At 45.2% G+C, this 72,089-nt stretch overlaps 1 protein-coding gene across 1 annotated transcript; it reads right to left on the reverse strand.

Moving 5' to 3' along the window:
• Positions 1–1,072: 1,072 nt before the first annotated feature.
• Positions 1,073–60,188, reverse strand: PLPP4 (phospholipid phosphatase 4). Its single transcript, XM_073793723.1, has 4 exons — positions 59,673–60,188; positions 57,789–57,878; positions 12,513–12,683; positions 1,073–2,053 (listed from the first exon to the last, which is right to left on the reverse strand). Exons 1-4 carry the CDS (start codon positions 59,737–59,739, stop codon positions 1,854–1,856), a joined length of 528 nt encoding a protein of 175 aa, XP_073649824.1. The 5' UTR covers positions 59,740–60,188; the 3' UTR covers positions 1,073–1,853.
• Positions 60,189–72,089: the final 11,901 nt, after the last annotated feature.

Consider the following 72,089-nt stretch of genomic DNA (forward strand, 5'->3'; position numbering starts at 1 on the left):
GACTTTCAACTGAATAATCATCAGCATTAACAATGCTCTGTTCTTTGTTACTTTTCAGAGTCCTTCCATTTATCTTTAAATGTGTTTATATTAAATGTACATTTCATGGTCCAGAATTTTGTCATCATTAACTGAAGTGTAACTCTCTCGCTTTCATTCTGCTTGCTATGCAGAGTATGGGGAAAACTGGAATCAAAGAAGTATACGGGCTGCATTGGGTGTTCTTTTTCTAAACAGTAGGTAGCAAAGGCTCCTTTTCCTGCATTTTTATTTTTGACTTTATTTTGAAAATTACGAAATTTTTAGTTAGATCAGAATATTGTTTAAAATTTTACGTGAATTTTGGCTCTGGGCTTAAAATGATCTCATGAATTGCTATGGCTTAGCTTCTAAAGCATCTCACATGTGTTTTCAAAGTTGCTTGTGAGTGTAACTGCTGCAATTTAAAAACATCTGACTCTGGAAGGATGTCACTTCAAGACTTCCCCTCCCCTGACCCCGCAACAGGACGGCGGCTCCCTGGCTCAGTGCAGACACAGGTTTGGAAGGACCACAGCTGCAGGGCTGCACTGGGGCTCATTTGATAAGATCTTCACACACTCCCAGGCTGAGCCCGCAGTGGACGTGGCTGATCAAAGACATCCTGATGGTTCCAACTGGCACACCCAGGGCAGAGCTATGCAGGTGACCACTGGTACAGCCCCTCGAGTCTTTCCAAATGCAGTCTGTTCCATGGACTGCTGGAAAGTGACAGTCTTCAGACACCAGAAACGCTTCCCATCGCAGCAGGCCCAGGAATCTGGAGAACCACTTGGTGCGCGTGATCAGAACTGAATGGAGGGACGCCCGCTGCTTTGAAGAGAACCAGCTGGCCGAGGAGCGGCAGGCTCTGTACTCAGACTAAAAACGGTTCTCGACTGGCCGCTTTTAAACAGTTCGAAGAGCCGAGCAAGAGACAGCATATTGCCGATCGTGCTCCGGCACCTTCTGCCCGCGCCCTCTCATGCTGTAACGCCACCTGCCAGATAGGAATGGGAACTTGCCGCCACCACCTGGAGAAGCTTTCAAGCACTGGGATCCTACAGGGGAAAAGCTCCTACCTGGAGGCTGCTTCTTACTTCAGCGTCACCCAGCCGTTCCCTTGAAAGGATGTGGTAGCCAGGGCCCTCAGAAAACTGCAGTGACCCCCTCCCCATACTTGGAATCTCTATTTTCATCGTGTTTGGTGGAAGCCTATGCGTGAGCTTCTTCATCTCACTTCCTTCTAGATTCAGCGATTCAAAAAGCCCTGGAGATACTAAGGCTGTATCTCCAAGTTGCAAGTCCATTTCAGAGACATGAGCTGTGGCTGACTGTTGTGAAGGTTCTCAGCCTTTGCCCCCAGCTCAGCACCTAGAATGACCACAGCCAGAGCTAGCGCTGGGCCAGACGCTCACGCGGCGGCGGATGTGAGACTCACTGCGGCCCCGAATGACTCGTGCGCCGAACGGCCAATGCCACGTCTTCCAGGTGCGACATTTTATTATGCTTTACAACCGTGAAATCATAGGACGCTGGCTGCAATAGAAAACATTTCAGATGGAGGAATCGACCAAGCTGTGCCCGCCCACCCTTGCAGCCTCCTTCCAAACCCACAGGTCTCTCCGAGAACGTTCCTGGGTCCTTCCCTTGCAAATTCAGGAGGGCTGAAAGTAGACATTTAAAGTAGCAGGAACACCGTCGGCAAAATGGAAGCAGGAGGGTAACTTGGATAAACAACTGATGAGGAGCACACTACAGAAAACCTCTTCTACTGTGTTATGATAGGTGGTAGAGCGTGGCCTGGGCTCAGCGACCATCCTCCGAGGTCCCAGTCATACGGGGCCCTCGGTGATCCCCTCAGGGGGCAGGCTGGGTGCGCTGTCGGCCGTGGGCCTCTCATCTTTCTTCAGCGACGGCGGGACTCGTAGACTGACGTAGGGTTTGTGACAAGCTGTGTTGGCCAGAGGCGGGTAGTGCTGTCTGTAGCAAATGTAGGCAAAAATGAGGCCAATGACTCCACCAACAAAAGAATCTAGGACAGAAGAGCAAAACCAGGAGAAACGCGTTATGATTCATTCAAATGTGGCCAGTTATGTTTTCCAGAAAGCGCTTTTCCTACCGGCTGCAATGACTGGTTTGCTGATTGGACCCCCTGAAAGACTAAAGGAAAGAGAAACCTCACTGGATCTATAGATCTTGTGGCCTCCGCAAACTCTTATCATTTTTTAGAGCTTAAACATCCCTTTTAAGTGTGTACTTGAGTCTTCTCCTTATATAATATGCAGCTGAACACAGCATGAACTCAGATTTGCATTCTTGATTTTGAAAATCAATTCCAAGTTCTGGAAGAATTCCGGCCATCTCAATGGGATCTGGATACCCTCGGGGGCTGTCATTTCTTTTCCTTTAGCAAGTTCCCACTGGACTCCTGCAATGCTGCCAGTGTACCACAGAGACCCAGTAGGGCCTCAGTCAGTGATTTCCCAGGGATGAAATGAAACTTCTGAGTCACAAAGAGAATGAAACATTTTATTATACACCAGCATTGGCAAACTCGACAGTCCCGGTGGGAGGGGCCCAATGCCTCCAAAAAGCTGCAGATTCTATCAAGTTGGAGGGCGCTGGGGGGGCAGGCAAGGCAGGAGAGGGTATCTGCAGGTGAAACAGGCCTCCTCACCACCTCTATGGCGGCCCCTTGCCAAAAAGGGCATTCAGCTGGTTCCCAGTAGAGACCCCACGAAAGCAGCCCATCCCAACAATCTTCACTGTGTGTGTTTGTGTGTGTGTGTGCATGTGTGTGTCGTGTGCACGCATGCCCCTTAAACTGACTACGGGTTATTCTTGCCAAAAAGATCCTAAAATAATGGAAGACCTCCCCTGACAAGAGAAACTCTGCACTCTCATGAGGGTTGCTGCCAGGCTGAACTGTCAGCCTCCATTTGGGGGTTTCCACTTTCACCTCCATTACCTTGTTGAATCGCCCACACCTGCTATGGGCAGGGAGCATCAGCCCCATTTTACAGAAGAAATTCAGGCTCAGAGAGGCCAACAGAACTTTCCACGGCCCCACCCCTTGTTGATGACGGAACTGGCCTTGAACTCTGACGTCCCGACTCTGGCCTGCACTGCTTCTCGGGGCTGTGCTCGAACCCTGGCGGGTTCATCCCAGGCTTTCTGTTGTCCCAGCTTTCAGAAGACAGCAGGCCATGACTGAAGGGCGGTGCACCTGGGTTCAGACGGGGGACAGCAGCTTTCCTTTACCAGTGTCGGGGATGTTAAGTCTCCAGACCCTTCCCAGTAAGCAACACACTGTGTACTGACCTCAGTTTAAGTCACAAGCTGACTCTCCTGTGTCTCCTGCAGGGGCATTTGGGGTGGCTGTCAAAGAAATATATCTTCCAAGAAAACAAACTGTTCACCGCTTAGATATCTGCACCCCACGTATCAGCCCTTTTGTGATAGGTATTCTGGCTCCATCTAGAATAACTGGGATCATCTTTGAGGAAAAGGACAATATTTTGGTATTTTATTATCTTTTGAAGACGTGAGTCGTGACAATGATTTAATGAGAACTGCTTCTGAGCAGTATATCCCAGAGCACAACACAAAACAAGACCTTAAAATACATTGTCTAAAAAAACAGTGTCTATCACCGTTCCTCTGTTCCTCTCCGGCACTACTGGGGCCTTTCTAGTCCTTTCCCATCCTTCTTCTCACACACCAACTCAGCCGTCTACAGTTGTCATCTCTTCAGCATGGCCAAACTTTCACAGCATTTTAAATAAACACGTGAACTTAAAAAACACCTGTCACCCAAGAAACTGGAAAATGATATGTACTATGAATTCCTCACTGGAGTCACGAGGCATAATTAACACGATTAAATCACATTCCTTAAACTGAGAAAGTCTTCACACAGCCTGTGGCCAGCAGCCTGTGAAATGTGCCAGGGCCTTTTCCAGTTCAAGGTCTTAGAGTCACACTATTGTTTTGTTTTTCCAATAGCCCCAGAGAACAGCCCCACAGAGTGTTATTTTTATTAGTATCTGAAATGATCCAGGACACCTGCATTTAAGCCACTGACTACTGAACAGACCACACAGCAAAACCTACAAATAATGCCATTTGACTTTCTATTTTCTGTGACAAGGCATTTTAGTAGGTGCATCACTGACCAAAAGACATCAAATCATTCTGAGTATATGTTCCCCAGGCTGACTGGTGCGGCAGCAAGCCAGAGAATGGTGATTGCTGTCAATGTTGTTTTCCCATTTAATGGAATGAGTGAAAAGTGGTATCATAGGTGCCACCGCAGTCATCAGAAGTAACCAGGGCAATGAAAGGTCTAGCGAAGGCGCCTTCTCAACAAACTCATCCGGGGCTTTTTTCATCACAAAGGTGGTGAACAAGATTTACAAAATGACTTACTTTATGAGAGAGAATGCCACCAGGTGCCACTTGATGAAATCACATTCACATTCTACAGAGCATGTGCTGACAGAAAAGCAGGCAGGGGACAAGTGGGCCTTTATTAGGGAAAGAAACTACTTGGGTTTGACTTCACCCCAAATATGGTAGCATGGGACAAGGTGGGGCTGTGATTCAATGCGGGCATATGTGGAGCTCCGTGTCCCCGGAGTACACACGCTGCAGTCTCCTCACTCGGCCTTCATGTCATTCATCCATCACGTATGTTGCACAGGGATCAGGTGTCAGGCGTGATGCCCGGTCCTAGGACACGAGGCTGAACAAAACAGACACGTTCCCAGTCCTAGGGGAAGTGACAGTCTTATCAGTGTCACTTAGTGCACGCCATGAGGGAGCAGGTGGGTCTGTGAGATCAGCCAGAGAGTGGCCTGGCTTGTCTGGACTGGGGGAGTTTCACTGAGGACAAGACCCACCAGCCAGCCCTGCAGGACAACCAGGTGTGAACCCGGGGGAGGGGGAAGTGGAGGCAGGGAGGACAGCGCAGTCTTCTAGGCAGAGGAAGGAAGGGGCGTGGCAAGTCTGAGAAACTGAAGGAAGGTCCATCTTCTCTCAGGGGGTGGTGTCATCGTAAGTCTTTAGGACGTAAGTTGACTAGGCTTCTGGTGTGGGCTGGAAAAGAAGAGTGTTCCACGTCCCCTCAGCCTGGACCAGGGTCCCCACTGGCTCTCTGGGCTGCTGCCTGTGCACCTCTCAGCCCACATCTACCTCTCGGTGTCGACTCCCCCCTTGACTGCCTCACCTTCATTTCCCCGGAGCCCAGCAAACGTTCAGTAAATGTTTGGTGAACTGAGATACACTGAACAACATTTACAAGATGCACTAAAGAACAGACACCACCAGCCACAAAAGGCCACATATTGTGTGATGCCCGGAATATGCAATGTCCAGAAGAGGGAGATCCAGAGAAAGAAAGTAGATTCGTGGCTGCCAGGGGCTGCAGTGGATGGAAGACATGAACATTTTCTGGAATTAGATGGTGGTGATGGTTGCACAACTCTGAAGATACTAAAAACCTCTGAATTGGGAGAATTTATGAATTATGAGTAATGAATTATACCTCAACAAAGCTATTTAAAAGGGGAGGTTAGAATCAACACCTAGTATGCTCCAATGGTAGTAGAAAGAGGGCTAGGCTTTGAATCAGGCAACTTGGATTTGAATCCTTACCCATAAAATGGGCATGACCCCAACCCCTTCTTATGAGGTCAAAGGACAGGAAAGGGTCTCATGGAGTCTGGTCTACTGAGGTGACAGTCCTGCTCACCTGCTCCGACACAAACAAGCAGAAAGGCTTCTGAAGATGTGCTGTCAAGTCCTTGGGAGGAACACAGCCCTCTCTGTTGCCATGGCAACATCCAACATCACTCAGCTGGTGTGACTTGGGACCTTGTGTGCCTTGGGCTCTATGACCCAAGACCCTAGGGTAAATACCAGCTCTGGATAACTCAACAACCTCACAAGATTGTTTCTGTTCTTTTTATTCTACTACTAATGAAGCATCCTGTTTTTGTGACTTTGAGTTTCTATAAAAGAACTTACATAGCACAGAGAATGCACAATCCACCTGGTACACTGTGAGCTGGCAGGGCAGAGCCAAGTCTGTCTCCCTCAATACTGATGGCCTCCACCAGAGAATGCCTGGACACAGGCAACATAGTGCATGAGAGAATGGGTGAAAAAACCAGTGTATAGAAAAAAAGATACTAGTAAGAAAGGAATAGGATTTAGTCAAAATCATTCATTCATTCATTCCACACATATTTTTTGAGCACTGTTATGCATCAAGAATTGTTCCTCCAAAAGATATGCTGAAGTCCTAACCCCCAGTACCTCAGAATATAGCCTTATTTGGATATAGAGTCTGTATAAAGATGAGAAAATTAAAATCAGATCAGTAAAATGGGCTCTAATCTACTATGACTGGTGTCCTTATAAAAAGGAGAAATTTGGACACAGGGACAGACACACACGGAGGGAAGATGATGTGAAGAAACACAAGGAAAATACCATGTAAAGATGGAGGCAGAGACTGGAATTATGCTTCCATAAGCCAAGAAATATCTGTGACTAATAAGCTGGAAGAGGCAAGGAAGGCTCTTTCCCGTACAGGCGTCAGAGGGAGTGTGGCCGCCCAACACCTTGATTTTCCGCTTCTAGCCTCCAGGACCATGAGATGATTTCTATTCTTCCAAGCCACTCAGTTTGTGGAACTTTGTTACAGCAGCCCTAGGAAACTAACACAAGTACCTACTAAGTGTCATGCCAACAAAAGAGACACAAATCCCTGCACACAGAGAGAGTATATTCTAGTACAGAGCTCAGCAAACTATGTGCACCATTCATTTACATGCTGTCTATAGCTGCTTTCACGCCACCATTGCCAACTTGAGTAGCTACAACAGAGACTGTATGACCCACATAAAGCCTAAGATATTTACTATCTGACCCTTTACAGAAAAAGTTTGCAGACTCCTACTCAAGTAGATAAGACCGGACAATAATCAATACTAAGAAATGACTTAGTTTGTCAGACGGTGGTAATAGACGAGCAAAGGCGATTGTCAGACGGTGGTAATAAATGAGCAAAGGTGAGAGCCACAGGGAGTGTGGTGGACCAGCTGCGATTTCAGCAGAATGGTCACTTAAGACGGCCTCACTCAACCTAAGATTAGGAGGGGGAAGGGAAGGAGCCACACACACATCTGAGAGAAGAGCATTCCAGGCACGGGAGAAAGCCAGTGCAAAGGTCCTGAGGTGGGAAAGCACTGGCATGAACAAGGAGGGGCACTGCAGAATACTAACAGGGAGGCAGGAACCGAGGGACCAGATCTTAATGCCACTGCAGGACCTGGGCTTTGACGCTGACAGCAATGGGGAGTGACCAGGGGCTTTTCACGGAGGTGAGGCACCACATGTGACAGGGCTTTAAAGGCTCGTTCTGGCTGCAGTGTGAGGGGCAAAGGAGGAAGGAGGGAGAATGGTAGCCGGGCTTCAGCAATAAGCCAGGCGCAGGTGAGGGTGGACTACAGTGGGAAAAGGAAGTTGGATTCTGGAACTATTCTGAACATAGAGCCAACAGAAGAAACCAGAGAAAATCACAGAAAACAGAGGAGAGCATTCCCTCGAATAAGTGAAGCCAGGTGGTCAACGAGACTTGGGAGCAGCCCAAACCTATCTTCCCTGGGAACTAAGGAATGAGGGACGCCAGGGCAGAGGGCCTGGCTGAGAAAGCCTCTCTTGAGGCCCAAAGCTCCCTGTCCAGTGGGTTCTGATTAAAAGGGAGGGGGCGGCCTGGGGCTGCAGAGCGCTCGAGCCCTCTCTCAGGGATGCCCTGGGTATGAAGGCAGACATGGGCAGACTCATGGGCAGTCAAGGCTCAGAGGTCCCCAGACCCCAAGCAGCATTGGCAGCTGAAGACAAATGTGAACGCAGACCCCACCACCCGGGACAGCTGACTGCAGAGGGAAGATGAGGGGAGATCAGTTCACTCAGGACGGAGGATCTTGGAGGGAGAATCTCAGTGTTCTTGTTCTATGTAAGGCTGGTGGGTTTTGGTGGGAACAATGGTTTCATTTCAAAGTCTCCTTTTCAAGTCACTTCATTTAGAAAGTTTAGAGATTGGTTCTGACAGCCCAAGGGAGGGAGGCCTGGTGAACAGTGTGTGTGCCTCAACTGTGTGTGTGTGTGTGTGTGTGTGCGCGCGTGCGTGCGCGTGTGTGTGCGTATGTGCGCGTGCGTGCATGTGTGCGTGCACGTGCGTGTGTGTGCGTGCGTGCGCGTGTGTGCGTGCGTGCGTGCATGCGTGCGCGTGCGTGCGTGTGTGTGTAGGGTGAATGTGGGGGGACAGGAGGGAGCAGCCTCTACCTGGCTTTTTAGTGTGGCTCACGTACAGTCGGGCGCTGTGTCTCTGTCCCCAAACACCGCATCTGCAGAGACTGGAAACTACACATAAATTCATTTCACATCACAGACCCTTCACAGCCCAGTCAGAGAAACCTGGCAAAGGCAATGGCACCATCTTGAAATTTTCAGCCCAGTCAAGCATGGCATCTGTGACTGACATGGATGCGTTCCAGCCTCAGGCTGGGTGGAAACAAATGACTGCTTCCTCCCTTGAGACATGGTTTTCTGGATTATATTCAGAGGGAGGTGCTCTTTCTTAGGACGAAACACTACACAGGCACTCAGCGCTGCTTAAAATGACCTATGATTAGAGAATCAGCGTTGGTTAGAAGGCTACCCGAAAGCTGGAGTCACACAAGGAAAGCCTGGACCCAGATCCAGGGATTTGAGGGCAGAGGCAGCTCCTCATTATGTCCATTAATGGAGAAAAACAACACACTCCTGCCACTTCTAGCTATAACTGTCCACTGACTGGACACCACACTCACACAAGACTGTGAGTTGGGGCAGAAGAGGCTTCAATGAGGTGCTCTGTTCTTTCTGTGCGTTTTTCTCTACAGATGTTCTTCCCAGCATGGAAATTCCACAAGTTTTAACTCTGAAAACACACAGTTAATCACAAAGGTAAGCTTCTTTGTGAAGCACTGGCCCTGTGGTCGGCCTCACCCATGGACTCTCTAGCTTCTGGCTGACCCGAAAGCCAGCATGTCACAAAGACGTGGAGAACCTTAGCCAGATAAAGATTTATTATCCAGCCAGTGCTTTTATTTCTGAAGAGGTCCTGCTAACTGTTTCACTGCCCCTCCAGACCATGGCCTGTGCCCTCCATTTTCCTCACTTAATGAAACAACAGACTTGTGTGTCTGGAGTGGAGCTGGAAAGGCAGAAAAGACCAGAAGGGCGTCGATAACAGAAAACCCCTATGATAATGAACAGAGCAAAGCGTTTGAGATTACGGGCTATTTACTGTATATGAATATGTAATCGAGTAATTGGATATCCTGCCACATCAGGCGCAGTTGCTTAAATCAAAATTGGAATGGAGTCATAAAAGTCTCGTAATATTAATGTTGTTAACTAAAGTCTATAATGAGAGGTTCTCAGGTTGTGCTGCTGCCTATGGGTCTCCCCGTGAATTCTCATCATGACAGATGACCCCCGCCCACGGGCACTGGACACCTCAGTCCACCAAAGAGCAACAACTTATTAATCGCGGTCGGGCATCCTGCCTCAAACACCCACCTGCACAGCAGTCGAAGGCCTCACTATCCATCCCTTCTGGAAACGCTGGCAGCCTCTTTGATTTCTCCCTTAATAAGTGAGTGTTGAATGAATACAATTTCCCACTCACTGAACATTGCGTCTTCTTAAGACGTAATAAGGGAAAGAAAGATGGAGCTGAGATGTGGCTACAGGTCAGGCTTTCTCAACCTCAGCAACAGACATTCGGGGCTGTGGGGAAGGTGCTATCTTGTGCACTGTAGGATGTTTAGTAGCATCCCTGGCCTCTACCTACGAGATGCCAGTAGCACCCACCACAGACACCACCTCTACTTGCGAAGATGTCTCCAGTCATTGCTAAATGTCCCCTGGGAGATTCAGTTGCCCCCACTGAGACCACTGGTATAGACAGTGACGGATGGCCTCATAAAGGGGAATTCAGGTGAAATAAGCCTGACTCGGAGCCCATTAGAGGATCCCAGGAAAGGCACGCTCCACTCCTGGCTGACTCCTGGGTACAAACTGAACAGACGATGGCACAGCCGAATGGATAGCTGGGCCACACCCATGACCTGTACCAACTGAGGTACATTCAGTTTTGGCTGCAGGAGTCTACCATGATGCAATTTTGGCTTGCCCCCCCCCCATCCCAAGTATGGCCCTAAACATCACTGATCATAGATTCTCTTGCTTTGCTTTCCCATCAGCCCACAGAGCATTAATATTCTCCCTCTACTGCTCCAAGTTCCTTTCTGTGCCAGTTGGATAGAATGGGTGTGAAGCCCTGTTGCCAGCAGGCCTCGAGTGCACCAGCTGCATCAGGAGTCCAGCATTTCCCCAAAGCCAAGAGCTGTGATCCTTCATCCTTTCATGACACGCCAGCCGCAGCTCGGTAATGAGTAACAAAAGAGCATTTAATAGAGGCCAACCTCACGTCTTAGGTTTTCAAGACAAGATCACTACCCAAAAGCTCTTACTACCTTCCAAGATGAAGCCAAAATCTCTTCAAGTCTAAAACCCTTAATCATTTCTCAGGTCCTAAGTGGCTGAATAAAAGGGGAAACCAGGGATTCACGGCTTACAAACAGACCACGTTCCAAAAGCATGTCCACCTCGAAATCAGTGGTTTGGGAAACACACACATCCTTCGTTAGAAATGATGCTCTAAGCAACGACATACCGGTTCACATTGGTGCAATACATTTTCATTTACAAAGTACACTCAGATCCATTATTTCATTCAGCCTGTGAAACGGCTCTGGGAAATATCGGGGGATTATTGTTCCCATGTTCAGAAGAAGAAACTACAGTTTACAAGGATAAATGAGAAGCGGTCCGTGAAATGCCATCTAGCCCATAACAGTTCTCATGGGGAAATGCCCTAATCATACGCGCCACAATGATTCTGTTGGAAAATATTCCTAGTTCCAAGGGTGCAATGGTTATGCCCTTGTGCTGTTGGCTCAGCGATCCTCTCCCTGCCCCTCTCTCATTACATGGTCTCATGTATCCAGAACTTCATCCAAGTCACTGATAAAAGCAGAGAACAAGGGAGGGCTCCGGGTCCAGCCTGATGGGCCTCGACTGACTGCCCCCATCAGCATGGCCTCAAGACCCCCATCAGTGCTTGATGCCTCCACCTGTCCAGACCGCGCATCAGTCTCCCTTTCCCCCTTCACCCGCCAGGCTGAAGCTGGAGGCTCATGACACCCAGAACGTGAGTTCCAGGAGGGTGGAGGGTGGAGCTGAGGCCAGAGACGGAGCAGAAGGCTTCCGGAGAAGGTGGGGCAAAGGCACCTCCAACTAGGAGTTCCCCTCACCTCTAGCCTCAACTGCCGCCTCACTACTACTGGAACACCTGGGAAGAGGTGAGAAGAGGGCGGTCAGAAAAGGGGGAGGAGGGGAATGGCGCCTGCTGACAGTAGGAAGACAGGAAGGGAAGAGGAGGTGGAGGCCACAGACCAATCGCAGAAGAGGCCACTCGTCCAGGGAAGCTGGATTAGGCGCATTTAATTCAGTGCGTTTGCTGAAAGCTGACACAGTGGAGCTCTCCACGGTAATTCTCAGATGTCATCAGAATTAACAAACTGGCTTGTTAACAATGCAGATTCCTGGCCGCCACTCCAGACCCACCCCCAAGAATCCAGCTCCTAGCTCAGAGCGGCCTGGTCCAGGTGATCTGAGGATCGGCCTTTGGGAAACACAGCCCTAGACCCTGCGCTCCCAGAGGCCACACATCCTGTGGACATCGCCTCTGCCTCTGCTCCCTTTCTTGCAGTGGCAGATGCTACTGTGGTCCAGTCAAGCTGAGAGCTGCAGCCGATCTGCAGAGGCGCGTGGCATGGTTTAGTTTTATTCCAGGAACAAGCCCCTCACTTGTTCTGTGTTATTTTGACTTTGCACAGATTCCCCAGGACTGATACACACAGGTAAGCCTCACTCAGCCTTGCAGTGGCTGCTGGCATCCATCCCTGGCCTGGACATGGTGACAGATATGTCCTTGTGGGATGGATCTGAGATGTGAAAGGAGCCAACAACCACCGGGCATCAAGTCTGAGATGGAGGCCAGGGGTCCAGCAGGGAAGTCCATCTGAGTCTGTGACTGAGCGCCTGCCATCCTAGCGGGACCTGAGGGGTCTACTGGAGCATGAAGGAGGGGGAGGAACTCCGATTCTGTCCCCAGCAAGGACAGTATGAAGGCCAGAACTCACCTGAACAGGTGCATTTTCTTTAAAACTGTGTCTGCTCTGTCATTTCAGCCTACTCTGGCTTCTCACAGTGGGCACTTACCTCTCCCCAGTAGGTGTATGTCTCCCCGCTTCCCTGCAGGAGAGAGGCAGACGGCCCAAGGACTGGGCGGGCCCCAGGCAGGAACTCACCTTGCCAGTGATGCTTGTAGTCGCACATGCGGGACAGGGCGATCATCATGGCGCAGTACAGGGGCAGGATGGCAGCACAGAGCCGCCAGCTCTTCCCCCGCCCACTCTCGGTGAAGCAGTGCAACTTGCCAGCCAAGTAAAATGTCGTGAAGCCGAGTCCCGAAAAGGCAACTGCCGAAGAGAAACAGCAGGTGTTACTCTAGCAGGCGGGAAGCAGCAGGGAACAGGGCACCCTGAGCGTTCTGTCTGCCATCTTGCACACTACCAGGGCCAAGGCCATGTTGGCACCAGGCACCATCTAGGCAATCTGTGCTCTTGCTAGAACCACGCTGGTATGAGAATGAGAATAGGTCAACAATGAGGATGACCTTCCAGGCTCGCATGTGATCAAAATCTATTCTATTTCATTCATTCATTCATTCAACAATGACTTAATGGGTGTCTACTGTGTGCTAGACAGGCACTGACCAAGGTGGGGGGGAATAAAAAGAAGCCTCAGAGTCTATATCTGGTCTCAAGGGGCTCACGGTCTGAATGAAGGTGATGGCCACGCTAATAGAGAGTTTTAATACAACGTGTTGATTTCTACAAGAAAAAAGAGTGCATGCAAAACAAATGACTGTGGTGACAGCATAGCTTTGGAGGGGGAGGGAAAGTAAGGGATTTCTGGCTTGGTGGCACTCAGTAAAGCTGGAACAGCAAGTGCTGTGGAGAAGTGAGTTTGACAGAGAAACCAATGATGACAAATTCCTTATTTTCTCTTACAGATTATGGTTATTAATTTTTAGAATTGCAAAGACAACTCATAGCTGTGCTGAATCCATTGTCAAAAGTGTGGAGTCGGGGGTAGTATGTGAACCCCAAGCTTTCCATCCAGTCAGGTTTAAACCACAGTTGAACTCAGTGAGTAAGGTGGGTCTTCTGTGGGCTTAGAACAACGGTCCTCAACCCCGGCTACACTCGGAGTCACCTTTAAAACCTGGGAAGCTTTCAAAACTACTGGTAGCCAGGTATCATTGTCAGACAGTCTGTTTGCACTGGTCTGGAGTGGACCTTAGTGGTGTGTGTGCGTGCGTGCCTGTGTGTGTGTGTGTGCGGGTGGGGGGGGGGACTCCCCAGGTGATTCTATTTTTTAAAAACAATTAATTATTTATTTAGTTTTGGCTGCGTTAGGTCTTTGTTGCTGCACGCAGCTTTCTCTAGTTGCGGCGAGTGGGGGCTACTCTTCACTGCAGTGCGCAGGCTTCTCATTGCAGTGGCTTCTCTTGTTGTGGAGCACGGGCTCTAGGGCGTGTGGGCTTCAGTAGTTGTGGCATGTGGGCTCAGTAGTTGTGGCTCGCGGGCTCTAGAGCGCAGGCTCAGTAGTTGTGGCGCACGGGCTTAGTTGCTCTGCGGCATGTGGGATCTTCCCGCACCAGGGCTCGAATCCGTGTCCCCTGCATTAGCAGGCAGATTCTTAACCACTGCGCTGCCAGGGAAGTCCTCCCCAGGTGAGTCTAAAGGCAGCCAGGAGTGAGTTTAGATGCTTTTGTTGAAGGCAGGGGCTACAGCTCCCACCTTCTCTAGACACCAGCCTATTCAAAACTTTTCTCTTGATGAGAAAATACTCCTGAGGCCTGAGGGGCAGAGCTCCTAGGTAACCAGACCGCACGGTGATTTGGTAGATTTGGTAGAATGGGTCTAACGTCATAACACCAAGGACTTTAAAAGACTGTCTGAAACCTGAGCAGCGGCCTCGGCATCAGTGAGTTTGTCACAAATACAGAATGTCAGGCCCACCCCAGACCTACTGAGTTAGAATCCGTATTTCACCAGATCCACAAGCGAGCTGTGTGTGCCCCAAAGTCTGAGAAGGTCTGGCCTACAGCACATTCATCCTCGTTATACAACATCTATGAGAGTCCATCTTCAGGAAATAATACAAAACTATAGAGAAATCTAGAAGATATTCTGCTCAAAGTTATTTATAATTATGGGAAAATGTAAAGATAAAGAACTGGGATATTTCCATTCAACGGATTATGATGCAACCATGGAAATTACTGTGACTATGTAGCACTACAGACAATACTTAGGACACGATGTTAAGAGAAAAAAGCAAGAGCCTAAATTGTAGGTTCAAGATAATCATGGTTATAGTACATAAAAATGAATAACCTGCAACTTTAACAAATTATCTCTGATAATAACGTGTCTTCTTAAACGGGGTTCCCCAAGTATGAACACAAGCTTGTACCAAAGCAGAACTTTCTCAGCAATCAAATTAAACAAGTAACAGAGTATTTTTGTTTTTAAACAGGATATTAAGCCAGGTTTATCTCAGGAATAAAAATGAAGCCCTTAAACATTTCTGAATAATGATTTGTGCTCAAACAGGAAGCAGTGCCAACATATACTGAATATTCTGTTTAAAGTAAAACTAGGCGCCAACTGCATTGCCCAGGCCTGTTCTGGATCGTCTGCTATGATGAAGGGTATTAAGTGATTTACAGGGTGTCCAAAGCGGCCCCATTTGGCCATCACCCTCCTAGCAAGTGCAACGGGTTCTTAATTGCCCATCCTCACCCACTTTGCTCTGTCTCTGCTTTTCGTTCACACTCTGCCCTGAGGTAACAGAGTGGGGGAGGGCTGGACACTTGGTTCTGGTGGGTACCGGCCTCATTCTGAGCTCTTACAGGAGGAGTAACGGACTTCGTTCAAATCTGACAGTTTAGCAGTCTACCCACCTATTACTGCTACTCCATTTATATAAGCATCTTGAGCATCCATGGATTTGAGTATCTGTGGGGCTCCTGGTACCATTCCCCAAAGGATGCTGAGGGATGACTGTACATAGAATGTGGCGAGCCTAAAAGATCTGCCCTGGGGCTTTGTAGGGTTATGGATGAAAGTTTCCAAGATTTGAATCAGAGAAGAGGCAGCCCTGGGTGTTGCCAAGTTGTCATCTCTTGGGAAAAGAAGTCTCATTAAAAAGAAGGTCAATGAGCGTAGAGGGGATGTTGAGCAGGAATTTGTATGTGTCCCCATAAAAAATGGTTTGGAGACTTTAAGACATATGAGTCCCAGCTCAGCAGCCAACAGCCCTGAGCCTCTGGGCATATTCACAAGATGGACAAGAGAAGGGGCCGCTGAAAACCCTCCAAGGTCAAGTCCTGGGGCAGGTGGTTTGAGGCCAGACCCTCAGCTTCCACCCGGTCACCTCCTTGCCCCCAGGAACTCAAATTTGGCCAGTTTTGACAGTGAGGCTGTGGCTCATTCTTTGGAGAGCAGGTAAAGTATATTCTCTCCTGCTCAGTGGGGCCCACGCTGCAGGTCCTCCAAACTGGAGAAGCATCTACTTCTTTGAAAAGGAGGAGGAATTCAAAGGCATTTTAAAGGCTGCGTTCAACAGCCTGGATCACGTGGGCAAGCAGCAGCAGCCAGTCTCACATCCTATTGGGCCTCCGGGCAGCACTTTTAAAGCAGTACTGTGCACCCTTGTCTAGCTGACATGAGAGACTCGGATTCCATGCTAGACCTTACGCTTGTCACTTTCTCACTGATATTCCTACAGTTACTGAACCAGCATGATGTCCTTTGGCAAAGGGCTTCTGAGGCACTTCCTTCTGGCCCAGGAGGCACATCCCAGCTGTGGGCAGCTCAGGCGCTTTGTCAAAATTCCTGCTTTCCCAAATACCAACTGAATAAGAATCAGGCTCTACCAAACCATCCTGAATTCATAGGATCCCACAGTTTTTCTGCCACCTCCTCCTGTGAGGCTGGGGGTTTGGGACCAGGATGTAATCTCCCATGAGCCTTCCAGCTCTGAGATCCTGGGACTTACCAAGGCTCAGATTCAAGTTCAACTGGGAGAAAAAGAAAACAGAAAGGTTTTTAAAGAAATTCTTTCCAATTCTAGCCAAACATCACCCTCTTCTCTTCTCAAAGAAACATGCACTTGAGACCCTGAGGGGCTGTAGAAGTTTTTATGCTAGTGAAGGGCAGGTGAGATGACATTCGTTCCAAGTGACCGTCTTCCCCCTGAAACACGGTCCTTGCTTCCAGCGTGATTAGGAAATAAAACTGAGAATTGGGCAAAGATGCAGGCAGAGCACTGGACATTTTGGAAGATCGGGATTATAAAACAGGATAAATGCATTCATATTTTGCTAACATTATTAACAGAAATATGATTAGAACAGTCCCAAGCCAGTGGTGTGAGAGAAAACTGAGTCTACCTCTTCAGGGGTAGAACAGAGTTTAGAACACACACACACACACACACACACACACACACACACAAGCACTCATGGTGATGGTGGGAAGAGCATATGCCCCTTCCTTTCAGAGCTTGTAGCAGGTTTTCTTGGCTGGAAGCAGCTGATTGTAAATATTTCTATGTTGATCTGGCTGTGAAAAGTAAAGATGCTCTTGGAGCCTCTAAACTAGGAAGCAGATGAAAGAGTGTGGCTTCCCCACCCTGTTTCTGGCATTTTCAGTGCTCACTTGGCTGTCATCAATGAAGAGTCAATAAGCAAAGCATCACAGTACCAGTTGCTGGTCCAGGTGGTGATGCCAGGCGTGTCGCATTAACAGGTCTATCTGCCTGCCCAGTGATTCTGAAAGGAAATCACTGATTCTTCTCTCCAGCTGCATAGATGAATTGTCACAGGTTTACAACATTCCCTTTGCAAAGAAAGGTCTATTTACTGAGACAGCTTAGGTGAAAGAATGTTGTTTTGCTTTTTCCTCCTCAGTTGACTTTTCAACCAAGTGGAAGAGGTTTGGACCCCAAGGATTGCAAGAAATAAGAAAACCAGCACCAAAGAAAAAAGCTTTAAAAGCAAACGAGATAAGAATCGGGACAGACCCAGCTTTTCGTGTTGTATTTTTCACTTCTGCTAATTATAATGAATTTCCCCAGACAAACTGATAATTCCTGGCACCACAAATGGAATTGTGTTCTAATGCGGTTGTACAAATTTTTCATTATATGATCCTCAAAGAGTTAGTATTTTCTTTTCCAAGACGGAGAAGGGCAATACCAGGTGGTTGAGTAACTTTTCATGTTGAAGGGTGTTTTGAGTTTGCCAGTGCATCTCCACAAGACCACCCAAAACCAAGGATGTGGGAACAAGCATGCCTAGTCAGCACTTTGCAGACCCTGACAAGCAGGAGAGGGCTGTTGGGAGTCAGGGATCCAGGTTCCCACCTTGGCTCTGCCATTAACTGAATGCACGATCTTGGACAAGTTGCTTTCCCTCTCTGGGCTTCAGGTTGCTCTGCAAAATAAGAGGCTGAACCACAAGTGGCCACCACATCACGCCCGGGGGAGCCAGGCAGATGGGGAACATGAGTAAAGTAGTTGGATGTTGAGTCAATTTTTTTTGCAACAGAAAACCCTCCCGGGTTCTATTTCTAGACGCTCAGATCCAGGAAGTACTTCACTTCCAGAAAAAATTAATGCTTCATTTGTGATTATAAATGGCAACTAATACCTGGCCTCGCTGTTGGGAGACATCTGAGAGTAGTGAGGACTGGGGCAAACTGGGGAACACCTGCCTGTTTAAAGGTGCAGCCCCACCTCTGCTCAAGCTGGTGTCCGCCACACGGGCTCAGTGTTCTCAGAAGTTTTGATCTTGTAACAGAAGAAGGAAACCCTGATATTTATGGGAAATGTCTCCATTTTAAATATTAACAACTCATCAGAATTGAATACAGTACAGACCAAATGAACTCATCCACGGGCCAGCAGGGCTGGGGGCTGGGTCTGCAGGCTGCCAACTCGAGAGCTCACCTGCCTTCCGGTGCTAACGGTCCACTGTTTAAATGACCTCCTAAGCTTGCGCTGAGCATGACGCACACCAATTCATCCCTTCTCTTCACACTAGAGCAAAGAAGCACTCGATAAGTTTGGGGTGGTTCTGTTTAAACCAATAACAACAACAAATTAAGTTACACAGGAGATTTGAGGATTGAATAATCCATTCAGCCGGAGGGAGTATTGTGCGCTGTTGAAGAAAGCGGGCTTTTCGGGCAAACCGAGCATATGTGGACTCAACTCTGCCACTTTCTCCCATGTGAGCTCATCTCTGGGGGCCTCAGTTTCCTCATTTGCGCAGTGGGGTTAGTAGCACTCAACCCACAAAGCCATCTTGAGGATGCGTTCAGGAGGACCTGTGACATGCTTAGCGTCCTTACTGGGCGCCGGGTGATCGCTCTCCTAACACTGCTGGCTGCCGCAGCTGCCATGCTCCTGCTGTACCCGGCCTGGTTCTGTAAAGTTCCATCCTCAAAGAAAAGCCTTCACAAGCTCCACTCTTGCAATCTGCAGCTCTTCAGTTACATAACTGCATGCTTGCTCACAGAGAATTCTGGAACCGGGTTCTCAGCCTCTCACAATTCTGCAGCCCCCGTGGCCCTCAGCAGATGTAAAATGATCTTAGCTGGTCAAATGAACAAACTTAAAGGAGCCAGCGGAGATACTGTTCCCACCCCACTCTGCAGATGCCTGAAGCTCTCAGATGAGAGCGTCAGACAACCAGCAGGCCATTCTTATGCTACATGACCCATCATCGCATAGCTTGCTTCTACGATTCCAAGTTTCACTGTGTTGAAACCTATTTTTATGTCCCTGTGGCCCCAAATCCCTTAAGAGGATTAGTTTCTCATTCATAGTTTCAGTTTCATAGTTTCTCAATGCATAGCTCATTCTAGCTAAGATGCCCGTTCTGTTTTCTTTTTTATGACAAGCTATATTCATTAACATTCTAAGTTACTGATTAAGAGATTTCACTTTCAAAAAAGGATGAAAGAAGATCGCTACAAATCTTAGAACGTGGGTCCACAGTGCATCTGTAGCCTAACTCATTCAACCGAACAGGAAAGCCAGTTATTATTCCTCATGAAATGACTGACAGAAGATCATTAGCATCTGATGTAGCTACCGAACCAGAGTTATAATTTCGAGGGGAAATTCTGATAATATTACAGAATAGACTCAGTACCCACAGTGATTTTTTTTTTAAGTCTCTCCTTCTCTCTAATCCAGCAGTAATGCGATTGTTTTGCTCTGATGTAGGAGACAAAAAGTCTATCTTGGCTGGAATGAAGAGAATTCTCAAAATCCCAGAAATCTTCTGAATTTCACGCCAATGATTCCTCTAAAATTTCTTTTAAAAACAAGAGTCCATTGCAATTGATATAATCCAAGGATGGGGGGTTAAGCTTATTCATCCCTGCAGTAGAGCTGTCTGTGATTCCAGGCAGGTCAGAGTGGCCAACAGCCTCAGGTAGAATGACTTACTCTGGTACCATCAGCCTTAAGATTTAACAAGAGTTAAATCTTTCAGCTGGTAAGGAGCTGGGACAAAGGAGAATGGGGGGGGTCCTAAGCTCCTTGGGGGAGGCAGGCAGAGTTTGAGGCTGTTGAAGTCAACACCACTTGACCGCCCGATCCAGAGGGATGGAGAGAACCATCCTGGCCCACTGAAGATAGCCAAGAAGACCTAGTGGATACAACCACAGAGATGTAAAATGAACTGAGAACCTACAGTGAGGCAGAGGTGAAGTAGGGACTGAGCACAGGTAAGAAGTGCTCTTGTAGCCCAGCTGGATGGACCCAGGTAGGCGACCTGACCCCATCACCTCCTACCTGTGTGACCTAAGGAGAGGAGCTTAACTCCTGAAGTTCAGCCTTGCCATCTATAAGTCAACAGCTGTCCACAGAGCAATTGAGAGAACCAACGATAGAGTGTCCATGGCATACTGGACAAAGCGCCTGGCACGCCTTAGGCCCTAAGTTAAAATCTGATCTCTTTTCCCTTTCATCTGTTTTTTCTACTTATGCTCTTTCTCAAAACCATGCTACCTCCCCACAGTGCATCTGAGAACATGGAAGAGGAAACAAAACAAATGCACATACAAAGATAACAAGCATGTGAGTTCCACGGACCAGAATGGCTCCATGACCAAGACACCAAGATGGTGTCTGTGTCTGTTGCCATTATATCCTTCACATCAAGAACAGTGCCAGGCACATCATTGGTGCTCAATAAAGACAAGTGAATGAACAAATTAATGACATGAAGGGTAATATGAAAACTGGACCAGATGATGTGTACTCTTCAGGGCTCTAAGGAAACACAGTGATGAGCATCCCTTTTCTGCCTAACAAACTCCTACTCACCCTGCAAGTCTCTTTAAATGTCACTTCCTCAGAGGCCTTCCCTGGCCCCACCAGCAGGTGTAACAGGCTCTGACTGCCCTCTGCACCTGTCCTTCGTAACACTTAGCACCACTCTTTTCATTTATGTGATTGTCTAGCATCTATCTCCCTTCCACTAGATTCTCAGCTCTGCGAGGGCAGAGGCTGTGTACCCTGTGCCTGCACTCACTAGGTGCTCAATAAATGTACACACTGAATGAATGGCTAAAGACCTGATAATCAGGGGAGGTTTCACAAAGGAAGAAGACAGGGCTGCATCCAACGGAGGCGAAGGGTTAGAGTCAGGCTCGGAACTTCACTGGCTCAGGATAACGTGAGAGAGGGAGGTGAGCTGGGCCCTCATTGAATTCTTCCTTATCACAGCCCACCCTCCAGACATATGGTGTGTGTAACACACACACACACACACACACACACACACACACACACACACACACACACACACACACACACACACTTCCCTGGGCTCATCCTATGAGGATGACCCCAGAATCCTCCTAGAGCCTTCAGAGCAGGAGTCCCTCTGTTCTCCAGAGACTAACAGCCACCTCCCAGATATCTGGGCTAAATACTGGGGAAAAATTTAAGAAGCTACAGAAAGGGAAGCAACACGAGATTCTAAGGGTCTGAAGGAAGGGCAGGTGGAGTGCTGTTTCAATGAACAAGAAAAGAAGAAAAGTGGAAACTGTTTACCAGGTACCAGGAGTGTTCCATCAAAAGGACAACAAAACCATCAGTCACTGAGAGCCTCCATCTGTCAGACTGTGCTAGGAAGCTTTCATTACCTGGCTTCACTGCATCCCTAGAACAACACAATGATGTAGAAGTTGGGCCTGTTACATGGGTGAGAAATGGAGGCTCAGGTCAAATTACCTACCGAAGGTTAATGCAGTCCTTAAGAAATTGTGAATTGTTTCTAAATAGAGAAAAAAATCACAGATTTTCCTAGCATAGTTGTAGTTATAGCAACGTTAACTGCCTGTTTGTTTTATAGCCCCTGTAGGCATGTGACTATCGGGGTCACTGTTGACGCCTTAGGACCCAGCACACTGCCTGCGAGGCGAAGTCAGCAAAACACGGTGACAGAATGAATATGTAAATGGTAGAGACTATTTATTCTTTCACAAACATAACTTCACTCAATTAAGTACTCTGGCAAAAGGCCAAGGTCCTTGGGGACAGAAAGACATTATATGGCCATGAAAGGTCACGTCCTCCATTCCCTGCTTCTAGGCAGGGGGATTCTTCAGCCACCTGAGCCAGACGAGATTTCCATCTCATGATGGAAAGGACCGCTCAGCCTTGTTTAAGGAAGGAGCAATGGGGAAAAGGAGAAGGTAGCAAAAAGCTCATAATTAGTCTGAAAGCAAATGTCAGAGGCAGGAAATACAAACAGAGTAAAGCAGACTACAAATTCCTTGCATAACCCCAGTCTGCATCTCCAAAGAGGATTTTGTTCTGAAAAAGAAAAAAAAAGAACCAACCCAGGCACAATGTGCGAGAAGTGCAGAGGAAGCACGAGTGGTAGGGAAAGAAACTGACTTGAGGAGAAGATGATGGTGGTCCTTTTGTCAAGCCCCGGAAGCACCAATCCTGGGAAGCAGCAAAGCATCAGCCGAGGAGGATTAAGGGTTTTTAAATGACAGAAGCCACTTTGGCTCCCCGCATCCACCCTATGCTGACTGATGAAAAATTCTTATTAGGAATCATAAATATTACTCCTCACGCTAGAGAGAGCTAAGAACAGTCACCACGATGGGATGTGATTCTGCATATCACAACATCCTAATCTACTGAAGGTCTAAATCCCCAGGACAGCTTTTGCTTTTTTTCAGTCTTGATTATATGCCACAATGACCTGAAACATAAATATAAGAGTAAGCCTTCAAAAGGGAGAAATCACCTTTTTCCATAACACTGTTAGGGGAGCTGATAAAAGCATGGGCAGGATTCAGATAAAGATACACTTTAATGGGAAATAACTTTATCTTACCTCTGACCAATGGCCTTAGCAGAGCATAAATTTGATGGCGAGATTTGAATAGTAAGGTACACATTTGAGAAACAACTAAAAAGGCAGTAGCCATTAATTTGCCCAGTATGCTCATCTGATTAGCCTCTCCACGGGGTTTACGGTCTCCAGGAGAAACTCTGGAAGTCTTAATGACTGCTACTGCCTAGCTTGTCTTCTAAGGAAGCGGCCTCAACGACATCTGCCTTTTGTGAAATGTTGTATCACCTGCAGTATGATTTCTCAGGGAAAACAACCCTTCTAACTTGCCCCTAGCAGCCTTGATTGGGGATCTCAGCCTGAACAGGAAGGGAATGTGCAAAATAATAGAAAAAATATATATAATATATATTTTGCTCTCTGCCCCTGGTTCCTGGCACAGAGCTCCTAAAATCTGTGTAAACTCCTAAGTGGTAAGAGCATGAGGAGTACCTTTTGGTCTACTGAGCAGAGTCTGGGGGCTCCTGGAGAGGTGCTTGCTGGTCACCAGAAAGACCAAGCCATGATTAGAAGCTTGGAATTTTCATCTCCCATTCTCCAGAGAGGGGAGGGGGACTAGAAACAGTTCATGAATGATCAGACCGACATGATGAAGCCACCACAAAAATCCCAAAAGTAGGGGATTCAGAGAGCTTTCAGGTTAGTGAACATATCCATGTACCGGGAGGGTGACCCCAACTCCATGGGGACACAATGTCCTATGCTCAGGACTCTCCCAGACCTCACTGTATGTATCTTTTTTTCTGGCTGCTCATCTGCATCCTTTATCAAATCCTTTAATAAAATGGTAAATGTCAGGAAGTGTTTCCCTGAGTTCTGTGAGCTGCTCTAGCAAATTAATCAAACCGGAGGAGGGGGTCATGGGAACCTCAGATTTGCAGCTGCTTGATCAGAAACACAAGTGAAAACCTGGAGTTGTGACTGGAGCCTGAAATGCGGGCAGCCTGGTGGGACTGCGCCCTTCACCTGTGGGATCTGAGGCTCTCTCCAGATAGAGAATGTTGGAAATGAGTTAAATTGTAGGACGCCCAGCAGAGAATTGCTTGGTGGGGAAAGCCCTGCACATCTGGCGTCAGAAGCACTGTGAGTGTGACAGTAGTGTGATGGAAGAGAGAAGAAACACAGGAGGAAGACTGGGTTTTTGACACAGACTGTAAATGGGCTAAGCATTAAGAAGATCTACCAAAAAGTACATCATCTACTTGAAAAAAAAAAAAAAAAAAAGATCTATACCACCTCCAAGGTAGTTGGCTCAAACGCTGACTACCAGGGCAGCCTGTGATGGGTGCTGACCACACAGCCCAATCAAACCTTCCCAATATTGCGTAAATGGAAAAGGGGAAGACAAATGGACTTCACATTTCTGCCCTACGTTAGGCTAGGTCAGTGTTTTGGTTACTGAAGAAAACTGCACCACCAGTCCCAGGACTGAAGCCCCAGGTGACATGGTGGCCGATCAGGTGGCTTCCCAACCTTCCCCCACATCCTTGTTTCTCTGACACCAAACTCCCATCACCAAAGACCAACCAGGCTCATCTCTCACTTACACCCCTAAGGAAACTGATCATAAACAGGACAAGAGCTTCATTTAGCGGATGTACACAAAGGCTGTCTCTCCCCCGTTATTACTTCAAAAAAGATTTGTTTTATGTTCATACAAGAAGTGTGGATTTTTTTTTAAGTTAGAAAGGCCATTTAAATTTTGGAAAGCAAATATAAGGCATTTCATCTCCTGTGATGTTGGTAGCAAGGGACTTCGTCCAGAAGCCAGTTGTGGACTCAGAAACTCCGTCAAGGCAGTGTCCAAGCAGTGACTTGCCCCACACAACAAGGTGGAATCCACCCTGGTGGCTTTTAAATCATTTCATCCAGGACAGCACAAATTAGAACAAAAAGAGAACTCTTCTAGGTGTTAGAAGATCTGGGTTCCAGGTCAGGGTGGTGTCCCCCCAAGTGGTCTCATCTGTTCACCAAATGGGGACAACAACATCACCGAACTCTCAAAACACATGGTATTGGTGAAAGTACTTTGTAAACAGAAATTCAAGAAACAAATGGAAGGTGTTAGTAAAGCTGAGGAAACAGGTAACCAGAAATATTGAAGCTGGTCTCGAGCCCAGATCTGACCGCCTCTAAGCCCAAGTTTAATCCTCTTTTCCCATACAGAATTATCCAGAAATTTCCAAACTCAAGACTTTATTCCCAGTGATGTGGCAGGCTATATATCCTGATGGAAATAATTAAATGTTGGATGAAATATAAAACAAAGAAACAAGCTTTTAAACCTATCACTGAGTTGACATTAAGAGAAGAATTACTGAAAGCAAGGTTTCCCAAAATGAAAGGCAAACAAGGGTCTTAGACACAGGAAACAGCAAAGCCAGACGGTGCCCTGAGTGTGTCTGTGGAAACCTGCAGACCTTGAGCTTCACTTTGATGTCTCCCTGAGGCACAGGAGTAAAGAAACAAAGTCTCAGGCCTATCCAAGTGGGAAAATATAACAGAAGACCCCTGAATAAACCTTAGGTCCTAAAGGCCTTAGATTAAGTAAGAAAGGAAGCTTGATTTTCAGAAAGAAACAGCAAGGAAATTTGGCTGTCTCCATTTTTCTGCTGTGTGGAGAGATTTCATAAATACAACTCTTGCAGGTTTTTGCTGTCCCATCCATGCTTCTCATATGGTCCCCAAAAAACCTAAAGTGGAGAATTAATTTTGGATGGCCCTGGAGTAGGTAGTGCTCTCTGGAGGAATGCATCTTCAACCCAGATATCAAAATACTCCCCAAAATAAAGTTCTAGGAAAAATTAAAAGCCCAGCATAAGAAAACTCAAAACACAAAAGATTCCAGGGCATATAAAGGAAAAACATATTCACAACAACCTTTATAAGGCACAGAATATAAAGTAATTATTTGCAATATGTTTAAGGAAATTATACGGAAGCATGAAAATAAGGATGAAGAAGAAGCATTCTAAAAAATAATGAAGCAGATTTTTAAAAAGACCAAATAGAATTTCTGTAAATAAAAAATGAGTATTGAATTTAAAATAGGATTAAATAATAAATAGATTAAATAGTAGGTGAGACAAAGCTGAATAGAGAATTAGTAAATTGGAAGGTAGGTTCAAAATTCTTCCAGAATGCACTTGAAGAGGAAAAAGAAGAAGAAGGAGGAGAAGGAGAAGGAAGGGAAGGAGCGGGAGGGGAGGGGGAGGGAGAGGAGGACTGAGAGAGAGAGAGGTGAAGAATATGAAGAGAGGCTGAGTGACAAGGATAATATGGTGAAAAAGTTGAGAGAGACATAAACTGTCAAATAAGAATTCCATATCTAATAAAGTTATCTTTCAAGAATGAGGTCAAACAAAGAAAATTCAGAAAAATCAAAAACAGAGCATTTACCACAAAAGATATATCAAAAGAAGGAAAATTAAAGGATATATTTTTGGCAGAAAGCGGAAAGGCTGAGACGGAAAAGAGAATGTTATGTATATGTTTAAACTATGCACAGGTTGGTGGTTTTGTTGGGGGAGAGAGAGGAAGAATCAGGCTAGAATTAAACACCAAAGAAAATTACCAGATATATTAGAATGCATTTATCAGAGCTAAAGCATTTAAAGTCTTTATGCTGCTCAGAAGAAGAAAAACAAAAATATTAATTAATTTGAGACTTTGTTAACTACATGGGTTAACCAAGAGGCTTGGTAGAACTTGCAAACAAAAGGAGGAAAATAATGGAATGAGAAGATGAAAATGGTGCAAGAAGGAAGAGGAGACAGTACATAATGAATGATATAAATAAATCCTAATATATGAGTAATAACAGTAAGTATAATTAAAAACAACTCCCCAGGTAAAAGTTAAAAAAATATGTAGATAAAAAAATAGAGTACAAACAGTTACAGGACAGAAAAAGATACAAGAAGCAAACTTTAAAGCAACTTTAATAGAAAGTTGGCCTCAATATATATATATATATTTTTTGCCTGCATTGGGTCTTCATTGCTGCACACGGGCTTTTCTCTAGTTGTGGCGAGCAGGGGCTACTCTTCATTGCGGTGCATGGGCTTCTCATTGCGGTGGCTCCTCTTGTTGTGGAGTACGGGCTCTAGGCGTGCAGGCTTCAGTAGTTGTAGCACATGGGCTCAGTAGTTGTGGCACGTGGGCCCTAGAGTGTGCAGACTTCAGTAGTTGCAGTGTGTGGGCTCAGCAGTTGTGGCATGCAGGCTCAAGGGCACGCGGGCTTCAGTAACTGTGGAGTGCAGGCTCAGTAGTTGTGGCTCGCAGGCTCTAGAGCACAGGCTCAGTAGTTGTGGTGTACGGGCTCAGTTGCTCCGTGGCAAGTGGGATCTTCCTGGACCAGGGATTGAACCCTTGTCCCCTGCATTGGCAGGCAGATTCTTAACCACTGTGCCATCAGGGAAGTCTCTGGCCTCAATATTAAAGTCAAACGTTCTTTATTGTAAAAAACAGCACTAGAAATAAAGATGGTCATGGACTTAATTATAAAAGTAGTAGAAAGTATAATAGGAAGTATGACAATTCTAAACTATGTTTACACATCACTTCAAAACATAGGAATCAAAAATGGGCAAAATTACAAAGACCACAGAACTACAACATCTACTCTAACAGTGGAAAATTTTAATGTGCATTTAAATAAATTAAGCATAAATTAATATGACTACTTTAATGGTATAAACTAAGCATTAATTAATCATAAACAGAAAATTTAGAGAGGATATGTAAAATTTGAACAGCACAATTTACAAGCTTAGTCCAATGGACATATATAAAACTTTATTTCCAGCAGTTTAAAAATTTACATTCTTTCTAACCATTATGGAATACTTATGAAAACTGACCATATGCCAAGCCACAAAGCTAGCCTCAAGATCAAAAGATTGATAATTTTTGCAGATCACATTATCTGACCACAAAGTAATTAAACTATAAATCATTTTTAAAATATAACAAGAAAAAAATCATGTTTAGGGTTTTTTTTTTTTTTAAAAGCTCTTCTAAACAACTTATGAGTCACAGAAGAAAAATCAAAACTAGAAAATTTTCAAAAGTAAATTTAATGAAAATATTCATTAAAACTTATAGAATGTAGCTAAAGAAACATTTATAGGAAAATTTATAGCACAAATTGTTTAAGTTAGAAAAAGAAGACAGACTAGCATTATTAAGCAATGCATTTAAGTTAACTTAATAAATTCACAAAAGAACAGAATACATTTAAAGTTGATGGAGGGAAATAATAAAGGTAACAGAAGAAATAACGAAAAATAAAACAAACACGTGGTAAAGAGGCTCATAGCAAAAGTTGGCTCATTGAAAAGACTAATAGGTTAACCTCTGGCAAGATTAGCATGAAAAAAACTTAGGGGAGAGAGAGAGACAGTACATATAAGTAATACAGAGATGAATAATGCAGATATAAATTGAAAACAAATGATATTAAGAAATACTTTGTCAATACATTTGGAAGTTTATGTGAAAGAACTAAGTTCTAAAAATAAATAGAAATTACCAAAAATTTCTCAAGAAAAAAATTTTAAAACACAAGAATTTTATAACCTTAAGTAAACTGATTCAGTATTTTAAATTCTACGACCAAATATTTTATGGGCATATCTGCCAGACACCCCAAAAGAAAATAAATCATCTTACACAGACTCTTTACAGAGAATTAAAAATGAGGGAACGCTCATTTTAATGAAGCCTGTTAACGGTGCTGTTCAAGTCTTATATATTTTCCCATTTATGTTTGATTTGTTAGTCGCTGAAGTGAATATTTCAAGCTTCCAACCATTTTGGGGAATTCTGTAAGTCTTGTACTTCTTTTTTGTACTTCTGTCTGGTTTGATAACAGTGACTAGCACTAGGTAAAAAGGGGAATACATCTTTGTCAAAGTGGGTTAATTGTAGAAATTAACACTGGTTTAATATTTTTAAAGTTAATCACCACATTAACACATAAAAGGGAAAAATACCAACTTGTCAGATGCACAAAACTCAAAATTCATTCTTAGCAAACTAGGAATAAAAGGACCTTGATAAAGAATGTCTACCAAAAAAAAGTCATACTTAATGGTAAAATGTTTAAAGCATTCCCTTTGTATCAGTAATAAGACATGGATGCTTGCTATCCCCACTTCCAGAACCTTTTACAGGGAGGTCCTAGGTAATGACGTGATAAGAAAACTAAATAAAAAGCTTAAGAATTGGAAAGGAAAAAAATAAATATTTATAGGTAATATGATTTTCTTTGTAGAAAACCCAAAATCATCTATGAAAAAGTAATGAGAATTACTAGGAAAGTTTAGTAAAATTCTGCACCAAAAAAATCAATATACCAAAGTCAACTGTATTTCTGGACACTATAAAAAATCGGATAGAAAAAGTAATTTAAAAAATAATTAAATAAATAAAATTAACAATACCAATAGGAATATAAAGTACCTAAGAATTAATGTAATAAATAATGGGCAAGTTCTTTAAAGGGAGAAGTATAAAATGACTAAAAGATATTATGACCTAAATAGACAAATATATCATGCACTTAGATAGGAAGATATCATTTCTCCCCAAAGTAAACCTTAGACTCAATAAAGCAACAATCAAAATCTCAATAAGGATTTTCATGGAACTTGATCAGCTGATTCTAAAATACCTACAGAAGAGCAAAGGGCTGAGAAGAGTCAAAATACTACTGAAAAAGAACAAAGTTGGAGAGGGCAGACAATCTTCTAGTTCTAGTTATAGAAAAACTATATTCCCTTACACCCTTGAAATTAGGTGTGGTCATGTGACTAGCTCTGCCAATGAAACATGAGGAGAACAGACCTTCTGGGAGGAAGCGTCAAGGGCTGACTCTTCACTCTCTCTTCTCCCCTTTGGAAGCACAGGGTGATACGGCAATGGAGCTTCTGTCTGTCTGGGCCCCGAGTGACTACAATTATACACGTAACATAAGCAAGAAACAACCCTTTTTGGTTTAAGCCACTGAGATTTATATTCAAAGATAGCCCACCTATCCTCGCTAACAAGGAGATTTTCCCTACTAAATTTCAAGTCTTTATAAAGCTATAAGGATAAAAACACTGCAGCATTGGTACAGAAATAAGCAAACTGACCCATGGATCAGAAGAGAGAGAGCCAAGTAAAAGACCCATCCTGTGTGGACACAAGGTGCGGTAGATGTTGTGTTATAGATCAATAAATAGTGCTGCGAAAGATGGGTATCCACAGGGAAAATAAAATTGGACCAGTACTGGGCACTATTCACCATCAACATTTCCAGATGGATTACAGACCTAAAAGAGACAACAAAACTGAAAAGCAATTAGAAGATAACACAGTCTTAGGCTTGGGACACATGTCTCAAAAGCCACAAAAAGTACTAACCATAAAGGAAAGAACTGATGAAATTGACTACACTTAATACGGAAAACTTGTTTCTTCCAAATACACAATAAATCCTGGACTGGATATTGGTTTGACCACAGCTGTAAAGGATATTGGTGGTCAATGGGGGAAATCTGATGGTTTGCATATGCCATGAGATGAAAATTTACTCAAATGCAAAGATGGAAATTGTTAACTGCACTTTCATTTTGATCACACACACGCAGACACACACACACACACAAATGCAACTCAGGAGAACATGAACTAAGATGTTAAGGTTGGTGACCTTTGGGCAGTAGGAATATAAGTTCTCTTTAAAAAAAAATGTTTGCTTCTTTGTATATCCTAACTTTCTATAGTATGCATGTACTGCTTCTGTAATAATAAAAAGTATTAAAATAAATGAATGAATAAATAAACTAAAGAAAGAATGAATATACAAACTGTGGAAGGCAAAAACCAACAAATAAAGATAATGAAAAAGACAAGCACAGGGAGGGAGAAGATGTTTGCCGCTCACATAACCAACTAATAACTAATAACCACAATTTTTTTAACCCTGTAAGTCAATGATATAAAGGCAGGCAACCTAACTGAAAAATCAGCAAAAACGTGAATAGTAATGTCATATAAACAGGGAAACTAAATTGCATTAAACTTATGAGAAGATGGTCCAGCTCATTAGTCATCAGGAAGATACATATCACAACCCCCTGGAGCTACTATCAGACCCTCGCGATGGGCAAAAATTAAATTCTGACCATGCCAAGTGCTGACAAGGCTGTGGGTGACGAACACTCTCATAACTTGCGCGCGAGAATATAAAAAAATATGGCGTTATTTCTTAAAGCTGAAGATGATAACATGCCCCAGAAATCTCACTGCCAGGAATACATCTGAGAATTACTTTTGCAAAAAGGAGTTCATAGCAACACTGTTCATAACTTTTCCAAACTGGAGATGACCCAAATTTTCATTAACATAGAATGAGTTTTTAAAAACTGTGGTATAGTTATGTCTTAAAATGCCACCATACAGCAATGAACATGAATAAACTCCTGTTACGTACATCAATAAATAGAAGAACCTCAAAAACAACAGTGAGCAAAAGTAGCAAATCACAAAAATATATCCCATATGACTCCATTTAAGTTCAAAACCAGGCAAAACTAAGCAATATATTACTTGGGAATGTGTGTGTGTGTGTGTGTGTGTGTGTGTGTGTGTGTGTGTGTAAAACTATCTAGAAAAGCAAATAAAATATTTTTAAAATTTCAAGACAATGGCTATACTGGGAGTAAGAACAATAAGCCATGTGGGGGGGGAGGGGGTGTGGGTACACAGGATTTCTAAGGGTATAGTTAAATTCTATATTTTAATCCAAGTGGTGGGTACATGAGGGTCTGTTTTCTATTATTATTTAACATTTATTAATATTATTTAACAGTAATAACAATATTATTGCATAATATTATTACAGATTATGGTTTATGTATGATTTTGTATATATCTCTCACTGTTAACTAATTATCCCTGTAAAACAACAGCAGGATACCAAGAAATTTATATGGTCCAGGAGCAAATGCAGAATTAGAACCAGTCACCAAACTGTAATAGTCTCTGTAACAGAGACTATTCAGCCATTCATTTGGTCATTAAGCAAGTCAGGCCATTAAAAAAGGAACAAGTTCAAGTCCCCCAACCCTGGTCTCCTTTCCTTGCAAAAGCTCCGCGATCCCAGGCAGGCGCTCTGCATGCCAAGGCTACGTGCGCTGGCTCAAGCGGCTCACCAGTGACCGTGAACTACTGGATTTGGTTTTAGGAGATGCTAAGTGTCATGATTATGCAGGCTGTAAATTGCACTTTTATGATGGCAGTGATTGTTTAACCAGAAACAGAAGCAATGTTCTTCAAGAAAAAACAACAAAGGAAGCCTACCCAAACGTCACCTCATTATTCAAGTGCAATGAACTCCACCTAATACTTAATTATAAGAGACGTGTGGAGGCTCTGAGCAGAATAAGACATGGCACTCTCCCGAGGCACTTGATTGATTTCTCAGATTACAAAATTCAAGCCACTGAGAATTCTGAAAAATTGATTTAGCAAGAGTGAGCCCAGGGAGCACTTAAGGCTTGTAATGGGAATAAATACAGAATAAATGAAACTGGCCAGGCTGCCTGTTACAGATATTACACCATGACGTATTTCAAACTTTGTTGCTATTTTATTTTTCCAAAGTAGCTACTTCTTAAAGGTGAAAAGGCAGACCTCAACCCTTGCAGTCCTGTTCAGTGCAACACAGGCCTGCAGCTCTGTGCCATCTGCTATGATGCTTTGCGTGATTTGCATGGGCTCAGAAATATGCTAAGCCAGGACTTGGATTATTTATTTTCTTTGAAAATTATTATCAAGGAAACATGCCCCACAAACATGAACATAACATAAAATACTTTTGTTACAAAGTTTTTGAGGAAGGAAACAGTTCCTTCCTGCATGAATCATCAGTTGGAGATTTCTTCACTAATGTCTTGAATTAAACATCAGACAGGTAGATAGGCAAAGTAGCATCTAAGTGCCTGGGTTTGAATCTTAGCTTCACTACTTACTAGCTGTGACCTGGGGCACTTAACCCTCTGGGTCTAATGGGATTAATAAGAATATCTACCTCATGGGTTTTTCCTGAGGACTGAATAGGTTAAGGCATGTAGAACATTTGATGCATGCCCAGAATAGAGTAAAAGCTCTGTAACTGCAAAGAATCAATAAACAGCTGTATAAAGTCAGTAGAAAGACTCTATGCTTAGTTTAATATGCTCTAAAGGAGACTGAATTTTCTGTGTCCCCACTATTGCAAATAGCAAGCTTAAATTTTATCATGTCCACACCATTTGACATTCTGCCCATGAAATCTGAACATACCTGCATCCACAGATGCTTGGACGAGAAATAGTTTAACTCTTCCCCTCCCGCTGTGATTTCCAACATGAGAAAGAGAACAGTTTCTCCCCAGGACAAAAGAGCCCTTCCCTATTTGATGAAAAATTATTTCCAGGAATCTTTGCAAAAGCATGGATAACAGGAAAGGTGCCAGAAGCCTGATGACAGGGAAATATCCTGATCTGTCTTTTAAAAAATGCTTAAAGAAGAAATTAGATTCTGGAAGTTAAAGACTGAAATATCTGATATCAGTCTCTGGAAATATTCACAGAAGGGAGTGTTATTTCCTAACAGTGCTCACCACTTTCCTAAGGCAAAGATGAGTGAGACTTGCAAGCCACTAGCCTGCAGAAACAACAGATCTGGGGGTAACTACATCTATAACTTGGTCTCCCAGTACACAGAGTCGGTTACTGTCCTGGAAGAATCCCTCCTTTATTGTCTTTATCACCTTACAAGACCTTAAGGACAAATGATGTCTTATTCACCTTTGTAGCCTCAACACTTAATTCAGTGCCTGGAACCCAGAAGGCAATCAGTTAATATCTGCTGCGTGAATAAATGAGAGTCAGTAACCTGCTCGAGGTCACCGCTGGAAATGATGTAAGACTCAAAAGTACATCCATCCATCCGTCCATTCATTCAGGCAAACAGGTCCTAGGCTAGTCAGACCTCCCCAGTCCCATGCTCTTTCCGCCTGGCACAATGACACTCGGTGGGTCTTAATCTTAGTGAGGCATTTGCCAAAGCCACAGCTGAGAGAGAACTTTACTAGGCTGAGCAACAGAGGGCTGTTCTGGAGTTTCAGTAGCTGACCTAAAAACAAAACTGGAAGAGTACTTATGCCAACCTGACCAGGAGCCCTTGGTCTTATTTCTGTCCAAAGTCTTCCTGGATGATTTGGATAAAAGAGGTTGAAAAGGGAGGTGCCAAATAAAGCCCCTGTGATGCTGACGAGAAGTCAAAGTTCTTTTTACCTAAGCAGTTTCACAAGCCCTGGGTACAATGCAAGGACAATAGAAAATCTGACTCAGACACTAAGGGAAAAAGCCAACTGGGGCCAGCTCACCATTTGTAAGCTTCTACATTTTTCAGGTCAACCATAGTACAAAGTCAGTTTTTTCCAATCTAACTATGGGAGTATAAGTTCTTCCGTGGAGCTGGGTTTTCCCTTTTCTTCTTGAGAGGCAAAAATAAGTGCTTTGCTATTTGGGTTCTGCTTGGTTTTGGTGTCTCAGGTTTGTTTCTGCCTTACTAGAACTATTCTCCATTCCCTTCCACTCCCAACCCTCAAATTTCACACTCAGTTTAACTCCCAGCCTCTGGCAGTTTATCAGCATCCCCAGAACTTCCTGAAGGTAGGTCTGAGGACAGGCAAGGAAGTCATATGCTGCCCAGAGTGGGCAGGCAGCGTTGTCTGCTATGGATCTAGGGGTGGGTAGGTGCTGGGGACACCGAGGGGAATGGCCAAGTCTGGGTCACAGCTCAGGCCACTGCACTGGTCCTCTCAGACCTCTCTCTCTACCTCTGTGATTCTCCAGGAATCTCAGACACCCACAGGCATCAGGAGGCCCCAGGTACATGGAATCCAGGTTGCTGTCAGGGACGGGCAATCTCCTTGACAGCAAAAAGTTACTTAATGTGAGTTCACTCAAAACCAAGAGCAACCTTTTGTATTAAACAGTGTAAAAAAGCTTTTGCTGAGATTCAACTAAAAATATTAAACTAAAACTTATAAAACTAATTTTGTCTTATATTTAATAAAATGTGGGTCATAGTTGCAACTAAGCTAATTTTTAGAACAGAATAAGTCAAGTTTTGGGGGGTTTGACATAATTTAAAAAATAAAAGTGTGCAACCACAAAATACAACGTTTTTCCCTCAAAGTCACCAGGAAGATCTTTTTAACAAAAATATTAGTAGTGGGCTTCCCTGGTGGCGCAGCGGTTGAGAGTCCACCTGCCGATGCAGGGGACACGGGTTGGTGTCCCGGTCCGGGAAGATCCCACATGCCGCAGAGCGGCTGGGCCCATGAGCCATGGCCGCTGAGCCTGCGCGTCCGGAGCCTGTGCTCCGCAACGGGAGAGGCCACGTCAGTGAGAGGCCCGCGTACCGCAAAAAAACAAAACAAAACAACAAAAAAATGGTCCATCTGGTCCACCAGCCAGACTGCTTTCCTGGGAATGAGCACTAAAGTATGTGCATTTGAAATGCAGGAAATGATGAAGTTCCTCAGCCTTCCCAAGATACTCTTTGATGGCAAATGGTGATAGAATGAAGATAGAAAATATCAAAAACCTACAATCAAACCAGATTCCAACTTTCTACTCAGAAGAGGGATGATGCTGTATTGCCCCGATTTTGGCTTCAGTGTTTCATCCATTAGATAAAGAAGTGAAAGGTCACTTAACTGTAGGTAGCCAGATATCCGAGTTTAGAGAAAGATGACTTTATTCCCTATGATAATGCAAGTTTTTGTCAACGAATAAGAATTTGGACCGCCAGGATTTTGAAAAAAATGTGTGGACTTCATGAGAGACACACACATACACATACATTTACTCAAAACAACACCACCTAGGGCGATAAGGTTGAGAGTTTTATAATGAAGCCATTATGTCAACAAATATTTATTCAGTTCCTTCTACGTGCCTGGCCAAGTATTACGCTCAGGTCTGGAGGATAATGAGACAAATTTGGTTCTTGGCCTTATGGAATCTAGAAATAGAAATAATGACAAACTCTGTAAAGTGTTAGGAAAGGAACAAACAGGCTTTTGGAAGAGAGAATGGCTGATAAGGCCAGGGAGCCTGGCACCACTTTATATACATCTGAAAGATGAGAAGGAGCTATACAGGGCATTAGTGTGTGTCCAAGGTAGGAAACAGCAACAGGAGAGGGAGAGCTCAGTACAGGCAAGGAACTGTCAAGTCAGTAGGTTGGAGAGGAGCATGGCTGACATGAAGCTAGAGGATGAGGCAGGGCCTAGGCTTTTACAGGGCTTTGTGGAACATGAAAAGTCACCTGAATTTTATTCCAAGAGTTGGATTTTTACGCTAAGACTTTTAAAGAGAAGAGTAGCAGAAAATCAATTGGTTGCTGTGTGAATGACTGGGAAGTGAAATGGAAGACGGAAGACAGAATAACAGCGCACTGGTCTGGACAACCGTGTCTGCAGACAGCAACTGACCTCAGGTCACCCTGCTATCTCATACTGTCATTTCAAATAGCGCTTAAATATAATCACAATTTACAACCTGCTTATTTTTCAAGTTAAAATAAATGCTATGGGAAAGCCGTCATCAATTACCAAGCTGTTCTTAAACATCCTTGAGAGTCACTAATAAAAATGTAGACAGTATGTTAAAGTGTCTGAAAATACTGTATGTTAAAGTGTCTTGGTCTAATTTTTTTAAAACTGAGATTAAATTTATACACAGTGAAATGCACAGATCTTAAGTCCTGAAAAACACAGACACTCTTGTAAGCAAAACCCCCCAAAAGATAGTTATAGCCTTTCCCACTCAGTCCTCCCCCAGCCTACAACCTCTCCCCCTACCGGGATCAACCACTCTGATTTCTACTCCATGGACTAGCTTTGTTCTTAAACTTCATATAAACAAAACAGTACAGTATGTATTCTTTGGTGTCTGGCTTCCTCTTCTCAATATGTTTTTGAGATTCATCTATACTGCTATATATATTAGTAGTTTGTTCCGTTTTGTTACCCATTCTTCTACTGATAAACATTTGAATTGATTCTGACTTGGGCCTCTTAGTAATAAAACTGCTATTAACATTTTACACAAGTCCTTTTATGAACATGTGCTTTTTTTCTCTTGGGCAAACACCTAGGAGTGGACTTGCTGAGTCATATGGTAAATATATGGTTACTTTTATAAGAAACTGACTACCAACTTACAAAGTGGTTATACCAATTCTTACTTCCATCAGCAGCACTTCAATCTACATCCATCAACATTCGATGTTGTCAGTCTTTTTCAATTTAGCCATTAGTTAATGGCTGTGAAGTGGTATCTTGTTACGGCTTTAATTTGTATTTCCCTAATGAACAATAATCAAGCACCTTTTCACAGTGCTTACCAGCCATTCATATATCTCCCTTTATGCAGTCTCTGTTCAGGTCTTTTGCCTACATTTTTATTGGGTTGTCTTTTTATTGCTTATCTGTAGGAGTTCTTTATATATTCTGAATATGAGTACACAAGTCCTTTGTGAGATATCTGAACTGCAAATATTTTCTTTCAGTCTGACTTGCCTTTTTACTTTCCTAATGATATGTTTTTGGTTTTTTAAAAATAAATTTATTTATTTATTTATTTTTGGCTGCGTTGGGTCTTCATTGCTGCGCACGGGCTTTCTCTAGTTGCGGCAAACGGGGGCTACTCTTCGTTGTGGTGCACGGGCCTCTCACAGCGGTGGCTTCTCTTGTTGTGGCGCACGGGCTCGAGGCGCATGGGCTTCAGTAGTTGTGGCTCGCGGGCTCTAGAGCACAGGCTCAGTTGTCGTGGTGCATGGGCTTAGTTGCTCCATGGCATGTGGGATCTTCCCAGACCAGGGCTCAAACCCGTGTCCCCTGCATTGGCAGGTGGATTCTCAACCACTGTGCCACCAGGGAAGCCCCCTAATGATATCTTCCGAAGAACAAAAACTTTTAAATTTTGGTGAAGTTCAATTTATCACTTTTTTTATTGTTGGTGCTTTTGTGTTCCTTCTAAGAATTCTCTATCTCAAAGTACCAAAGACATTCTTCTACATCATCTTCTAGATGATTTATAGATTTAACTTTTAGTATATAATTCATTTTGAATTAATTTTTACATATAGTGAGGTAAGGGTCAAAGTTAATTTTTTTCATACTTTTATTCAGGTTTTCTGGTCCATTCATTTTAATCTTTCCTTTTTTTTTTTTTTTTTGCGGTACACGGGCCTCTCACTGTCGTGGCCTCTCCTGTTGCGGAGCACAGGCTCTGGACGCGCAGGCTCAACAGCCATGGCTCACAGGCCCAGCCGCTCCGCGGCATGTGGGATCCTCCCGGACCGGGAAATGAACCTGTGTCCCCTGCATCAGCAGGCAGACTCCCAACTGCTGTGCCACCAGGGAAGCCCTTAATCTTTCCTTTTGCCACTGAATTACCTTGGCACCTTATGTTGTTCCCAATCAAAAGGGGAAAACTTTTGACCATCAAGTATGAAGCTAGCAGTAGGTTTTTCACAGATGCCTTTTATCAAACTGAGGAAGTTCCAGTTTATTCCCAGTTTAATGAAAGATTTCATCATGAATGGGTGTTGCCTTTTCTACATCTATTGACAACATGATTTTTTCCTACATTTTGTTAATTTGATCAATTGCAATGATTGATTTTCAATTTTTTAAATCAACTTTGCATTCCTAGGATAAATTCCAATTCCTTTTTATATATTACTGGACTTACATTGATAATTTACTAAAGAAGTTTGTGTCTATGTTCATGAGAGATATTGGCCTATAATTTTTCTTCTCTGCAATGTCTTTGTCAGATGCTGTTAGAATTATTCTATAACCTTATCTATATAGTCTTACAGAACCAGTTGGGAAGTGTTCTCTCCTCTTCTATTCTTTTTAAAGTTTTGTGTAAGATTGATATTTCTTCTTCCTTAAATGTCTGATGAAAGATACCAGTGAAACCATTTGAGCTTGGAGATTTCTTTCTACAAAGGTATTTAATTACAAATTCGATTCCTATTTCATCTTTCTATCAGTTTTGGTGAGCCGTGGTCTGCCAGGGATTTGACCATTCTATATAAATACAGGGCTGAATTTATTGGCATAAAACTGTTCGCAATATCCCCTTATTGCTCTTTTTGTTTGTTTTTTGTTTTGTTTGTTTGTTTGTTTGCGGTACGCGGGCCTCTCACTATTGTGGCCTCTCCCGTTGAGGAGCACAAGCTCCGGACGCGCAGGTTCAGCAGTCATGGCTCACGGGCCCAGCCGCTCTGCGGCATGTGGGATCTTCCCGGACCAGGGCACAAACCCGTGTCCCCTGCATCGGCAGGCGGACTCTCAACCACTGCGCCACCAGGGAAGCCCCCCTTATTGCTCTTTCAATGGATTTAGAATCTATAGGAGTAGCTCATCTTTCTTGCCTGATATTGGGAATTTGTGTGTTCTCTCTATTTTTCCCTTGATCAGTCATGCTAGGAGTTTATCAATTTTATTAACCATAAAAATAACAATAAGGGCAAGTCCAATACTGGTTTCTCCCCCATGGCTAGAACTGGAAATCCTTTACCTACAAACAACTGCTGGCATTCCAAACAACTGCTGACATCTAAATCAATCCCCCAAATCTAACACCAAAAATCTTGGACCGTATGTACTCATTATCCTTAAATTTAATAGAATGTGACTCAAATTTTAAAATTAGCATATTTTGAAAGTTCAATGATACAATCCTCACAATAATATTATGAAATATTATTGCATCCACTTCAAAGACCCGAACGTTAGAGAAATTAAGTAATTACCAAAGTCACAAAAGCTATTTTGGATTCACAGTCTTGTCCTTCTGATTCTAACACCCATGAACTTTCAACTCAACCATGAAGCTTCCATGAGCAAGTGATTCAGGATATTACCAGCACCTGAGCAGCCTGCCTTTGGAAAGGTATCGTACCTCATGAAACAGGGCTAAATGCAGCTGGAAAAAGGAACATAACAAGAAAAAAATGTCCCTCAGTTCTTTTTTCACATGGCCAGGAAGGGTTACATTGTACTGAATAAAATGCTATTGTTGATGGAAATTACAGAAAGCAACATTTTGGCCAAGTTGAAATGAATGTAGTTTTTTTTTTGACTTATTGATGATCGATCATTCTCTTTCTGGGTTTCTTCTCCAAATTGCCAATTGTTTATTTTTTTTAAATACAATTTTCAACCTTCACTTCAAAAATTATGATTGATGGGGATGGGAAATGTCACTGGCAAGCTTATGTCATGCTATATTTGATCAAAATCATGCCATTTCTGTTTATCTAATAATAGGTCCTCATAGAGTTATGCTTTCTCCTTTAATTTCTAGACATTTCTTTGAAAGGCATTTATTTCCTCTTAGTCAAGAAATACTAGAGTTTACACAGATATAGAGACCAGACCTGTGGTTGCCAAGGGGGAGAGGAGGTGGGGGAGAGAAGGATTGGGAATTTGGGATTAGCAGATGTAAACTGTTATATAGAGGATGGATAAACAACAAGGTCCTGCTGTATAGCACAGGGAACTGTATTCAATATCATGTGATAAACCATAATGGAAAATATGAAAAAGAATATATATATATGTGTAACCGAGTCACTTTGTAGTACAGCTGAAATTAAACACAACATGGTAAATCAATTAGACTTCAATAAATTTTTTTTAAAAGTGAGACCTAAAAAAACAAGAAATACTAGAGTTTAACTAAACACTAATTTCAGTACTTATTGACTGCCTTATTTTAGAAAATGGAGAAAAATAATTTTCCTATCCATTATCTTTGCTCATAACTTTTAAAGATTTAAAAAAAGGCAACAGTTTCAGGGACATCCATTATAGGATCCATTATATGCTGTCCAGTCTTCCTGAGCTCCAGTAAAATACTGGACATACATGTTAGACCTATTTCTTCCTTGTGAATTTCTGTTATTCATTTCACCTGTTATTCAATGCAAATAACGAATTATTTAATGCTAAAAACAATGTCAGAACTGTACTTATTCTTCTTTACGTTTAAATTTACAATGGGCAGAGCTTTCTCGTGTATTCTCTAGCATCATCCACTCTGCAAGAGAAACGAAGTAGATGATATGGAGAAGTGAATGATGTGGACCTTGATAAGCAGAGACGGCTACCAGGAGGAGTTGGGAAAATGAGTCCAACCTTGAAAGATGAGTAGGTAGGATGTACATTCACTTTCTGAACACTATTCTGTGCCAGGCAGGGTGGACTGTCAGAGAAGGGCCAAGGGGACATTTCCCAGAGGGGAAGAAAATGAACCACTGGCTAAGGCAGCGACTATGGGGTCTTGAGGCTGATTGGTTTGAAGGGTACATGCTGGAAAGGACAGGAACATGCTCTCCCCAAAGAGGGTAGGAGCGTGTGATGGTTACTTTTATGTATCAAGCTGACTGGATTACAGAGCGCCCAGATACTTTGCTAAACGTTGCTTCTGGGTGTGTCTGTGAGGGTCCTTCTGGATTAGCATTTGCATTTGTGGACTGAGTAATGCAGATGGCCCTCCCCAGCAGGGTGGGCATCATCCACTCTGTCGAGGGCCTGAACAGAACAGAGAGGTGGAGGAAGGGAGAGTCTGCCCTCTCCCTCTGCTGGAGCTGAGACGTCAGTCAGCCTTTTGCCTTTAGAACGGGACTCACATCATCGTTGCTGGTTCTCAGGCCTTCGAACTTGAACTGGAATTTCCACCACCAGCTCTCCTGGGTCCAGCGTGCAGATGGCAGACTGTGGGACTTCTCAGCCACCACACTCATGTGAAGCAATTCCTTTTAATAAATCTCATTATATACACACTGTTGGTTCTGTTTCTCTGAAGAACTCACATTGGTTCAAGCACGGCTTGGGAAAATACCCAGATTAGAATTCCCCAATGAATTGTTACAGAAATCGGTGAGTGACTGCAGTGATGCAGACCCCTATGTTCTCAAAGTTGGTGTCACAGAGGAACATTTAGGGCTGCTGGTGCCATGATGGATGAGAGACTGAAGAAGGGTGTAGAGTGAGTTTGGGGACTGAAGAGGTACAGAATCCAGGTCTTCTCAGGAAGGATTTAAATGAAAAACTGTAGGAGAGCCAAGCCTTCATCCCACCCACCTTTAAGCTGCACTGCCACTTCCAGGGCAGAGTGAAGGAAAGAGACAGCATGCCAAGGACCCACCTCTGGGTCTCACAGGCCACACAGGCTCCAGCTCTTTCCAACACCGGAACTGGCAGGGGGCCACCGGCCAACCACACAGGCAGGGCACTCTGTGACAGGCAGCTGTGAGGGTGCCAGGGTCACCTGGCCTCCACCCCTCCTCTGCCTCGGGCATCTACAGGCAAGGACAGTGCTGCCTGATCAGGAAGGACATACAGACTCCATCCAAGTGAGTGTTGCACATGCGTGGAAGAATTTTTGAGGACTTTGAGAAATGAAGACATCATTTACCAACAACCAGGGGTCTAACTGTTCCAAATGTCGGGGATGAGAACGAAGCATCGTGGAGAGTCACTTTGCAGTGGGTTTTGTGGTCCTTGTTACCACATGAAAAGCTTTTACCAGTTAATTTCTCAGTGGCAATTGAAGAATGAGAGCACAGATGGGCTGGATGCATGAAAGGAACTGAATTTACTTTTACAAAGTCACGAGGCTTATACAGTTCCTGTGTTGGGCCAAAGGCCTTCAAAAGCACCTCTTTTTTCCTGGGGGAGGTGGCCAGCTCCTCTGCAAGAACTTGCACTGCGATGCCTGTGCTATCCCCAATCCCAACCCTCATAAACAGACTGAAGGAGGCCCAGTAACCAGTGGTTCCCAGGTTGCCTCCAACTTTTTAGAACCATCCTAGCTGTACCCAGAGGCCTCCTGTGCCTCTGTAAACTGTTATTTGCTTAAAGGACTGACTGGTACTTCTGTTCTTCAGCTTTAGCCACCACCCAACGAGGAAAGCAATGGATGAAGCAGCAGGTGATGACTCCAATCCCGTGGTCGAAGGTCAGGAAAGCAATGGATGAAGCAGCAGGTGATGACTCCAATCCCGTGGTCGAAGGTCAGGAAAGCAATGGATGAAGCAGCAGGTGATGACTCCAATCCCGTGGTCGAAGGTCAGGAAAGCAATGGATGAAGCAGCAGGTGATGACTCCAATCCCACGGTCGAAGGTCAGGCTACGTCTCTGGCAGTTTCTACCTGGGTCCATGCTGGCTGACCTTCTGGCTGACCTCACTCTGGGTATCCCCACCTCTGGGACCTTTCTAAGTGTGGTTACAACTGCCAACCAACCTTCCTGGAAATGAATCTCCAGCAGGCCTCCCACTTCTAAACCTGTGGCTGGCAGGCAAGGGCGCCATGCTGCGGTCATTGATTTGGCCTTGTCCATAAGCCCAGCTCAAGGGAGGCTCTCTGAAACACACACTGGTTTTCAGGAATAATCTAAGTGGCACGCCATAATTCTTAAATACACAGCAGGCCATGATAAGAGAAAAGTTTTTTTCAACTTTTTACTTTTGTTTTGAAAAATTATAAGACAGTGAGTTTCTGAAGTGGACAGATCTGTATGTAGAATCAAATTAATATCATAGGTGTAGACACGAGAACTACCACAAAAAAATATGTTGACTGAATATACTGCACGACTCTCACAGTAAAACACATACCATGAAGGACATTATTAAGAATCTAATAATCAAACACACACCTTTCGGTAGAGAACTCAACTGGATGCATCTGTAGCCTGCTGTCCTACTGTATTAGAAACAAACGCATTTGCATAGATACATGTGGGCAGACTTTGTTTCACTCTTGCCCTCCTATCTCCGCCAAAGAGAACAGAGACCAGCCTCTTCCGATCTTTCCCAGCATCAGAGTTCAAGGGGGAATGGGCACTAAATCATCTCATTTAATCTTCCCCACACCTTAAAAGGTAGAGATTAGAACTCCCATTTTACAGATGAGTAAATTGAGGCAGAAAGTCATGAAGCAACTTGCCCAAGATCACATCATTACTAAGTAATGGAGCCAGGCCAAACTCAGGTCTGTCTGAATCTGAAAATAATTATTCTCTATCATAACCAATATAGAAATGTTCTTAAATATCAAAGTATTTATGTAGAAAAATCTAATGACTATAAAAGCAAATTTATCATTTTTTGCCCCAGGATAGGTCTTAAAATAGCATTCTTTTGACATTCAGCAATATGTAGTTATGAACATATAGAGAAAGAGAAAATAAGTGAATGCTCACGGTGATTAAACTAGAAATCCAAAAGTCTTAAAATTATCTAAGTGTCCTGGCTCTCTTCTCCATAGGCACCAGGCAGGGATGCTTGGGGTTCTCCCAGTGAGAAATGTTCTCAGCCCCTCTCCTCTGGTCTTGCCTCATTCTTCCTTCAGAATTAATTGTCCCAGATGCTTCTGATTATGTAAGAGACACCACTTAGTTATTATGTACTTTTCCTACTTGTATATGCAGGCTTGTAATTAGCTATTTGAGTAATGATTTGTTTAATGTCCATTGCTGTCCATCAGGGCTGCCAAGAATGGCTGTTCAGAATACTCACTGCCCAAGGGTGCCCAGCTGATAAGGCACCCTGATGATACCCTGTACCTGGGACTGCAGCTGCTGGGAGCAAGAGATACCTTTTCCTAATTGGCATAAGGCACCATATGGCTCACAGTGGCTGTGTCCTGTAACGCTGCTAGGGCAGGGATGGCATCTGTCTCCTCTTATACCACAGCAGACCTGGCACATAGTAGGTCCACTAAACTAGTGTTGAATAAATGACGGAATCACTAAAGAAATGAGTGAATGAATACTTTCTGAAGCACTTAGAGAGTATTGGGAGTTTCACCTAAGACATCATGACAAAGGCCGGATCGTGAAATACATGGCAGCACCTCACTTGGTTTTAGAGCTAAACCCTAATAAACAGTCAGAGGAAACGAATCCTCTGACCATAAGATCACGAAATGGGGAGACACGGGCAGTTCTTCACTGGGCTCCCTGGCTCGAGCCAGTCAGCAAATGCCAGTCACTTTTCTTCTTTTCCAGAAGGGAATAGTTTTGAAAGAAAATAAATGGAATCTTGTGTTATTTGTAAGGTGTGGTAAATAACACCCAGGCCAAAATACTCAAACATTTGACCAAAAGGCCATATTAGTGAAGGACAAAAATATGAGCCATATTTTTTTACAAAGTTGCTAATCACCGCGGGATCTGGAGTCTGTCAAGTTTCACCTAGCTTCTAGTTAGTAAATGAACCACAACGAAAGCAAGGGTTCTTCCTCCCTTCCTCCCCTTCCTTCCTTCTCTCCTTCCTTCCTTTCTTTTTGAGGAAAAATTGTAGAGATCCTCATGGCCTAGAAAACTGAGGGAGAAAATCCTATGAGAGACAACCAACTGAAACTGAATCATTTATTGGTGGAAACAAGTACAAAAAGGCTCCCAAAGAAGTTTTAACTTCTGAAAATGTCTGCTTACAAAAGAAACAAAGACTCTGGAATATCTAAGCTCTGGAGTACAGAAGCTTGTTGCTCTCTCCTCCCAGGAGTCCCCAGTCCCAAGGTCCCACCCCAGGCTTCCAAGCAGGAAGGACCCTGTCCCACGGTGTCATCTTGGTCTTTGCAGGCATTAGCGGGGTCCCCAGCTCTGCTGGAGGGGGCAGAGAGGGGATCCAGTCACAAAGCACCTACTGTGTGCCGGCAGAGTACAAGGGGCTTCACAGCCTTTATCCTTTTCAATACTCACAACACCTCTGGGAGGTATTTTTAAACCCTCTTCTAAAGCTGATGACAGAGAGGTTGCAAAAGACCCAGAATTCCATCACTAAAAATGAGTTACGAAACCCTATCCCAACTATATCCCTTCATCTTCTAAGAGTAAAAGAGAAGGCTGAGCAGTCAAGGGTTTGCCGTGAGATTACACTGCTGATTAGCAGGAGAGCTGACCACACTACCCTAACAGCTCAGGTCTCTTTCTTACTCTAGACAAAGGAAGGCACGGGTGTTCCGAGAACTCAGCGTCCATGGTGAATTTGGGACCCATTTTTTATAGCATAAATGTAGCTTCACTTGAGTCTTTTTTCAATTAAGCCAACAAATCAATTAGTTCAATAAATATTTGGAGGCACCTATAATGAGCCACTCGCTGTGCTAGGCCCTGGGAACACATCAGTGGTGGGGATAATCAAGGTTCCTGCTCTCATGAAGCAGAGGCAGACAAAACACAGGTAAACAACCAGGATGATGACGGACTCAACTGTGTGCTATGACAAAGAATGATGATAGGAGTTTCGGGGTATTCGGGTGGTTTTCTTAAACAAAGCCACCTTTAGGCTGAAACTCAAGAATAAGCAGGAGATAGCCACGGTAATGTCTTAGTCTGAGTTCCCTCAGTATGAGACCCTGAGATGGATTCAAGTGCAAGTAGTTTAATAGGAAGATGGTCCCAGGAAACATCAGTGGGGAAGTGAGAGGGATGGGAAGGAAGCCAGCAAAGCGTGTGACATCAAGCAAGTTACCACTGTGGGCAGCAAGGGCTCAGTTCCACTGGGGAACTCTGGGAGACAGTGTAAAACACACACCTCAGACCTGTTCCACCTAAGGGGTAAGGTAGCTGGGGTATTTACACATCATCCCCCAGTAATCATTGGCTGTAGGCTACTAGGGCAGGGGTCCCCAACCCCTGGGCCATGGACCAGTACTGGTCCACAGCCCGTTAGGAACCAGGCCGCACAGAAGGAGGTGAGCAGCGGGCGAGCGAGCCAAGCTTCATCTGTATTTACAGCCGCTCCCCATCGCTCACGTTACCGCCTGAGCTCCGCCTCCTGTCAGCGTTATGGTGAGCTGTATAATTATTTCATTATACATTACAATGTAATTAGAATAGAAATAAAGTGCACGGTAAATGTGATGCGCTTGAATCATCCTGAAACCATCCCCCCAGCCCCGGGTCCTTGGAAAAATTGTCTTCCACGAAACCGGTCCCTGGTGCCAAAGAGGTTGGGGACCACTGCTCAAGGGGACTGGGTAAGCATTCATTCCCTATGTGCCCAGTCTGTCATAAGCACAGGCAGAGAGGGTTCTGGCAACCACAGAAGCCCCCAGAGAGAGAAGCAGGTGCTGGTAGTTAGAAATTGATGTGTATTACATAGTAAGTGCTAAAGGAACATGAGTGGGTTCTGACAGCTTGAGTGTGTTCAAGCATCGGCTTGAATCGTCCAACAACTGCACACGCTTGGCTGCAGAACGATGTTTCATTTTCCTTCAGCGGACTTAACTTCTTAATTAAGTTGGCTCCAGCTAACACTCAAATGACTTTGCATTTTCCAAGTAGATGCCAACAGAGGCAAGAGAGACGGCCCCCAGGCCCAGTGGGAGGCATAAGGAGGCAAGTCTGGAATGAAATATGTGCTGTAGAGACCCTCATGGGAATAACGTATGTATGTTTATGAGTTCTACCCAAAAGGGAAAAGAAAACACACTGGTTCTAAGGATATGCACACTAGATATGAATCTGCGAAAACACAAAGAAAGGACCTGGGGTGGTTCGAACCCAAAAGATAATATTTCTATGGCAGGTGCCCCAGCTGAGCCTGAGTCCCACATCAGGACCGGAACAATTTCCAGAGAAGGGGATTGTGGAACACTGTTGTCTCATGATATCTATCTACCTACTTCCCTTCCTTCCTTCCTCCCATCTATCTATACCCCAAAAGATGTCCATTACAGAAGACATGTGGTCATTTGAATTTCTAGTTTTAGAACACGTCTAACATCCTAAACGACTTCTCAGCTTAAATTTGGAAGACTGAGTTAAAAGCCAATGGTTTGAAACAGTGATAAAAGGAACCCACACAAAACAGCTGCCTATCCAACAATTCCTTTACAATTCAAGTCCATTCTATCACCACAGGCCAAGAACAAGATCTCTGATGGGCCTAGGGGCCTCACATCCACAAGAAGTCATTACATGAAATAGGAGGAGAGAGAATGAAGAGCATAGGACATCTCATAATGATAAAAGGGTCAAGATAACAAGCATATATAACAATCATAAATGTGTAAGTGCCTATAAAAAGAGCTCCAAAACATAAGAAGCAAAACCAGCAAAACAAAAAAGAGAAACAGACAAAATCTGTAATCATAGTTGAACATTATCAAACTCTACTCTCAACTGACAGAACGAGACAAAAAGAAGAAAAGAAAGAATCAAAAATCTCTGAATCACAACATCTTAACTTAATTGACACATATAGAATGCCACACCCGACAAATTCAGAGTATGTTTTCAGGTGTGAATGAAAGATCCGCCAAGATGAAGTATATACTAGGCTCTAAAACAGATCTCCACAAATTCCTAAAGACTGAAATTTTGTATAGTATGTTTTCTAGTCACAATAAAACTAAATTAAAAATTCATAGCACTGAAATAGCTGGAAAAGCCTTCAATATTTGGAAAAATTCACTTCTAAATAACCCATAGATCAAAGAAGAAACCACAAGGGATGTTAGAAAATATTTTGAACATAATAACAATAAAAATACAATGTAACAAATTTTGTGGGATACAGCTAAAACAGGACGTAAGGGAAATTTATAGCTTTCAATGCTTACATTAGAAGGGAAATAAGACTTTAAAAACTATTATTTCAATTTCCAACTTAAGACTATGAGCAAATTGAACACAAACTAAAAACAAGGAAGCAGTGAAGATAAGACCCAAAGTCAACAAAGCAGTAAAGACACAAAAATAGAGAAAATAGAGAAAATAAAGACAAAAGTTGATTGTTTGAAAAGTTTAATAAAATTGATAAACCACGCATAAAGTTAATCAATAAAAAAAAGGAGAAAAAATACAAGTTACTATATCAGAAATGGAAGAGGGCCTATCACTACTGTTCTTTCTTAACAGACATCAAAAATTCAATAAAGGTGGGCTTCCCTGGTGGCGCAGTGGTTGAGAGTCCGCCTGCCGATGCAGGGGACATGGGTTCGTGCCCCGGTCCGGGAAGATCCCACATGCCGCGGAGCGGCTGGGCCCGTGAGCCATGGTCACTGAGCCTGCGTGTCCGGAGCCTGTGCTCCGCAACAGGAGAGGCCACAACAGTGAGAGGCCCGCGTACCGCAAAAAAAAAAAAAAAAAAAAAATTCAATAAAGGAATATTATGAACACTTTTATACTAACAAATTCAACAATCTAGATGCATGTACAAACTAGTTTAAAAACATAATTTATCAAAACTGACATAAGGGAGTTCCACTTCCAGAATGGCTCTGTGGACCCCGCTCCCAAGCTAAACTGGAGAAAATTACAGAAAAAATAATTAAGTCTCTGCAAGTGGTCCTAAGAGCATCCAGCAAATGAAGAAACATTAATTTAAGAAGATATACTAAAACTCAGTAAGGACAGTGAGAATCTGTGGCATTTGAACCCTGATCCATTCTTCCTCCTTCCTTCCCAGCCTAGGGTGATGGAAAGTCCATTCCAGATGGGTACAGCCCAGAACACAGGGCTCCCTCTCCCTCTTCCCACAGCTTCTAGTCAAGGGCAATGTTATCTTGCTGGGAGAGACAGGCTGTTAGCACCTCCCAAGAAGACCAGAAGCTACTGTGCTCCCCTCCACCCAGTGCCCAAGTCCTAGGCATGAGCATCACTTAGAAAGAACCTGCCACTGTCCCTGTCTTCAGCCTCAGAGACAAGGTTCGGGGAGAGGCAGACCTTCAAATAGAGAGTTCTGGAGCTCTTCCCAAAGGGACTGACTTTATTGGAACTTGGTAAAGTTCAAACCTAAGGGTACTCTCACAAACATTGTATGTAAGGTTGTGACGAAAAGCAATTAAAAGGAGAACAGTAACTTCACTGGAGATATGAACTAAATGGTAGGCCAGCTAGTTTACCAGCAAGAACCAGGGAAAGAAGAAGGGGATGTTCATCTTGGGGGATGGACAAATCTCAAACATGACCTCAAAAACTATCCCTGAAAAGGAGCTTGAATTTAATTGGATGAGTCTGTGGAGGAATTTATGTCCCAGAGCATTGTTGAAAACAATAGAGCCGTCAATCAGTGGAACCCAGCACTGGGGTGTGGTCAGGGAAAATCACAGTCAAAGAGAACCCTACTAAAACCACTGTCACCCCAGGTGAGTGTGCACATGCCCAAAGGCATGCTCCACACGCCTCTGAGGAGCCACGTCACACTGAGGCTTCACACAGTAGGGTAAACAGGCTTCACTAAAATAACCCAACCAGTCACTAAACAAATAAATAAGCAAACAGCAAAAACAAGCCCCAGAATGAGGAATGATCGGTACCCACAACTGCTCCAATATATTACCCAAACTACCCAATGTCAAAAAACAACAAGAACAAAATTATGAGACATGCAAAGAAACAAGAAAGTCTTACCTGTACTCAGGAGGAGAAAGCTTACTGCCTGTAAGAGAAACCAAGAACACCATTCCCCACCAAGACAATGTTGCCCCCAAGGGGACAAAAATTGGTTCTTGGGGAGATGAGAAAATCTTAGCTAGTACAATTGTTTGTGGTCCTCCAGAAGGTTACCGTACATAAACAGATATACAATCTACCTGTGGAATTCCTATTTCATGGTAGAGAAGAGAAACTGGGCGGGGGGCGGGGGGAAGCCTATAAAATGAGGAAGGGTGATAATGAATAAAAGATTGAGGAACATCGTCCTACAAAGAGGTCTGATTCTTCTTAAAGCAATCATTGCCTCCAAGGGCTGGGCATGCCCAAAGAAGGTCTTTCCAGCATTCAGGGGAGTCTTCATTTGAACGATGAAAGAGCTGCAAAATAAGTGCAGTTGCTTCCCAGAACCTCGGAAACCGTCTTGGAAGTTTGAGATAAAGGACAATACAAAATTAGGAAGAAAGCCAGGAGAGGCTCTTGCCAAGTCTGATGCATCCCTTGACATGATGGTGAATCTGGAAGCTTTCACTTCTCAGTTAGAAGACAAACCACACCAATGGAACTGACCTCAGACAAATGACCAGCAATTTGTGCTGGTTGAACCAAGGACCCAAAGCAGCCCATGCCATTTTATACCATTTTTTAAAGAAGAAGAAGCTTCCCATCTACCAGCAAAGACCCTGGATAGCAATTTCATTTCATTAAATGATGCAAAACAAACAAATCCTGCAATGTCTTCTGCTCTCCTATTTCCTGTTTCTTTACGCAAAAGCCTGCCTAACCTCGCCAAAAACCAGCTGGTTTCTAATAGTAAATATTCATGCTTGATGGGATGAAACCTGGCTGCTTAGCGCAGATGATATCCTATGATAATTTCTCAATCCAGAGTTACAACCCATTTAGATTTGTTCCACAAAAGCAAACTCCCGGACACTCAGCCTACAAAGACCCTTTGGTGTACGCACTCCACTCTCAAGGACTCGGTCATCAAAGTAACGCTGAGGTTGCATGAGAATCTTCTAACATATGGTGCCCCTGCAACTATTAGGTATTAGGGCATCATGATGGTATTTCTGAATTTAAAATGATAGGGGAAGGAAGGGACAATAGCGTGATGACTAATTTTATGTGTCACCTTGGTTAGGTCACAGTGCCCAGATGTTTGGTCAAACACCGGTCTGGAAGTTGCTCTGAAGATATTTTTTAGCTATGATGAGCGTTTACGATCCGTTGACTTTAGTAAAGGAGCTCACCCTCCATGATGTAGGTGGGTCTCATCCAATCATTTAAAGGCCTTAGGAACAAAGACTGAGGTTTCCCAAGTGAGAAATTCTACCTCAAGGCTACAACAGAGAAATCCTACCCAAATTTCCAGTCGGCCGGCCTGCCTTACAAATTTCAGACGCGCCAGCCCTCACAATCTTGTGAGCCAGTTCCTTAAAATAATTATTCTTCTCCCTCTCTCTCTATACATATACCCTATTGGTTCTGTTTCTCTGGAGAACCGTGACTAATGCAAATAGGGAAACAAATTCTATCTTAAATGGAGCTAGAAGCACCTCAACTGCACCCCACAATACATGAGGATGGGAAGCAGCTGGCAGAGTGGGGGAAAGGCGCACCTCCACGCCTGCGGACAGTGGCGCTGATGAGAAGCGCTAACTCACCAGGCAGGGCCCTGCAAAGCTTTGAACCGGTACCGCAGGAGGCAGGGGTGAGACGTGGGCTGGACAGCGAAGTAGCTGGCAAGTCCCCAGAGAGCGGTTAAACTCTCCAGGTCCCCACCCTATCCTCAAACCAGGAAACTGTCACCTCCCCAACCTTTGAAGGAGGCAGAAGATTTAACCATTCAAGGCTCTGGGCTCGGAAAAAGCAGGCAAGTAGAAAACAGGGCTGAACAATCAGACCGAAAACAGGGGCCTGAGGGAAGGTCTGCAAGGTGACCTGTGAGAAACCAAGTCCCTGGGCTTGGCTTCCAGAATGCCAGGTTCACGTACACCTGGCCAGAGACAGGGAAGGGGCATGCCTCCTCCAGGGAATAGAACGGCCTTTAAGTAAAGGCCAGATGCTAACACTCAGGGTCAACCAGTTCACTCCCCACCCACCCTTCAGTGAAGTCCACTTAATGGGCTCTGTCCAGTTAGCTTCAGTGCTCCCACGTTAAATAAGAACATCCAGCCAAAGCAGATATTTAAGGAAAGCGAGATACCAAAGAACATGCAGATGAAGAGAAGGTGAGAGCAGATGGTACCTGCAGACAAAGAAGAAAGACACTGTACGTATGACAAAAGAACCCGACGTTATATTTTTTTAAATCAGAGTTCAGGAAAGAGCTTTTGGGAATTAAGAATATAAAAATCATAATAAATTCAATAGAAGGGCTGGTAAATAAAATTTTTTAAATCTCCTAGAGAGATGAACAAAAAGACAAAGACAATAGGAAATAAAATTAAAAGATGAAATCAACTCAGGAGATTCAGTATCTGCCTAATACAGGATCCAGAGAAAAGAAATAGGGAATATAGAGGGAGGTACACAAAGTTACAAAATAAAAGGACCCATTGAGAGACCAGAACAGTAAATACAAAGAAAAAAGTCCCAGGAAGGCACATCATTGTGAAACTTCAGATGACCAGAGCTAAAGGCTCCTGAGAGGTTCCAGAGAGAGAAAGAGAAAAGCAAAATGAAAGCAGGGAATGTCATTGGGTCTCTCTGAAGCACACGGTAAACTAGAATCCTGCACAGAACTGATTTTCAACCTAGAATTCTACACTCAGCTAGAAAATAGAATAAAGACACTTCAAACATAAATGACCCAAAACACCTAGCTCATGCGTACTCTCCTGGGAAATGACAGGAGAAAGAGCTTGTCCTGCAGAGGCTTTCCCTGTTCCCCAACTGGAATTCCCAGCTCCCCGATCCCAGAGCACTGTGTTAAAGCACCTTGTATTTGCCCTGGCCCCAAACAGCACATGGCCACGTCTGAGCATCCTGTACCCTCCCCAAGTGCAAGCCTGTACCTATAAAACACTAAGTACTCAAGAAGAACCTGTTAAATCACCATGGGCCAGATACGCCTTGAAATTTTGTCTGTCATTTAAAGAATGCATCCCACAAGCACTGATTAGCCCATAAATGCCCACCTTTTATACGATAATGGACTTGTTTTAAAATGAAACATCTATGTGCACAATTCAGGAGCACTGGTCTTGCTTTAGTAAAGACTTTTTCTCAGACGTTAGTTTATTAGAGCAGTTTTAGGTTCACAGCAAATTTTAAAAGGTACAGAGACCTCCCATAGACTCCCAGCCCCTATACATACAACGCCTCCCTCATTAGCAACGTCCTCCAGCAGCTCTTGCAATTGATGAGCCTACACTGACACGTCATAATCACCTAACGCCCACGGTTTATATTAGGCTTCGGTCTCGGTGTTGTACATTCTATGCGTTTCAACAAATGTATCCTGGCAGGCATCCACCATTACAGTGTCATACAGAGTAGTTTCACTGCCCTAAAAATCCTCTGTGTTCTGCCTATTCGTCCCTCCCCCACTGGGACCCCTGTGGTAATGCTTTTTAATACTATTTGTTTGGAGTATGGGCAACATGTTTGCAGTTCTGTGGGCCAGGTCTCTCTGCAGCCACTCAACTCTGCCACTGTAAAGTAAATGCCTCCATAAACAACACGTAAATGATGGGCATCTCTGTGCACCAGTAACACTTTTATTCACCAAACAGGCAGCCCACATGCTGTCATCTGCCGACACCTGGACACAGTATCACTTTATTCATTCCCACCATTTTATAGAAAAGAAGTTTCTTAATAGCTTGACTTGGCAATAATAAGGTTTTTTGGTTTTGTTTTTGTTTTCAATTTTTCTCTCTGAAATCTATCCTCTTTCTGGAAGTTGAAACAACACCCAATCAAAAGCTGAGATGGTATGCTGACAGACAATCCCCTTTTCAGAACATCCCTGCTCTGAAGCCACATTGCCCTTCTCCACTTTAAACCCCAAGCTTCTCAAAACTCTGAAGGAAATCACTCGCTCTTTGAAACTGATCTCCGCGTTTCCAGCAAGCGGCTTAGGCTGCCTCACAGAGCAAGTCCCAGGGCGTGGCTACCACAGGCACGTGCCATTTGCTGAAAGTCTGGCACGTGAGCCCTTCAGGGCAGTGCCGTTGGACTGCTTACGGTAAACTGAGAACAAGATCTTTTGTTTCCAAAAGTAATCAACGTTTGTTCTTGCGTTCAAAGAAAACCAGCTGTTCTGCAGAACAACATGTGGACCTCAACGACCCTCCAGTCACCAATTACCCGTGAAGAGAACAGAAGCAAACCCACGTTTACCTAGAATGGGGAGTTCGTCTCCGGAGATCCCTTGGTCTAGAGCCCCTGTGTCCACTCCCCCAAATGCAACCCACGAAGTTGATTTTACTGAAGGGAGAAAGAGTGTGCATACAAAATGCGAGTCCACTGAGGTCGCCCCCTCTGAGGCCTGCCACCTCTCCGAGGAGCAAAGAGTCACACCAACCACTAGGCTTCCTATCAGCTACAATAAGAGATCCAGGAAACAGCGCTGGTGGTTTTTCTAAGTGGACACGGCAGCTCCCTGCAAGGCAACCTCTGACCTGTCATAAAAGAGCAAGAGAGCAGATGAAAATACTCACCAAAGCCTAGAGACTGGGGAGGATTCTGTGTCTGGCAAGTAGTAAAAATCTGTAACATTATAAGTACATCTTAAGCAAGAGATAGTAATAACCTCTGTCAAAACACTTGTCCAGCACAGATGGGACATCAGCCTCGCATTCGACAAGGCAGCTGGTGGGCAGACTTGTCAGGAAACGCATCTGACGGGGAGGGTGCGCCTCTGAAAGAAACACTTCTGTGGGGCCTGCCCTCTACTCTTTGTGGTCCAGCAGTCTTCTAGCTTGAGTTAGTCACATAAGACCTATTTCCCTCCCAAGTTCAAATGCAACAGTAGCTACGAAATTGTGCTGCAGTCCTCAGTTAACAGTTTGAAAGCCAGGATTAAGGTTTTCCCACAGGGTTTCACTTCTTACTGCTTATAATTTTTGAAGCCCCTTGAAGCTCAGCACCGAGTCTTTGGGAGAACAGAACATGTCTTAAAACCATGGAGAACTTGAGTGACCCCACAGGATACAGATGGAGACCAGACAGAAGCGGACCCCAGGTGAATACCACCCCAGGTACCTCTAAACAATGCCAGCACAGGAATCCCTGACAGTAAGGAGATAGGAAATCAATACTGCAGACATTCCTCCAGCTGGCACCTACACTGCCTCCGAAACAGACTCACTTAAAACAAAACATGACTTCAGAGGCGAAGAACAAACTCGGACAGGAAGTGAATCCAAATGGATGCGTGACCTTAAACAGCGGGAGTGACTGGAGCACCCTACACCGTCATGCAGGCTGTGCCCCTGGCAACACTGACCTCAGAGGGCATTTTAGGAAGCATGCCCAGGAGTGTGCTTTCTCTCAGTCTCCCCCATGACTCCAAAGCCAATGTGTTCAATCTAAGGCTCCTTTTTCTTTTCTCAGCGCTGCTGTGACAAATTACCACAAACCTGGTGGCTGAAAATGAAAGAAATTTCTTCCCTCACAGTTCTGGAAGCCGGAAGTCTAAAATCAAGGTGTTGGCTGGGCCACGGTCCCTGTGAAGGCTCCGGGGGAGGCTCCTTCCCTGCCTCTTCCAGCTTCTGGTGGCTCCAGGTGCTCCCTGGCTTGTGGCTGCGTCACTGCAATCACTGCCTCTGCCTTCACGTGGCCTTCTTCCTTGCATCTCTAAGTCTCAATGTTCTTCTGCCTTTCTCTTGTAGGGACATCTGTCATTGGACTTAGGGCCCACCCTAAAGCCAGGATGATCTCATCTCGAGATCCTTAACTTAATTACATCTGCAAAGACTTTTTCCCAAATAAGGTCACATTCACAGGTCCTGTGGGCTAGGACTTGGACATATCTTTTTGGGGGCCATTATTCAACCCACTAAAGTCTCCAGTAAACCAGAGGAGAAAATGAGTTATTTATTTAAATGCACGTGGGCTGTGAACACCCTGTTGTATTTAATCACCTAAAGCCCAAGACACTATCGTGTTAGAGGCTGGCATGAAGGTCGGCTAAGTGTCCTTGAACAAGTTGCTGAGTCCGTCTAAGCTTCACTGTCCCTGTACATAAAGTGGGGACAACCGGACCTGGCAGGGCTGTGGCACAGGCTGATGGAGATCCACTTAGACGGCCGGGCACCTCTATATTGTTGACAGGCCCTAATCTCTAATGACTCTGAGCAAAATGCTCAACAACCACTCTGCAGGAAAGGCCGTCCAGTTACTCCCTGATCCAGCCACTATCAGGTGTGTATCGGGTACTTAGAAAAAAGAGAAAAGATTAAGGTAACAGGCTCGCCAAAGCTAAACAACGATCAGACCTGTGGGGAATCAAGGACTCTGGGTCAGGAGAGCAGGCTGTCCTCTCCCAGGTGGTCACCTGTGGGCCTGGTTCCTCTCCAATGATCCCAGAATCACCAACCTAAATATAAAGCCTGCACTGCCCGGGGACTCCCCAGGACACGCGCTGTGTCTCACTTATCTTTGTGTCCCCAGCACCTATCACAGTCAGTGCCCGGCACCTAAGTCACTCAGTAAACACTGATGGAACGAATGAAGACACACACCAGAACACTCTGAGAACCTCAGCCCTGAGACTAAACAATGCATGGATGACTGGGGTTTATTTGAAGCATGATACCAAGTACTTGACAGACACTGAATGGACTAAACAAGATAATGCACCTTTTTAACATCTGGGCCCGGCAGACGCCCCAGCAATGTCAGTGATGCCCATCTCTTATTTTAACCCTCACTCCAACCAATAGCGGAGGCCTTATTCCCACTTTACACAGCAGGAACTGAGGCACAGAGAGGTTAAGTCACAGAGCTAGGACCTGGCGGAGTCAGGATGTGTATGCTTTGCACTACACCACCCTGCACCTGTATGCTTTGCACTACACCACCCTGCACCTGATTCATGTTATTCTTTGCTTAAGGCTGGTCCCAGCTCACATACCCATAATCAGACTATATATTAGGGAGGGTGTATGTTCATTTATATATATATACACACATACATACTATATGTTGGTACACACACACACATACACTACCTTCATTGAAGGAGTAAACTAGAGAGAATACTGAGCTGAAAGGCATACGGTCCCAGGGAACATGGTTAATTCCCTCGCACTGTCAAGTTCTGATTGGTACCGCCAAAGGGTAAAGTGTCACAGGTTACACTCCGCCGAGTTCACAACAGCAACATATTCAATGTTTTGTAAACTCCAGAGCCTTGTCCTCAGGCTCATTATTTCCTATTAAATATCTTGTTTCTAAGCCAACCAGTGAAGAAAAGTGAACGGTGCTCGACCTTCGTGTATCAACTCTTTTCTCTCAACTCCCGAAGAAAGTGATGAGGAGACATGACCCAGGAATTAGTGGCCCAGCCACTGAACTTACAGGAGGAATGGATGCTGGGGAAGCTTTTGCGGCCCTCGGACACCAGATCGGGGTCACCTGTGCAGTGCATTTCCGAGTTCATCACTCCATCTGGAAAGCAGCGGTAAAAGAAATCGGGGCGAGGTCTACGAAAGACACCATGGACATTTTCAATATAAAACGTTGCCATCACAAACAAACCCCAAGCTAACCCCGCTGTCCCCTGTTGTCCTAGCTCCTCCTGCTGCCATCAACAGCGCAGCCCGCCCCGCCCCGAAGACACTATGGGCTTAGGCAAAGCTCAGGCTTTGGGGTCAGAGAGATCTGGGCTGGAACTCCCACTCTGCCACTTACTAGCTTTATGACCTTGGGAAGGTCATGTAGCCATCCCCCACCCCAGCCTCAGTTTCCACATCTGTAAGAAAGGGAGATCAATACCTACCCAAAGGTGAGGTCCTGCAGGTCAAGTGAGGTGACTTCCAGGAGCCACCTAAGCCCAGGGCCGGCAGAGTAGAGGGTAGTTCCTGCCTCCACCTATGGGTCCGCTACTCGGAGGCTGCTTCCAGGACCCAAGCCTCCAGGCTCCTCATGGCCCTGTAGCTTGAATTTGGATGGCCAACTGCCTGCCCTTCCTTAAATAGCAGTCTCACTTAAGCTCACTGAGAGGACCTGGAAGCCCAGCTCCAAGATGCAGAGCACACGGTCGCCAGGTCAGCACCTGGTCCAGGTCGGCACCTGGTCCAGGTTGCGGGGGAGGCTCTACAGGGAGGCGGTTACAAGCCGGCCCCGAGGCCGAGCCTCCTGCCACAATCACGGATAACGTGTACTGAGTACGTACTGCATACCAGACCCAGCACTAAGCACTGCCCATGGGTGCATGTTTTTTTAAATTTTATCTCCTTTTAAAATTTTTATTGGAGTATAGTTGCTTTGCAATGTTGTGTTAGTGTCTGCTGTACAGTAAAGTGAATCAGTTACATGTATACATAGATTTCCCTCTTTTACATTTCCTTCCCAGTGAGGTCACCACAGAGCACTGAGTAGAGCCCCCTGTGCTAAACGGTAGGTTCTCATTAGTTATCTATTTTATACATAGTGGTGTATATAAGTCAACCCCCACCTCCCAATTCGTCCCACCCCTCTTTCCCCCTTGGTAACCGAAAGTTTGCTCTCTACATTTGTGACTCTATGTGTCATACGATTCTTATGACAACCCTGGGGCAGGCCCTCAGACCTCCTTCATTTCACAGGTGCGAAAATGAAGGCTCAGAAAGATTACACTACTGCCCAAGGTCACACACAACCAGTAAGTGGCAAAGACAAGCTCTGAACCCCAGCAATTGGATTCTTGTGCCTACACAGCTCACCCCACGCTTGTCCACCTCACTCAAGTGTGGACTCTCACACAGATGTGTGATGGTGAATTACTTCACATTAATGCAACTAACCTTTGCCGAATGCCTGCCGTGGACAAGGTCTTGCTAGCACTGTAAACACAATCCCCCTTTTCTGTACGTACTGGGTTACAGTTCACACAGACTGACTCACTGGTCCTCCAGCTCTGGGATCTGGGCCCAATAACAATCTATCGATATCTGTAACATACCAATTATCAGTAATCTACCAGAACTGCTGGCTTACTGTCTCTCCCCTATGTGGCTAGTGTTCCTCCAAGTGTGGCTATTCACCTACTGAACCAGAACCTCAGAGCGGACATGGCCTGGGAATCGGCATTTTATCAGGCCCCACAGCAACTCTAAGCCTGGAAAGTTGCAAGGACACTGCAGCCCCAAGCCACGCACTGCACAATCTGTATCCCTCTTCTGCCCCCGCGATGCCTGGCCAGCACCACGCACCAAGTATTTACATGATCACTGATACTGAGCTTCCAAGAGGGGAACCAACCTGTCCAGGGCCAACAGCCAGGCAGGGCCAAGGTCAGGTCCTGAATTCGGGTCTTTTGACGGTTCATCTCTACAGAGATTAGCTCACTGCCAGAGCGGCTGAGGGAGGAGGCAAGATAAATGGACAAGAGAAATCACTTCCCAGGGGAGTAAGAGAAATGGGCCATGAGCCAAAGCTCAAACGCCAATCCAGGTTTCTTATTCCAAAGAGAACGATAAGGAAGAAAGCTTATTTATTTTTTGGAGGCCCAAACTGGCAAGTGAGTGGGTGTCTGGTGAGGCCCTGGAACATCAGTGGATGGACCAGAGATGCCAGCAGTGGGCTTTGGTCCACAAGAAAGTATAGTCGGTGGATACCGCTTTACTATTGATGCCCTGCTTTCTGAAATACTGAGTTCGTAATTCAAAGGAGAGGAAAGATCTGTGCTGAGGACAGAAATCTCAGAAGGACGATAACTTAAGGGAAAACCAGAAGAGCTCAAATTTGTCCCATCCAGTGTCCTGCGGCCAAGGCTCCTACGTAGAAAACCCTGAGAATCAGTCACTATTTGTTTCTTTTTTGGAACTTACCTTCCCACTATTAATTTAATAGTGTTTGTGCAGACTCCATTCAAAGCAAGAGCCAAGGACACGGCTACAAAACAAAACCAACAGAGAGAAAAATAACCAACGGGCTCGCAAATCAAAACCATCGTCATCATCGTTATCATCATCGTCACCATCACCTCTGTTCCATCATACTACTGTTTAATTTATGACCACAGAAATATGAGCGAATACTCTAAAAAAGGGAGGCAAGTTTGAGCAGCTAAAGGAAAATGTAATTAGAACAGGACTTTGGAGAGTGACTCATAAAATTCCAAGCCCCTGTGACATGAAATTGATCTCTCCTCCTTGAATGAAATTTTCAATATCACTGAGAAGCCCATCTATCATCTTCTGGCCTGATAGGAACAGATTTAATAGGACAGCATGTAGAATCCCTTCTACTGGTAGCAAGAAACATAACTTTTTTATTTCCTTCTGGCAATCTTCTCAGACACAATTCTAATCAGAGCAGCTGCTGGAATCCTACTGCAAGTAGGACGTGCCCACTCAGCTGTCACCTCCTTGTTGACCCGCGTCTCCTGCTGACAGCTCTCCACTTGTTATCAAACAAATCACCGTTTCCGAGAAGGTGAAGTGTCCCCAAAACCTCGTTCGCTTTTGAAAAGATTTGCCCAGGTGGTGCTTCCTGCCACCTAAAACAGTAGGCATTTCTGGATTACATCCTTTAAAAATAGGCAGCACAGGGACTTTCTCCCAGCAGCTTGGAAGGACTTTGCTGGATGAAGCACAGATCGTCCAAAGCGTGCAGATGAAATGAGTCATGGAGCTTTCCCTGCAAGGACCCTGCACCTCTCTCCTGTGTTTATCAAGACTGCACAAAAGGCAAGTCAATGCGATGGAAGGCCAAATGCTTTGCATAAGCAATAAAAACCTATTGATGCCCCGTTCCATTGCTTTGTTGAATAATAAAGCATATGAGTTACGATTTCCCTTTGGCAAGTATTAACTGTTCAATACTAGCTGAGATTTACGTAAGAAAATAGCAGCGGAGGGCCATTTTCGGAAAGGAGCTGCCTGGAGCAATTCATGGTCATCAAGGGAGACAAATGTGTTATTCTACAAACGGAAAGTACTGTGAACCGTCAACAGTCACCAAGGGCACAGGCCACTGAGGTGGAGACAGAACCCACCTGCTTTTAACAAGTCATGGGAAGCAAAGAGAACGGGAGGGACCAGTTCAAATGAACACCTTTGTCAAAGGGAAACTAATCCCCTAAGTGCGGGATGGGCAGCAGTGCCATATCTGACTGTGGCAGCAAAGGAGGGATGGGCCACCGGGGTGGAGAGCAGAGCATGCGTCAGCAGCGCGGCACCACCTTTAAAATACCGAGCACGCAACTGGGGTATATAAACTGGAAGCAAGAGTGGGGGGACTTGGAGAGATATGATTACATTCTGCACGCACAGACCCTTCCTTCCTAAAACGCTGGCTTCCCTTCTTTCTCACAAGCTCACAGCACTGCTGAGAGGTCTCCTTTGCAGAGAGGAGGGAAAATTCCCTGGGCCATCTTCACTGCAGAATTCTCCCACAGCTACGACAATTAACAGGCTGTGAAATAGCCCTGAGATGACAGGGGCTTTTCTTCTCAGGGCTAGTCCAGCGGGCTCACTGTTGTGTTTTCCCAGAGGGGCCAGACTCCCTCGTATCCTGGTCCTAGCATGGCCTCTGCACAGAGGAGGTCTCTGGGAACAAGCATCACTAGTTGATCTCCCAATGCCCTTGGGGAACTTCAGAGACTGCTACACCAGTCCAGAAACACCATACGCGTCCTCAACCTCTGCACCGGCTGGATTTACTGGAGCACAGAGCAGTTCTCTGCAAAGCTTCAAGTAGCTGAGCTAGAAAATGTGTGGATGTGATATAAGTACCAACAGCTGGCAGCTTCACTCTCTGATCCAAAAGCCTGAAGGAGACAGAAGAGAGTGGGGATCTGCAACGACAGTACTTAGGGTGGGAGTCATCGCAGCCTTCCGGAAGTGAAATGAACTGATTATTATGTTCATCTGAATAGCACAACCCCCAGGGGGACCAAGATAGGGGACCTCTCACTGATACCAGAGGGAAGGCTGGGCTGAGATTAGATGTGTGACAGGCTGGCCAAGCGGGAAATGAATGGCGCCAATCATGGGGGCAGGGGGTGGCTTGTTGATTAACAATAACCCAGTGGGCCTGGTTCCTAAGGGCTGTGTTTACAGCATCCCACAGCACTGCGGGCTTGAGAGAAGAGTCAGAAAGACAAGCCAGACTGTGTCTGATAAAGAAATTCAAAGCAGTGTGTCATGTGAGTTGGCCTGCAAGTGGCCTATATGGAGGGCACTCCTGCTTACAGGCACCCCAGAGGATTAAGAGGGGCTTTTGTTGTTGTTACTTTTGGTGTTGGGAATTCAGCACCACAGTCCTTCCAAAACAGGGTTCTCCAATTTACAGACCTGGCTGTTCTGCAGCCAGATCCCTTAGAGCCCGATGCTGGGCGGGGCAGGCCTCACTTGTCCAAGAGCAGATGCACAAGGGGGGCTGCTGTGGACAGGCGGATCAGGGGAGCTCTGGGGGTTCGGGTCTGCTGAAGATGCCTGGCTAAAGAAGGGACCTCAGCACTAAACCACCCTCACTGAGAAAGTCCTGCATCCCAGGTAACGGTGGAAAAGCTACACCTAGTTTTCTGTCCTTGGTTTTTAAAGATCACTCTCCCCACCCGCTACTTCCAAGGCTTCCTAAAAGCAGCAATTTAAAACAAACTGTGTACAATGGGAGGTTCTTCATCATTTTTACAAGGCAGGCTCTCATTTATCTAGGCAAACAGAACATCCAATAACTCCGCCTTCTCTGTTAACATATAGGAGGCCGGGTATGGGGTGCAATTTTGAGATGTCATCCTAAGGGAGATTTAGCAGAGAATGAAAGGTCTAGGGAAAGTAACTGTAAGCTATTCACTGCCATAACAACAGCCCAGCTCCAAGAGCGGGCAGTAAATTATAACCATAACCATGAAAGACAGTTCCTACCCACGGTCACATATCTCGGGACTCCGCGTCAAGGGAGCGACTAGAATCACAAGTGAAGCAGAGGGATTTCCAGGTCAACTGAGAGGGCTCCTGAAGGGACATTCGGGGGACCACAGTGATATCTGTCCAGATGCTCGAGCTCCATGTGGGAGGGCACCTACGCCCTTCCTGGAAAACCTGACCTTTCCACCACCTCAGCTGTGGAGACAGAGACCATGTGATGACCAAAGCATCAACCCGCACTTAAGCAGCCAGGGGTCCACACCTGACTTCAGGGAAGGCATCCACAGGCTGGCCAGAGACTCGGGACTTTTGTGTCCAGGCTTTTTGAGAAATGAGTCGAGCCAGAGTCTCCACCTGGGAAGTCTAGACCACGAGATGCAGTGAAACTTCGAGGTGGCACTGGAGCTGAACGGTCATACAGGGGTGGGCCAGGGGCACCCACCACTGCGAGCCCAAACCTCACACAGACCAAAGGTGCAGGCAGCAGAAACGACGTCCAGACAGGGGACTGAGGCAGGGAGTGAGAGGAGAGGAAGGGCACATCGCAGAGAGGAGGGGCCGTGAGGTGGCAGGGGCGCCTCCACCCCTCGTGGCCTGGATACCAATTCCGTCCCCACGAGGCTCCTCTGTCCTTCTGCTCCCTATTCCTGGATGTCTGTGAGATTGCTTGTTATAGCCCTGTAAGCAAACCTCTAACTTATTTGATGTAATTTCAGAGGAATTCTGTTCTTTTCAACTAGACAGAGCCTAACCAAAGCCTGATTATGTAAGAATGTTCCCTGTCCCTTTACTGCTCTGCATTCCCTAGATCTCACCCTCACCCTCCTTCCCTTACAAAGAACAAGGGAGACCATGTTTCGCTACATTTTCATTTCCTCAAAGCTCAGTAATTAACAAACATAACCTTTACTTAAGAATCTCATATTTCCAGATTTACTACCTAACTGAATGGTGAGCCTATACAACACACCAACAAACACAATGTGTGTGACGGACGGGTTGGGTAAATTTAACGTGTCATGTCAAAAAATAAACCTAATTCAGTTTTCCCAACCATCAAAAAGCTAAAAACCTGGCCTCCAGGTGGTTTATTTTGGTTGCTAAACAAGCCAACTAGTTTTGCTTTCTCTCAATGCTGTCATTTACTCAGTCTTTTGATTAAGATGCAGATCAGAAAAAACATGGGTTTAACCCTAAAAATGTCAGCCTCATGTCACGTGCAGATATGGCTCAGCCTGGGGAGAACTGAAAACAATGGTGTTATAATCAATGGCAAAGACTGGAGCATTCTTCACATAATAACAGTTGATTAACTGCCCAAATGTCCCCAAACTGAAGAAGAGTTATGGAGTTTGTTTCCAGTTTATATTATATTTTACATCTGCTTTTGCACATTTTTGCCTCTAGCCAATGGTGATTGGTCAAGGAGTCTGTGGTTGACTTTTGAATTGCCCTTAAATATGGGCCTATTAGCCACAAATGTGGGGTTGGACAGTCAGTGGTGACAAAGTTTCAGATTCACTTTCCCTTACAGCCAAGAGCTGCCCTTCTGGTGTGCCGGGGAAGCACAGAGCTCTGATGGGGAGTCTGACACTCACTTTCAGCACAAGGGACAGCGGCAATGGGCTGACCCTGAAGACAGGGTACTTAAACCACCCGTGCACTGGTTCTTCTTAGGGGTAAAAGTTTACCTTGTCTTGTGTTTCCAAACTTAATTTGATGAAGAGAAAAATCAGCTGGGTGCAACTGAGACTTTCAAAATCTAGCGACCTAAATAATTAAGTTCAGCCCCATCCCTTAAAGCAGGAACTGTGAATACTCTACCTAGGAAGGCTTCCTTAATTTCAGTCTTGTCTGTTCGCCGGATAATTTTCACCACACAAATAACAGCCAGGGGTGTGAGGAAAGAAATTGCCTGGAAGAAATAACAAAGAATCCCTTATGAGGACAGCAGTTTGCTATCAGAGGGCTGATTGATAACTAGTTCCAGTTAGCTTCGTTTAGACTCACTAGTTGAATGATCTTACTGAACTCCTGACCTCAAACGAAGAAGGATTTATATCTATACTTAGAGACTCCACAGACCTGAAAAATCAGAGGTCTGATTATGGGTTATAACTGATTTGTAATTGCTGGGAGCCACGTTTTAAGTGGTGGCTTTTTTTTTTTTCGGTACGTGGGCCTCTCACTGTTGTGGCCTCTCCCGTTGCGGAGCACAGGCTCCGGACGCGCAGGCTCAGCGGCCATGGCTCACGGGCCCAGCCGCTCCGCAGCATGCGGGATCCTCCCGGACCGGGGCACGAACCCGTGTCCCCTGCATCGGCAGGCGGACTCTCAACCACTGCGCCACCAGGGAAGCCCCAAGTGGTGGCTTTTTAAACAGAAAAGACCAGTCCATAAGTATACTGACTCATCTTTGCCAGTAACCCTCCTCCCGTCCTCCCCTGCAGAGGCGCGGAAGAATGCTTGGCCTCCATCCTCAGCTCCCTGGCAACATGGGAGCACATGGGACTTGCTTAGAGTCGCCTGATTCATTCCCCTTTGGTGTTCTTTTGTCGACTATTCATTTCCACTGCAAAGCAGAGGTTAGTCCTTTTCCATGAAGTCTCTCCTCTTCCCTTCCTCCACCCCCTTTCTTCCCGTGGACCAAAGCACTTGGGAGTGCAGTAAGCGCTTAATGAACCAAGCTGGTGGGATTCAGATGCAAGCAACACTCACTACTGAACCTTCTATGAGGCAGGAACTATGTTTGGGTACCGTCAGGTACTGGAGTCTCTTAAATCCTCACGCTGGCTTTGTGACAGTTCCTTGCCAGGCTTGGGGACTACATGATGTGCCCAAGGACACACAGCTGGTGAGTAGCAAGGCCAAGCTTTGGAGGTCAGGTTTTCTGCCTCTCATGTCTAATCTTTAGTCAGCATTCTATAATTAGTACATTGTTTTCAACATTCCAACAATCAAAAAAAAGGTATTTATGTTATTTCCTTATGACTATAACGTCTCAGGATAACAATCAAAAGGGATTAAATATCTCACAAATCTACAGTTGGCTCACAGACGGTGGTGGGAGCGGTGAGGTGTGTCACTATTAGCCGAACAGCGTTCCCGCTTTGGGAAACCTCCACCTGGGCTCTGACCGGTGTCACTCTTTGGAGAGGGGCTTTCCAAGACTAAGGCATGGCTAGAAGATACTCTCCTTCTTTAAAAAACAGAATTCATCCAAATGCACAGTCTTTCAAAATAATTTCGGAGGCCCTGCACACTTGCTACAGCCAGACTGCCAGAGCTCAAAGCATCTTGGGAGCTCCTCTTTGGGAGCTGTCTTCAGAGCCAGTTCCTGAGACATGAAAACGCTTCTCCTTACTGGCTGGTTTCTTTCTGAGCACAAATGGTAGTAACCGGCTTGATGAGCCTCCTTATCGGCAGTGGCCCCGAATGACTTGGCTATTAAAACGCCACATCAGCAAGTCCCATCACCACAGAGGGTGTTCAGAAGAGACTGTGACACAGCTCTAAGAGAAGATTCAGAACTGAAGCAGGGGATTTCCCCAGGGGCGACTCAAAAAGGCCACACTCGCTTGTGAGTTAAGAACAAGCATACTGTGTAACAAGCATCTCAAATGATGCTGGGGACTGAGAAACACTGCATCAGTTTTGACTCACACATTCAGTGTTTAGAGAGCAATGGCTGAAGTCCCTGCTTACGTAAGTCCGAAGTTACGGTCGAGATCAAAGAAGTCCTGAGCTTTCTGTTTCCTCTCACTTTGGGCACCAGAGACCAGCTACCACCCCAAACAGGAGAAAGCAGCTCACTGAACAGTGAACAGAGCTGCAATGACCCCACCCACAGTCACACCTTAAATATGAGAATGGAGAACCGAAGGAAACACTGTAGGACAATCCCAGCTGGCACAGTCTGAGGTTACACAGAAATGGAACCGCAGAGAAAATATGAATCGGAAGACTTTCCCTCCAAGGCTCCAGAGGCTGCCTACAGGAGATGATCCCGAGCAGAACTGTGGTGACCAAACAGGAGATGGGGCGCCGCGTGGGAGACCGCGGCTCCAAGCCCGGGAGTCGGAGCCGGGGAAGGCATCAGAGCTGCCCGGTGGCTCCAAGCTCACAGCTTCAAGGCCAAGGGGGTCCCTCTTAGCACTGCTCGCTGCCTCAGCTCTCCCGCTCTTAATTACATCCCCATCCAGACTTGCCCAACCAGACAGCACTTTAACTCTCCTAGGCAGATGCACGTTGGTCTGTCTTCTAGAACCAAGGACAAACTGCTTCCTGGGCCAAGGCTAAGCACCAGGAGGGCCCAGGGCTTCCCATCTCACGAGCTTCGCAGGTGAGGAATTGCAGCCACCAGGCTAGGGTCCCAGCCCCCGCCCAGGCGGCCGCAACAGAAATGTCTGCACGTGACTGTCAGGGGTCTTTCTCTGCTCCTCTCATGCTAACGACATCTGGGTTCTGGTCTCGCTCCTTCTTCCCGGAAACATATCTGCCGTATCCTTGGGCAGCACAGTCCTCAGATCAGGACAAAGACTTACTTACATTTACCACCTGCTGCCCCCAACTTTTTATAACTCCCTTTCAACCAGAAGTTGGAATTAAGAGATGAGCCCCAGAAGCCAACACGTTAGGAAAACAACTTCCTCTGGGGCAAAAGCACCTCTGAACCGAGTGAAAGAATGAAGAAAAAAGAAGCACCCCACTTTCACTCAGCAAACCGGACTGAGTTAAACCAATGCCTGCCCCTTCCACGTTCTGACAAATGCCTTTCGAAGGCACTGTTCTGCTGCCCAAGCCCATGGGAGGAGATGAAGATGGACACAGAGACATAGAGGTGGGAGTGGTTACTTCTACCTCCAAACAGGTGTGGAGATGGAGCACAGAAAGGGACAGACAAAATTTCCCCTGGGATTGTTTCCCTTAGATTAATGTTTCCATGGCTTAAAAAAATTGGAAAATCTGGGAATGGCCCAGTGGGAAGACAGTTAATCGTCTGTGCTTATTAAATGGGACCTGAGAGAGACCAGGACAATGAACTCCAGCCACTCACTGCTTCAGGATGCAGGGAACATACTTCTCTGTGCTTGAGTTTTCCCCACTAGTTATGAGAAAAGGGCTGCTCTTCTGAAAACTCACTAATGACATGTTCCGAAAACTCACTAATGACATGGTCTGCTACAGGCACTTCGGTAAATTAACTCATTCAATCCTCACAGCAACCCTAGGAAGCAGGCTCCTTACTTAATGAATAGAAAAGTAAGGCACAGAGAGGTTAAACAACCTGCTAAAAGTCACACAGCTAATAAGTGGTAAAGTGGGAATTTGCACTCAGTCTGTTTAAATCAAGCTCTGTGCTTCTAACCCGTGCTGTAGCAGTTCTCACTTCAGAAGCAAGAAGCATTAATAAAGCATGGTAAACACCTTTACTCTGGAGCTGGAGAAGGAAAGAATGGGGCGTGTTTCCAGGAACATGGATAAGTCATAGAAGTGTTAGTGGCAGCTGTCATGGATTAAGCACCTACTACGTCTGAGGGCCTTTCCACACATTGTCTAATCCTCTAGCTACTCCGTTAGGGGAAACATCCTCCTTGTACAGAAAACAAAACTGGAACTCAGGGAGATAAGGGAACACACAATTGCTTGCAGCTACTGGGACCATGACGCTCCGATCTGGGCTGCCGTGCTACCTGGGCTGGAGTCCTGAATCAGAGTGATCAGCTTAGCCCCACAGCCTCATCTTACAGATGGGGAAACTGAGCGTGAGATCACCTTGTATCAAAGAACGTCTCGTAAACTGCTAATCAAATGTGCTACACAGCACCCACATATCAAGATAACATATAAAAGTCATTAAGCAGAGCCTGGGATGTGGCTGGTTTTGCATGATGCTCTTCCACAGGCAAGGAAGCCAGAGCTCCTGTGGAGCAAAATGAATGTGGGGAACAGACTCAGATCTAGTAGAACCAGTCTCATGCCCCAGCTCTGATATTTTCAGCTCTGTGACCTTGAGTATGTCACTTAACCTATTCACCTTTGAGTCTCAGTCTCAGTGTTCTCATCTATCAAATGGGTATAGTGATGATATACATAGCAAAGCATGGTTGCAAGGATTTAAATTCACTGAGTAGTTGTTGAATGCTTCTTATAGATCACACCCTAAGTGAAGTGTTGTAAGTCTATCACCCTATTTGAAGCTCTCAACACCCTGGGGAGGGAGGAAAGTGTTGTTAAAGCCCCCTTTTACAGATAAGGAAACTGAGGCACTGAGAGGGGAGGTGATTTTCCCAATTCACGAAGCTAGTAATTAGCAAAGCTGGGAGTGGACCGAGGCAGTCCACTCTAGAGCCCCTGCCAACTGCTCACCCACGAGGCCCAGCAGAGAGTTAGTTAGTATCCAGGAAATTCTGATTGTTGTTCCCAGGGAAACCTGTGAACAGATGACCAATGCCAGGATCCTGTAACCAGACATATGGGAATAGAGCACTTTAAGCTCCAGCCCATCTGTGCAGGGAGGTCAGGTGCAGGGAAGAGCCCCATTACTCCAGGCGCCTTGCCCGTGCCCTACAGGACCAGTGTCTCCAGCAAGGGCCCTGCCTTGTGCATGCACCAATGAAACCAACACAGGAAGTGCCGTCCATCCCGGCCATTGCCACACGCAGACAGTGGGTAAGCCTGGGCACTGATGCAAGGCACTGTGTGGCCAGCATGCTTCTGGGAATCTGCCAGGCATGGAGCAGTGTGTGTGCAGGGAAGGGCATGAGTGTGCCAAGCACTTTTAACCACCGAGGGGCTGAAGCCAGGACACCTGATGTTAGGGCGCTAGCCAGAGAAGAGCTTGTCCCTGGGGTTCAACCACATCAGACAAAACAGTGGGCCCAAAGTGCCCTAATTCCCAGCATCTGACAGAAAGGTGTGCTGCGCGGTGCTTTTAACAACTCAGGACAAGCAAACGCCTGGGAAAGGCCCTGCTGTGGGCAAACAATTATAGCCCGTCACAAAGCCAAGAGTGAAGGCTTTTCAAAGGTGTCTAAAAATTAAACTATCACAAGCCAGCTTTGTCTCCTTTCCTTCCCTCCTCCCCCCAAATTGACTTTATTTCCATCTTCCTTAGAAGCATCCTATTCCAGAATAGAAACCCCGGTTAGCAAATCAACACAATCTCAACGATATTCTACAGAAGTAAATCTTCTGGACATATCAGTATCATGGCCAGAGCAAAACGAGGGGCAAAGGACAGGTCTTGGGTACATTTTTTTTTAAGCCAGGGAAAGAAATTGGGAAACACTTACCGTTCCTTCAGTTCCCTACCTGAGTCCTGCCTGTCCTTCAAGGGCTTTCCTGTGATGCTCAACTGTCTGACTCATGTTCATGTCTGTGCCCCCACTAGACGAGAAACCACACCTTATTCAGCTTCGCGCCTCCACTACCCGCCGCTGGGCTTGGCTCAAGGAAGGTGCTTCGTAACTTTCTGCTGAATGAACTACTAATTAACTTACGTGAAGTTGTCCACAATCTTCCTGGATCCCTGCCGCCCTTGGCCCCCTGCAGCACACAGCACTCCAAGCAAATGCCTATTCGTGGGGCCCACGCGGCCCTGGCTCTGCTGTGTCTGTGCCTTTACACCTGCTCTTCTGTGTGTGACACACTGCGTTCACCACCTGGCCACCTCACCTGAGCCCCCAAGGAGGCAGCACAGGCGAGTGGCTCCAAGGCCGTCTGCACTCTGACTGCTGGCATTCAGATCCTGGTCCAGACACTGATGCTTGTAAACCTTGGATAAGCTGTTTAACCTCATGACAGTTGCATTTTCTCCACTGAAATGATGGGATAACGGAAGTGCCAACCTCAGAGGATTCTGAGAGAATTCACTAAGATGCTGTTTGTAAAACGATGAGCGCAGTGCCTGCACTCAAGAGATGCTGCCTGCGGTTGTTACTACCATGACGAGAAGGAGGAGGGCGATAATGAACATCCCTAAAAGTTTACCTGAGCCTCTCCGCCGCCTCTTTCCAGATTCCACTTTGCTGTAGAGTACCGTGTCCCCCAGGAGCCTGCAGGGGTTCAATCTGATTTGACTTCCCATCACCTGCAGCTCCTATGGCTTTCCTCACCCACATCCAGCTCCTGGGAGTGTTCTCTGGACACACAAAGACACGACTACTACAGACCACAAAGAGAGTACTGAAAAGCAACACCCGACACCAAGGGAGTCTTCCTACACCAAAAAGTAGGCTTTCAAAGATGATCTGATAACCTCCACACACTCAGAAAGGAAGCATGACCTCTGTGCATAAGGGAGCAGCTGACGGTTGGGAACATCCAGGGAACGTTAAGTCGGGACGCAGCGTGCGAGAAAAGAGTGCTCAGCCTGCCTCCCTGGTCCACAGGAGCTCAGAGTCATCAAGGGAGACAAGCTCCTGGAATCAAACGGTCCAACCACACCCAAGTTTCATGTTGACAGATATAGTCACCTCAGCTGATGGTGCCAAGGACAGAGGAGATGCCAGCCAGGGGCTTCTTGGTGATGTCATTACTGCTCACTTAATTCCCTAACATTCTGATATTATTTTTGTGACATTTGAACAAGTAGCTCCTTTAAAACACACACACACGCGCGCGCGCGCATACGCACATGCACGCGCACGTGTGCAAATAGGCACAACTCCAGAGACACTGATTTCCCAAATAAAGAAACATCTGGGTTATAGCAGCTGCCTTTAAAAAACACTTTGGTTATTAGACAGTTAGCAAGTTTGCCTTTATAGTAAAACATTCTAAACAGAAGTAGAGGAGATCC

Source organism: Tursiops truncatus, chromosome 16 (assembly GCF_011762595.2).
Source record: "Tursiops truncatus isolate mTurTru1 chromosome 16, mTurTru1.mat.Y, whole genome shotgun sequence".
Taxonomy (NCBI): domain Eukaryota; kingdom Metazoa; phylum Chordata; class Mammalia; order Artiodactyla; family Delphinidae; genus Tursiops; species Tursiops truncatus.

Excerpts from the sequence above, each read along its gene's own strand:
- PLPP4 (XM_073793723.1), bottom strand. The coding sequence starts at position 59,739 with ATGAACCGTCAAAAGACCCGAATTCAGGACCTGACCTTGGCCCTGCCT. Across the intron at positions 57,879-59,672 it reads TGGCTGTTGGCCCTGGACAG|ATGGAGTGATGAACTCGGAA; the intron begins GTTGGTTCCCCT and ends GCTGCTTTCCAG. Across the intron at positions 2,054-12,512 it reads CTACAAGCATCACTGGCAAG|ATTCTTTTGTTGGTGGAGTC; the intron begins GTGAGTTCCTGC and ends CTTCTGTCCTAG.